Source organism: Mytilus edulis, chromosome 4 (genome assembly GCF_963676685.1).
Source record: "Mytilus edulis chromosome 4, xbMytEdul2.2, whole genome shotgun sequence".
Taxonomy (NCBI): Eukaryota; Metazoa; Mollusca; class Bivalvia; order Mytilida; family Mytilidae; genus Mytilus; species Mytilus edulis.
Genome location: NC_092347.1, coordinates 87139320 through 87211408, shown reverse-complemented (window position 1 = coordinate 87211408; position 72089 = coordinate 87139320). Strand labels below are relative to the sequence as shown.

General features: G+C 32.3%; 4 protein-coding genes across 4 annotated transcripts; 3 read left to right on the top strand and 1 right to left on the bottom strand.

The window, feature by feature from the left end:
- The first annotated feature begins 25102 nt into the window (after positions 1–25102).
- Positions 25103–29998, top strand: LOC139520886 (uncharacterized). Its single transcript, XM_071313906.1, has 4 exons — positions 25103–25357; positions 25762–25828; positions 26707–26774; positions 27475–29998. Exons 1-4 carry the CDS (start codon positions 25202–25204, stop codon positions 29215–29217), a joined length of 2034 nt encoding a protein of 677 aa, XP_071170007.1. The 5' UTR covers positions 25103–25201; the 3' UTR covers positions 29218–29998.
- A 4007-nt stretch (positions 29999–34005) lies between these two features.
- Positions 34006–46719, top strand: LOC139521589 (uncharacterized). Its single transcript, XM_071315066.1, has 3 exons — positions 34006–37144; positions 37528–37602; positions 46034–46719. Exons 2-3 carry the CDS (start codon positions 37566–37568, stop codon positions 46717–46719), a joined length of 723 nt encoding a protein of 240 aa, XP_071171167.1. The 5' UTR covers positions 34006–37144; positions 37528–37565.
- LOC139520888 (nibrin-like) lies at positions 39879–44328 on the bottom strand. The gene is made up of 3 exons (XM_071313908.1): positions 44111–44328; positions 42165–42221; positions 39879–40500 (listed from the first exon to the last, which is right to left on the bottom strand). Exons 1-3 carry the CDS (start codon positions 44206–44208, stop codon positions 40023–40025), a joined length of 633 nt encoding a protein of 210 aa, XP_071170009.1. The 5' UTR covers positions 44209–44328; the 3' UTR covers positions 39879–40022.
- On the top strand, positions 46713–52114 carry LOC139520887 (uncharacterized). The gene is made up of 4 exons (XM_071313907.1): positions 46713–47755; positions 48425–48622; positions 49292–49453; positions 50233–52114. Exons 1-4 carry the CDS (start codon positions 46742–46744, stop codon positions 50818–50820), a joined length of 1962 nt encoding a protein of 653 aa, XP_071170008.1. The 5' UTR covers positions 46713–46741; the 3' UTR covers positions 50821–52114.
- Positions 52115–72089: the final 19975 nt, after the last annotated feature.

Below are 72089 nucleotides of genomic sequence, written 5' to 3'. Positions count from 1 at the left end.
CACGGCTGTGAATCAGTGCATCCCGTACAGCTAAACTTGACATAGATGTGTATCAATGCATCACTTCGAACTAAATTTGACACATCTGTGAAGCAATGAATCTGTTACAGCTGAACATGACGTGGCTGTTTTCTATTGCATCTCGTAGAGCTGAAGTTGAAACAGCTGTGTAACAATTCCAATCGAAAAACTTAACTTGACGCATGTGTGTACCAATGCAACTCTTACAAATAAACCTGACGTGGCTGTGTATTTTTGCATATCTTACAGCTAAATTTGACTCGGTTGTGTTTTAAGGCATCTTGTACAGCTAAACTAGATGCAGTTGTGTATAAATGCGTCTCGTACATCTAAACTTGACACATCTGTGTAGCAATGCATCTCTTAGACATTAATTTGACTCATCTATGTACCAATGCATCTCTTATTGAGAAACATAAACTCATTTTAGATACATATCAATAAAATTGAGAATAGAAATGAGGAATGTGTCAAAGCGACAACAACCCAACCATAAACAGCCGAAGGCAAGAAACTCCCGCACCCCCGGAGACGTCCTTCAGTTGACCCCTAAACAAACATGCATACTAGTTCAGTCATAATGGACTTCATACTAAATTCCGAATTATACACAAGAAACTAAAATTAGAAATCATACCAAACTAACAAAGGCAAAAGGCTCCTGACTTGGGACAGGCACAAAATTGCAGCGGGGTAAAACATGTTTTTTTTTTTTAGATCTGAACCCTTCCCCTATACCTCTAGCCAATGAAGAAAAACAAACGCACAACAATACGCACAGTACAACTCAGTTTAAGAGAAGTCCGAGTCCGATGTCAGAATATAAAACAAAAGAGACAATAATTCATAATTAACAACAGACTATTAGCAGTTACTGATATGCCAGATCCAGACCTCAATTAAACTGATTGAAATATTATATCTTCATCACATGAATATCAGGCACAGTCCCTCCTGTTTAGTGTTAAAGTATTATCATATCAAACATGCATTATTTTTTTATGCTGACTTGACAACAGTCATTCGAGAAGAAAACAATTTGAAATCATTTAATTATCTTCGTCATTAAGACTTTATTCACAAAAAATTAACTATTTAGATGACTATATCGTCATTAGAGAAGAAGCAAAATGACGACGATGTATTTGTATTGTACAGTTTGTTTGTATCGGACTTAAAAAGAGAAATTACAAATATACCGCACTCTAAGGAAAATTCAAAACGGAAAATTCCTCAACAAATGGTAAAAGCTCGACACAATAAACGAAATGGAAACAAATGTCATGTTCCTGTATTGGTAGAGGCATTTCCGTAAGTTGTTGTCATCTTAATGACCTATTTTTGTGTACTTTTTATATGCCTTTGTATGTTTTTGTACCTATACTGTATATTCATTTTCTCTTGATTTTTGCGTATGTGCTTTTTCTGAAAACAGAAAATTATTCAATAACATTGGTTTCAATGACTTATCGTGATTTCGAAGTGAATTAAAACCTAACAATAACATACAACGGTATATGTTGTCAGGACGTGTGTCGATGACGTTATATCAAAGCAAATTGTGAATGCGTAGAAATATATATAGTTCCTTGCATATTTTACTTTATTGCCATGAAAAAGCCAAATGTCAGTCTAATAAAATAATAACTATTCAAATATCGAAAAATATTCAACTCTTGACTGAACTATACTGGTAATTACTCATGCGCTAAGCGCATTTGTAAATACATGTTTTGTTTGGTGACTCGTTAAATTTGGTTTACTTTTCATTCTATCTAAGTAAATTATATTAAAAAGGGTTTTTCAGTAGTTTGTTATTGTTTGCTAATTATTATTTCAAGGTTATATTTAAATAAAATTATATTAATCATCCAAGGGCTAACGCTTTTAACGATAACACGATATTTTAAAATGAGTTGTTAAAGTTTAACCATTCTAAAATTTTGAAAACTCATTATCACATGTACAGCATCAAGAACTAAATAAAGGCAACAGTAATATACCGCTGTTCAAAACTCGTAAATTGATGGACAAAAACAAAACCGGGGTAACAAACTAAAACTGAGGGTAATGTATTACATATAAAAGGAGAACAACTACACAACATTAAAATGTAACACACACAGAAACGGACTAAAATCCGATGAGAATAACAAATATAACATCAAAACCAAATACATTATTTGGGTTAGAAAAGAACCGTGACATAGAAATGTAAATTCCAACTCAAATATAAGAGAAAACAAACAACACAACGGAAACACATAATGCCATGTACAATCAATTGTGCCAATCACTCTTTAAAAGTGGTTGGCACACATTTAACAAACATCAGTAAGCTTTGAACATTTTTTGTGTGTAGCTACATTAAGAAATAATTCTGTCAGTTATAATGAAAAATAAAAATGAAATAAATTGATAAAGTTTAACTTCTTTTAATTATAAAAGACTTTTTTTTATAAAACAAAGTAGAACTATTTTTTTTTTATTAAATATAAACAAATCTTCCAAATTAAATAAGAAAAACATTTTTTTGCAATAACACCAATGAGTAAAAAACCTTATAGATCCTTGTATTTTTGCGGGGAATATATATATTAATGTTTGGTACTTGGGTGTCATTAGGTTCAGACAAAGGATGTGACCCAACCGCTCCTTTTATAATTATTATACTATTATGGACAAAATGATTATAGCCATGTCTATATCAACATGAACATAAACATCTCCAATTTCCTAATCAATGACAAATGATTACTAGCCTTTGGATGCATTCTTCTATAATTGAGACCGGCATTTACGTTCAAAAAGTTAAATGTCAAATGTCTAATCTGTCGATGAATTCGCATACAGATGCGGATTTATAGAAACCAACTTAAACAAAAGAAAACTATAGACTTATTTAAACAGAAACCCACATTTTAGTCACGTAGTTTCATTAATTGAGATGTGAAGATATTTCTAATTAACCAATATAATTGTACTTTTCTGCAAAAGATGATAATTTAGATAAATATGAAGGAGATCTTTAAACAATTAAAAAGAATCGGAAATCACAAAACAGCAGTGAGTATGAGGAATGACATTTACCAGTAATTTGAATTCTAATAAAGATAGAATCTAAAACTTTGAGTTCAAAAGAAAAGAGAAGATTTGAAGTAACCTTTACTTTGTATTCAAGAATATATTAATTGCTTCTCTTTCGAGGTCATTTACTATATGCGGTTGAGAATTTTTTTTTTACAAAAAACACGTACAATCGCACTTTTCTCGATCCAATAGGTTCATGCTTTTCGGACAACAAAATCACTGTACAGTATCATATAAACTAGCATCATATAATACTGTATAAAACACATAATGAAACCATCCCACATTCTACTGACATTTTATATTCATTTTTCTGCTCGATTATATTTAGAAAAAAAAGGAATTGAAATATACTATTAACTATCTTGAAAAGTTTCAATATTGTCATACATTCTATAAAATGAAAACATAAAGTGATGTGATCTGATTGCCAATGTCACACTTTTTAACCAAATACAATATTACAGATTATACTCGTACACATCATCGTAAATTAAATGAAACCAATAGCCTACGACATTAAATATGGTAGCAAGAACATGTCTGTTTGCCTCTGGAACTTAGTAACCACAAATAAAACGACGGTTCTCAAAAGGACATTTAAACCCTAGTCCAGTAGTAAACATGAATATCAATAATTTGGTCATTTTGTTTAATAAATTTCCTGTTAACAAAAATTTGCATTTTTCGAAAAATTAAGGATTTTCTTATCCCAGGCATAGATTACCTTAGCTGTATTTGGCACAACTGTTTTGAATTTTGAATCCTCAATACTCTTCAATTTTGTACCTGTTTGGCTTTATAAATTTTTTGATTTGAGCGTCACTGATGAGTCTTATGTAGACGAAACGCACGTCTGGCGTACTTTATTATAATCCTGGTACCTTGATAACTATAAACTGACGTCATGGCAATCGATAAAGAAAAAGACAAAAAGACAAACTGCAATGTAAACAAAATCTTTAAACAAATTAACACAGAGCAACATGCACGCTACAAAATTTAGCTTGACATATGACACGCGTTGAATTGCTCTTGTAATTACAACCCAAGTACAAATCCGACACATTCATCATCATTTAAAATCAACTCATGATGACGTCCGTAAATTTTTCGAACGGAGGATTTCCACTTTACAACCTGGACCTCTTTGTTGGGGCAGCAACAATATTTCAAGGAAATCATTTTAGGAAACAAAAACCCTCGAGTATCGTTTCAACAGCTGGGATATACATACTCAATATTATTTTTATCAATTTAAAGTAAAACAAAACGTGTTTTGTTATCCAAGTAATAACACATATAGTCATACACTATGTCAATACATACAGTTTGGCACTTTACATGATTGGTAGTCTTGGATTTTTGTTTTCTTGTTTTTTGCTTTGTTTTGCTTGGTTACAATGCAATGAGTAAAAACCTTTGAAACACATTTCGATAGAATTTTTAACTTTCTAGTGATGTTACACAAAAAAATGCAGGTAAGGGTAATAGTCAATTGCCATTACTCACAAATATTTCAAAAGCCGAATCCCTCTTTATGAGCTTGTTCGAAGCTATGATCACTTATACCATTGATTGTCGTTCATATAATGGATACTATATTTGTTTCCCTGTGTTACTTATACCATTGATTGTCGTTCACATAATGGATCTGCTGTTGTCTGCTCTATGGTCGGGTTGTTGTCACTTTGGCACATTCCCCATTTCTATTCTCAATTTTACTATATTTGTTTCCCTGTGTTACTTATACCATTGATGGTCGTTCATATAATGGATACTATATTTGTTTCCCTGTGTTACTTATACCATTGATTGTCGTTCACATAATGGATCTGCTGTTGTCTGCTCTATGGTCGGGTTGTTGTCACTTTGGCACATTCCCCATTTCTATTCTCAATTTTACTATATTTGTTTCCCTGTGTTACTTATACCAGTGATTGTCGTTCATATAATGGATACTATATTTGTTTCCCTGTGTTACTTATACCGTTGATTGTCGTTCACATAATGGATCTGCTGTTGTCTGCTCTATGGTCGGGTTGTTGTCACTTTGGCACATTCCCCATTTCTATTCTCAATTTTACTATATTTGTTTCCTTGTGTTACTTATACCATTGATGGTCGTTCATATAATGGATACTATATTTGTTTCCCCGTGTTACTCATACTTTTGTCATCTATTATTCATGTGTGTCTTTGCCTAATACGTTCTCCTATTTATTTGTATTGTAGTCCTGTATTATTATGTTGTCATTTTAATGTTATATTTAACAATGTCATTAAAGTGCGAGGTTTGGCATGCCACAAAACCAGGTTCAGCCCACCATTGTTTTCTTTAAAAATGTCCTGTATCAAGTCAGGAAAATGGCCATTGTTATATCATAGTTCGTTTCTGTGTGTGTAACATGTTTACGTTGTGTTTCCGTTGTCTCGTTTGTTTTCTACTATATTTGAGTGTGAATTCACATTACTATAAGACGTGTCACGGTACTTTTCTTTCCCAAATTCATGCATTTGGTTTTGATGTTATATGGTTATTCTCATCGGATTTTGTCTTACGCTTAGTCCGTTGCTGTGTGTGTTACATTTTAATGTTGTGTCGTTGTTTTCCTCTTATATTTAATGCGTTCCCCTCAGTTATAGTTTGTTACCCCAGTTTTGTGTTTGTCCATAGATTTACGAGTTTTGAACATTGGTATACTACTGTTGTTTTGATTTATATACCATTGATTTTCGTTCATATAATGGATACTATATTTGTGTCCCTGTGTTACTCATACCAGTGATTGTCGTTCATATAACGGATACTATATTTGTTTCCCTGTGTTACTTATACCATTGATTGTCGTTCAAATAACGAATACTATATCTGTTTCCCTGTGTTACGTATACCATTGATTGTTGTTCATATAACGGATACTATATTTGTTTCCCTGTGTTACGTATACCATTGATTGTTGTTCATATAACGGATACTATATTTGTTTCCCTGTGTTACTTATACCATTGATTGTCGTTTAAATAACGAATACTATATTTGTTTCCCTGTGTTACGTATACCATTGATTGTTGTTCATATAACGGATACTATATTTGTTTCCCTGTGTTACTTATACCATTGATTGTCGTTCAAATAACGAATACTATATTTGTTTCTCTGTGTTACTTATACCAGTGATTGTCGTTTATACAATGGATACTATAATTGTTTCCCTGTGTTACTTAGACACAAATTTCCAAATTTTCATAAAACTCGCCCAATTCAGTATAAGACCGGGACTCAATTCGTTTTCTACGTTAATATCCGTTCATGGATATTTTAACACCCTTCAGTTGTTGTTCCGTTGTTACAACGGTTGTAAAAATATGTATATAAGTTAGTTTATGGTGACTGTTGTCATGGCAGTTAAAAAAAGTACAGGTTATTTATGGTTCATACGTGGATCAATTATTGTTCAGAATTTTGTACAGACTGAACCAATAGGTCGATAACTACTGGTCAAGTATTTGTCGAGACTAGGCCGAGAATGGGTTAAGACTGTTTCAGACTGGTTTAGTAAAACATCAGACTATTTGAAATAGTAATGATAGGCGTAAAATACAAATCAGTACAGTATTGTTTAGATTATGGTCGAGCAACATCAAATCACGTTTTGTAATAAGTAACTTGTTTTCGTCTTCACGATCGTGATACATAATCATATGACATTTGTCAACATATAAAAAATATAATACTGTCCAATTTTTGTTTCAGTAACGCTTGGAGCTTGTTATCGATGAAATAAATAGTGCTATGTCTTTGATAGTTGACAGTCATTGTCCTTTTGATACACATAACAGTTACATTTAATAATTTAAGTTTTAGTATTCTTTTTTTAATTATTTTAAGTCATTATACATTGGTCTCAATTGATTCATTTCATTTTATTGTCAATATTAATTTAGATTTATTCCGACCTCAATTTATGAACTTTTCGACATGAAAATATCTATTTCAAGGTTTTTGATTTCATTATAGAAATGCTGATGCGTATAAGAATGCCAAATTTATATGACATCTTAAGGACTAGATTATTTAATTTCTTGAAAATTCGGAAACACAGTTTCATCCATCAATTAGCTTTGACTTAATTGCACCGTACAATAAAAGTTGGTTTATAATAACATTAACAAACTACAAGGGCATGGTAAAACATGTTACATAAATGGAAGGGTTCAGAATTATAACCATGTATAGTACAACATGTATCTTCGGAATATTCATTTGGCCTATATTACTCTTTTTCGAGCGTTCTTGCTGGTTCTCTTGTAAACGAAACGCCCGTCTTGTCTACACAATTTCAATCATGTCTTCTATACATGTATCCTCGTTAAAGTTAACGACAATATCTCGTTTAGGAAGTCATTATCGCTAATGATATAAAGGCACAGATATTTAATGAAGTTGAAGCCCTAACTTTATTTTTGTAATGTGCTATCATTAAAGCTATAATAATGGCAATCGCAGACTAATAAATTGGATTTAACATTTTACTACATGTCATTTTATAAATTTTGTTATTGGTCAAATTTTCTAATATGTTAATAATAATCAATTAGGCCTTATAATTCTAGGCAGAAAAATGTCCTTCACAGAGTTAAAATACTATCAGAGAATATATGAAGTGTACTCTAACTTGAAGCTGCAATCAATTTGCCACAATCTAATTTGAAGTAATACATTATAAAAATCCCAATGTACCATGACAAATCTTCTAACATTATTCCAAAAAATGTTATCCATAATGTTTTGTGTTTAATACACAAGAAGTTCGTAAAACAGTATACTGACATGACAACGAAAATTAGATAATAATCGTCGATAAAGGATTAAACTGCCAAAGGAATCATAAATTGTTCTGCTTGTTTGTCATTGTTTCTAATATGACGTCCTTATTACGCTTTGTAAACAAAACCGTGTTCTAATAAACACAAACTATGTTTGACACATGCGCATGAACTTACTGTTTATATTAACGTTATTGCCATCGTTATCCTTTAAAATATATACATTTAAGCCGCTAACAGAAACTTTTATTATATTTTTTTACGAATCATCATATATTTACCCTGCTCGTAGCTTAAAATTATCAAATATGAAATACAATGCACAGATTCGTCGAGGGGGAAACGGGAACAGTCAAACTTTTTTTCGGTAATTTCGCACGCTTCGACCTATAAAGATACTGTATCTGTCCTATTAGAATCAAAATAATTCCTTCGTGTCATGCTCTATGCTCTCTAACGCTCAGTGTACAATATTGACAAATATAATGCCTACCCATGTTAAAATAAGCATAGAGTATGACATGAAGGAATTATAACTCAATTAGATCATATATTATGGATATTGTTGCACAATTTCTACCTATCTATTATAGTAATACACATCTAACATAGTCAAACATCGTCTTTACAAAATACATCTCTTATAGTTTAAATTGACGCGACTATGAACCGATGTATTGATAAACGAATTAGGTACTGACAATTCACTTGGAAACCAAACATATACCCTCACGACACTTACCAAAGAGGAAATCTTAGATAATCATAGGTCTGTTCTATGTTCCTTTGGAATTTCAACCAAAGATTTAGAACTAGATCTTCCATCACTGTATTGGATACCTAAACTGCATAAGTGTCCTTACAAAAAACGGTATATTGCTGGGTCTTCCAATAGCTCCACGAAACCTCTTTTATCAGCATTCAAAGACGGGCTTCAAAGTTATTGTGAAACTGCCTATTCTAGAGGTGGCGTGAATCAGATGTGGATACTTAAAAATTCCAAAGATCTTTTAGAGTTCATACAATCTAACTCTCTTTCATCTTGTAATAGTATTAAAACAAGTATTCCACACTCCAAACTAAAAAAAAAAACAAATTGAAAAAAATTAGTATTTCTTTGTTTCATCAAAAAGAATAGTCAACGAAGATACAAGTATCTTGTCTAGGAAGGGATAAATCCTTCTTTGTAAAGGATCAAACTGATTCAAACAAAAATTTCCCTGAAACTGACATTATCAAGATGCTTGATTTCTTGATTGACAACATATTTGTTACGTCCGGAGAACGTGTTTTTCAACACTATCGGTGTACCAATGGAAACAAATTGTGCCCCTCTTCTTGCCGACTTGTTTCTTTATTATTATGAGGCCGACTTCATACAGGTACTTCTTAGGAAGAAAGATAAAAAGTTTGCAATATCCTTTAACTCTACTTTCCGCTTTATAGATGATATTCTTTCACTAAATAATTCAAAATTTGGTAACTATGTCGAACGCATCTATCCCATTGAACTAGAGATAAAGGATACAACAGATACAATAAAGTCGGCCTCATATCTTGACTTACATCTAGAGATTGACAATGTGGGTTGATTGAAAACAAAACTTTACGACAAAAGAGATGATTTCAGTTTTCCAATTGTGAACTTTTCATTTCTAAGTAGCAACATTTCAGCAGCACCTGCATACGGTGTATATATCTCTCAATTGATACGACATTCCCGTGCTTGCATTTCCAATCATGCATTTGTTTAGATAGAGGGTTGTTGCTCACAAGGAAGCTCTATTAAATCAAGAGATTCAAATGGTAAAGTTGAAATCATCTGTTCGTGAATTTTACGGACGCCGTCACGAGTTGGTTGACCGATATGGAATAACCGTTTCACAAATGATATCGGATATTTCCTAACGTCGTAAGTACAATCCCTTCCCTTTCATGAATGTGACCGACCGAATTAGACTATTTACCGGATTTGTTATCTCATAAGCAACTCGACGGGTGCCACATGTGGAGCAGAATCTGCTTACACTTCAGGAGCACCTGAGATCACCCCTAGTTTTTGGTGGGGTTCGTGTTGTTTATTCTTCAGTTTCTATGTTGTGTTATGTGTTCTATTGTTTGTCTATTTGTTCTTTTCATTTTTAGCCTTTGCGTTGTCAGTTTATTTTCGATTTATGAGTTTGACTGTCTCTCTGGTATCTTTCGTCCCTTTTTACAACTAAACTGACGCCGCAACATTTCATACAACTGAACTTGACGCGGCTGTGTCTCAAGGCATCTCGTACAGCTAAACTTGACACATATGTGTATCAATGCATCTCTTAGCACTAAACGTCCCGCATCTGTGTAGCAATGAATATGCTACAGCTGAACATGATGTTGCTGTGTACCAATGCATTTGTTACAGCTGAAGTTGAAACAGGTGTGTAGCAATTCATATCGAACACTAAACTTGGCGCATCTGTGTACCAATGCATCTCTTACAGCTAAACTCGAGGCGGCTGAGAATCAATACATTTTGTACAAATAACTTGACACAGCTGCGTAGCAATGCATCTCTAACAACTAAACTTGACGTGGTTGTGTATATATGCATATCTCATATTGTTGTCATCTTAAAGACATATTATAGTGTAATTTTTATTTGCTTTTGTATGTATTTGCACTTTTACTGTATATTCATTCTTTAGTTATATCTCTTTGGCGTGGCTCGGTATTAATACACCCCGCCCTAGTGTTATTGTGCTATTGTTATTTTTTGCATTCTGTTTGCATATGTGCTTTGTCTGATAACATATAAACTATTAAATAACATTAGTTTCACAATTTGTTAACCAACATCCTTGACTAATAGTTTTCTGTTTCTGTCTATTTCTGTTCTCTTTATTTGAATATTGTGTTGTTTTGTTGCTCTGTATCTCGGTTAATTTCTTCATTTTTTAAAGATGTTTAACGTTTGTAAAATAGCTAAGCAGTGTTTTGAAATGGGTAAAACATTTAGTAAAATGACACCTTTACATAAACCTTTCTAAAACTAGTTTTCATCAATTTAGAAATAATGTAAATATATTCATATGATGTTTTCTGTCTTTACAATTTACCGAATTCAGATATCATGTTTTCCTTATCACCAATGATAATTAAAGAGTGCACGAATACAAATTTTAATAAAACTATAAGTTTGTTGTACAATTGACTACGGTCCCAGCAACAAGATATGATTTTTTTTTAGAAATTATTTCGTTTGGTGAAATCTTTGATAAATCTTATATGATTTGCATATCTATGAATACTTGAACTGTATTAGTTAATTAGTAACTTAGACAAATCCAAATTTGATTTCAAGTTTCAAAGAAAGTTCATTTAATCCAACTCAATTATTTTGTATTTACGTATCCTCGTTAAAGTTAAATATAGAGCTAACAGAATCTATAGTACACGTAATAAGACACAGATATTTTAAAAGGTTGAATCGTTAACAATATTTTTGAAATGCACTATCATAAAAGCTATTATTAGAAAAAAGAAACAAAACAAGTGGGCATTAAAAAGTCAGAATGCGAATACATATGTTCAAACTCTTTTAGATCATTTATAGTAGCAACAAACAAAAGAACTATGTCAATTAGACATCCTTTGGTATTATATCTGCCCTTGATTTTTTACTAGATAACATTTTTGTTCACTTTGGAGATTCAGTATATCTTCAAGATATCGGAATTCCAATGGGGACTAACAGGGCACGACTTATTAGACCTGTTTTTGTATTTTTATGCGTTACAATTTATGACTAAAATTAACAAAGATCCAAAGAACATTTGATACAAAAAATTAACAATACTTTTAGATACCTGGATGATATATTGGCTCTAAATAATAACGACTTCCATATGTATACTAAAGAAATTTATTCTGTCGAACTAACTTTTAATAAAACTAATACTTACAATGACCACTGCCGTTTCCTCGATCTTGATATCTATATCATTAAAATATGATAAAATAGATGATTTTTTTTATTTCCTAACGTTATGTATCCATTTTTAGATGGAGACGTTCCCTTGTCACCATCTTATGGTGTTCATATATCTCAACATGTACGATTCGCTCGTGTATGTAACAACGTTTTTATCAAGAGAAATGTATATATTACTGAAAAGTGATTACACCAGGTTTTTTTTCTATTTGACAAATTCCCCATTTCCATTCTCAATTTTATCATAACTCGCATTTTATATGGTTGCTATTAATATTCATTTTAATACTGTCTCAGGTTCACGCTACGGAAGTAGGAGGTGTCAGGTTTGGGTTGGGACCAGGTTACATATTTAACCACACATCATTATGTATATGACTTTTACAAGCAAGAATTATGTCATTTAGTGCTTTTCACTGTCTTGTATTGATTTTATCATATTCTATTATTTGTACAATGTAGAATATAAAACCGGCTGTCGGGGCCTTTTTACAGCTTGGTATGTGATACGGATTCTTTTCAATGTTTAATTACTATAAAGGCTTAACAAGGTAGTTTTGTGTGTGTGGTGAAACATTTGATTTACCAATTTGTCAACAAGCTATAATCTTTTTATCTAAGAAAAAGCTTAGCAGACAAAAAAAAACAAGAACAAAAAAGACTGATTAAAACATGAACGCTTGTGTATCAGTTAAACATTTGATTTTTGATATAAAATAATTAATATAGCAACTGAAGTATTTGTCAGACACTAATATTTAGATGCTGTCCTTGTGTATACATGTACTTAATATGATAACCCTTATAATATAATCGAATGTAACGCTAATCAAAAGACAACTTATACAAACTAATGATAAAAATAAAAGTAAAGACACATATTATTGTGACAGCTCTTTCCTTTATGGTTATTTGTTATTATTTAGAAAACAAATTTATTTGTTAAGTTACTGTTATTCTATTGTATTGATTAGAAACAGATTCCAGATTGTTGATCATGCTTAAACGTCAAATGTTTATAATATCTATCAACGTCATTTTATCCCATCATAATTGGTAGTCAAAGACGATTTTGTCAAAATACAAAAAAAAAGATTTAAGAGTAAATTGTAATTCGATTGACTTATTTGCTCGCTCAATGTTTGTAGGTACTCCGACTCGTATGAAAAACTAGAAGAGGTCGACAAGGGGAGGAGTGAAGTTCGTTCCCATAAGGAATGCCGACAATTTGTTGGAAAAGTCTACCTCGAAATTCCAAAATTATGTTGTCAATAAGACACTCAAGCAAACTGAGCACTTGGTTTTCAGTGTATATAAAAAGAAGATGTGGTATGATTACCAATGAGAAGGCTCTCTACAAGAGACCAAGATGACACAGAAATTAACAACTATATGTAACCGTACGGCCTTCAACAATGAGCAAAGCCAATACCGCAAAGATAGCCATAAAAGGTCCCGAAATAACAATGTAAAACAATTCAAAAATAGAAAACTAACGGCCTTATTTATGCACAAAAAATGAACGAAAAACAAATGTGTAACACATAACCAAATGACATCTACTGATTTACAGGCTCCTGACTTGGGACAGACACATACATAGACAATGTGGCGGTGTTAAACATGTTAGTGGGATCTCAACCCTCCCTAACTTTGGACAATGGAGTAACAGTATAACATAAGAATGGACTAGAAAAAAACAGTTGAAAATGGCTTAACTCATTAGATGGACAAAAATACAAGTGGACATGGATGTTTTACTTTTTTGGTTCACTTTTAACAAAATATGCCGTATAGTTTACCAATGTAATAAGTTGGTTAAATATTTTGAAAAGCATGGTAGATTTTCTCTTTTACTCGATCTTTAAATTTTACATGATGAATGGTGGAATAGTGTTAAAAACCTAAAGTTTTGATAGAACTAATTTCAGAAAAAGATCGCCGTTTAAAATTATAATAAGAATCCACATATGGTTAATACCACTACGCGAGTAAACATTTTATCGTTTCTGAAAACAGTATTTCAGTGCGGACATATTTTTGTCAACCTGATTGACAGTTCTCTATTCGATAATCCAGATGAGCCGCAAATGAACCGCTGTTGTTCGGAATTTTGTGAAGCTTAGTGTACAATACCATCAAGCTAGTTCCCTAGATATGATGCTATATTTAATGTTTATTGAAGCCAGACTCAGTAAAAATTTATCGGAAGAGGACGATAAAGAAGTGACTCATGCTAAGAGAGACAATATGTCTTGCATGAAAAATACATCCTTGTAAATTAAAAAAACAAACTTAATCCGCTACTAGGCAGCACTTGCACAAGCAAAGTGAAAAGGGATTAATATAAGTTGTAATAACTTCTTTCCCGATCCTTTTTAAGTACATATGTTTAAACTTAAATAACTCAAAAAGGAGGGGTTTTGAAGAGAAGACATGGGGTAATCGTAATCAGCTGTAATCGATTACATTTTGCAGTGTAATCCTATGTAATCAGTAATCATGCCACTTCTGATTACATGTAATCGTAATGTAATCGATTACACTGCAAAAAACAGGTGTAATCATGATTACTTTTAGATTAATTTAAGATTACATTCATATGATTACTTGCTGATTACAAATCTTTTATATATATGAAAATAGTTTTTGATAGACAAGATAAAAATAAGAAAATGTAAAGCTTGAATGAAAAATCATAAAACTAGTATTCACAATGATGGGACCTTGTTTAATGGGATAAATTGTATCATTTATATAACAAATTTGTATAACCAAGTGTTTTTTTTTGTTAACAGTTTACTAAAGGAAATTGCCTCTCCAATATTTCGTTGTGAGATTGAGCTCTTATGATAAAAGAATATGCCTTGAAAGCATTATTTTTCCTTCACTGAAAACTTCTGATATTAATTCCAATTTCATATATAAGTTTACCCAATATGTTTACATAACTACATTGAAATTCAAATGCAGAAAACATTTAGATCCAATTTTACTTTGATGGTCGACATAAATATATGAGCCCCCTTAATTCAAAAATGGGAGTTAAACCAGATTTCATTTATTGACAAATTGAATAAATTTTGTTTTCCATAAATTTATGTATAATATGTCCTTTCTAATTTTTATTCTTTATTAACTTTGAGCCTTACGGCTCATCAGTCTAAACAAGTACATGTACAGTGTATACATATGGCATAATATTACAAACAAAATGCATATTAAACAATAGGTGACGTCAGAAGTTTCATAATACAAAATATCTTTTATTACAATAAACTGTTTCTTAATTTAAAGAGAAATGTATATAGCTGTTTTATGTTTTCACCTGACAATAATTCTATTAATTATTAATTAGATCAAGTATTTAAAATGTTAAAACAACTAATAACAATCATCCACTGTTACCTTTATTGATATTGTTATTAAGACAATAAAGTTTTAATACCCAAGCTCACCTATTGTTTGTTAAAAAAATGGAAGTAGTGATTAACACCTGTAAAACATTAATGGATGTGTCAATTATCAATTATGTCCCCAACAGACAATAAAACTATACTTAATTAACTCTTTATTTGTTCAGTTCTTTTTGTTAATTAGGCAGTTTGTTAATATTTGTAGACAAAAATAAAGTCCTATCTGTTACGTAGGGAAAGGACATAGTTTATAGATTTTTGTTTCTCTCGAATTACACATGTTACACTGTACTTGTCTATAAATTCTTTTAAATCAGATGAATAAATTAGAGCTTTTAAGCTGGGGTCACACATTCACGAGTTTTACTACCGTCCTTGAAAGCACAATAACCGATAAAAATTTGTCAAAAGTCTGATCAAGATCCTGTGAATCGTGGATGAACATTCAAACTTTAATTAAAATTTGTAAAACAAATAGTTTAATCACGACAACAATCAGATATTGTCCAGGAAGCGTCGATATTCAACCGTTTCGAAGCGAATTTAACCCGATAATCCCGTTCTCAATCCACTTCTTATCCAATTTTTATCTTACGCCAGGTAAAATTCGACCGAGTATGTTACGACTGCGTCCCGAATCTACCGAATGTAATCTGATAGAGATCAGACAATGACCAGACAGTGAACCGACCCTGACGGAAGTAATCCGTTCGAAAGCTGTCGGCATAATCCGAATGAGCAGGTACTGTCGGAACATTATCCTATTAAGGTCCGCTCTATCGCATTGCAAACGGCTTTGTCTGGTCTCAGTCGTATTGTATTCTGTAATTGTCGGGACTCTGACGTGGGTATTATTGACGAATTTCGTATTAATAACGGGACTGTTCCGGAACGGTTTCGGCAAAAACGGTTCGCAATTCTCCCAAGATCTGGACTCAATCGGCAGAAAAACAGGAATGAAAAATTTCTCAAGATCATTCCCGTTCCATAGGACACCGTCCAGAATACACATAACATTGTTAGGATTTTGATCCGATACATCAGAATCTGTCACGACATGGGCACGATTGTAATCCGACTAGACAAAATCAGCTGAGTTTCCCCGAATGTTACGGGACGCACCTAACTGTCGGGGTGCTTCGCCGAACTATTCGGACCCTTCCCGACCCGTAGGAATCTGTTCCGAAATTAAACTACTGCGTTCAGATTATGATAGGACATTCCAGACAATTGAGGATAGTAATCCGACTTTTTCTTTTTTAGTTTCGTATCGCTGTCTGATATCAAACGGGAGCAATAATCGGCAATGTGTGAACCCCGTATTAAAAAAAATCACCAAAATTTGCTTTTTTGTGAGGATAAAAACTTTGATATTGCAATATACAATGTTATCATTAGTAATCTACATAATTACTTTAAAGAAAAATTATCTAATGTAATCGATTACATATGAAATAGGGTATAATTGTAATGTAATCGATTACATTTTGTTAGCAAAGTAATTGTTATTTAATCGATTACATTTTAAAATAATCGACCCAATCCCTGTTGAGGAGGGGGCCGGATGATGAGTGTATCTTGAGACGGACCAATCACTCATTATTTGAGTTCACTTAACCAAAATGTCATTATCGCGGAAGAAAGGCATCCCCGGTATATGCAAAGATCTACGATTGCCTAAACTTGAAGTTAGTGAATTGCAACATAGTATAATTTTATCATATGACCAGTTAGATATAATTCTAAATAAAATTGAGAAAGGAAATGGGGAATGTGTCAAAGCGACATCAAGCAGACAACAGCCGAAGGCCACCAATGGGTCTTCAATATAGCGAGAATTCCCGAAACTGTAGGTGTCCTTCAACTGGCCCCTAAAAATATGTATACTAGTACAGTGATAATTGACATCATGCTAATGGTTATCAAAGGTACCAGGATTATAATTTAGTACGCCAGACGCGCGTTTCGTCTACATAAGACTCATCAGTGACGCTCATATCAAAATATTTATAAAGCCAAACAAGTACAAAGTTGAAGAGCATTGAAGATCCAAAATTCCAAAACGTTGGGCCAAATACGACTAACTTAAGGTAATCTATGCCTGGGATAAGAAAATCCTTAGTTTTTCGAAAAATTCAAACTTTTGTAAACGGGAAATTTATAAAAATGACCACATTATTGATATTCATGTCAACACCGAAGTGTTGACTACTGGGCTGGTGATACCCTCGGGGACGAAACGTCCACCAGCAGTGGCATCGACCCAGTGGTGTAAGCTAAACTCCGAATTATGCACAAGAAACTTAAATAAAATATCATACAAGTCTAACAAAGGCCAGAGGCTCCTGACTTTGAACAGGCGAAAAATTGCGGAGGGGTTAAACATGTTTATGAGATCTCAATCCTTCCCTATACCTCTAGGCAATGTAGAAAAGTAAACGCATAACAATACTCACATTAAGATTCAGTTCAAGAGAAGTCCGAGTACGATGTCAAAAGATGTAACAAGAGAAAATAATTAAAATGACAATAATACATAATATAAAGTCTTATAAAATGGAAACAGAAGATACCAAACGCTCATTCAATACTCTAGGTAAAGGATGAGTGACAACGGACTGACAGAAATGAAAATCGATGATATTGACAAACAAGGCCAAAAAGCAGTATATTGAAAAATAAAAGAAATACCAACACTAAAGCAACTACGAATCCTGCTCCACATATGCATACTGGGAACCCGCCGTGTTAGTCAAATACACATCTTGTGAATAGTATCAGTCTGTTATTGTTCAAGAGGAAACCGAAATTACGTCAACTGGGGCCATCTGTAATGCTTTTATTTCATAAAACTAAAGAGAAGAGTAAGATACCTTTAGGATATACAAACTCATGAGAAGAAGACACATTTACATTTCAAGGGATTGACTTAACCGTTGCCTGTTAAAACCCTTGGTGCAATTGCATCCTTGTAAGACATAAAACATGATAAGAAACAAAACCTCTGAAATATAGAATCAATTGCGAGATATATTCTATTACTACATATCCTGGCTCTTCATATAGGTACATCGTAGCTACAACAATCGATCTGGATTTTTTGTTATTCGTCGTAAAGTTTTATTCTAGTTAATAACGAAGCTGATTGTCAATTTCTGAAATGATTTTTTTCTGCTATGTCAATCTTTTGATCTACTCTTGGCATTGTGGAAAGTTATGTCATCTGTATGTGTTATGACGTCGATAAATTAACTTAATAAACTAAAATAATAAAAAAAAACGATATGGCCATCCTTATTAACAAGACCAATTCATAATAGGTAAAGAGAACACCAAAGGCATGATGATGCTACAACAACGAAGGAAAAAATATATGTGAATCAAATTCAACAATCAAAGAACGTCGACAATGTTTGACATAAGTACGTGAAGTTATTTTCAGAATCAAAAGAAATCCTGTCATGTGGTTCACGTTTGCCATTAAGGAGCAATGTGTTGATGACAGATCTTTTATAGTCTATGAAATTATCATTCTCCTATTTTATATATTATCACTGATGAATTAATCATTTGTCGAGTCGTTTTATTTCAGTATATTTGAAGTATGCAATACATGTCCGTTTTTTTTTATCTAAAGGTTAAAACTAAAAACGATGGACAAGAGCAAAAAATGACAAGTTCTATTTAGTAACGTGTCTATACATGACTTGAACTTATAAACATGCAAGGCCAAAACCTAATTCAAAGGAAACTACATAAATGTACCTGACAACAAAGGTGTTTCTTATCGAAAAATATTAAATAATAAAAAACAATATTGACAAGATTCGTGATTGAAATAAGCTACATTTTCTAATCGTATATAAAAGTAAAGATAATTTATCACATAGTTCATGTGTATGATTTTAGTTTAAAGCAATTATGTGTCATTTTAGCGATTTTTTTAACATTGTCGTAAAGCACAGAGGATTGCCTAGCCACAAAACCAGGTTCAACCCATTATATTTTTCTAAAATATCTTGAACCAGGTCAGAAATATGGTAGTTGTTATCAAATAGTTTGTTTGTATGTATTTTCATTGTTGTCTTTTTTGTTGCACTTCAGTATTCTGTTGTTTCGTTGTTCTCCTCTTGTAGTTGATGTGTTTCCCTCGGTTCTAGTTTGGAACTCAGATTTGTTTTTTTCTCGATCAGTTTATGATTTTTGAACAGCAGTATACTTTGTTTTGCCTTTATTTAATTGCTATATGACAATAAATGTGTTTCCATAGAAAAAAATTAATGGGGAAGATGACGATATTTTGAAAAAATTGTCGTGATTGAAAGCGGTATATCATATTTCTTGATGATTGATTTATTAAAATCAATAACCTACGTGATCTGTGGTCGTGTCTGGTTATTTAGGTGATTCCTGTTATATATTTTTATCGATTATCTATACTACTGAATTGTAAGCATACATTAACAAAAATAAAAGAGATTCATATGAAAAACTTGATGGAGACTGGTAATCATCTTGAAGTAATTGTGTCCTCTACTCTCTATACTAAGTCTTTATCGGCTATTTTATTTTTTCTCATGATCAATGAACATAAAAACATGTCAGTCGTTTGTTCTACAAATTCCCAGAGGCAAAGTCATAAAAGTTTAAATTAGTCTGAAAGCTAACAGGAAAACAAAATGGTTTACTTAAATATATATATATAGTTAGAAAACTGACCAGTCTAAACTTGTTTTTCAAGATTGATGGCCCACATACTGTTGCTGTACTAATCTGCAAGATATGTGGATTAGGAATTTCCATTTTTAAAGATTTCATACAATTACAAGATTCCTGAATTACGTCTATTGATTTAACATGGAGGTCAATGAGCCAACTCTAAAAAACACTAGTAGCACGATTTCAGTCTGAAACGGTCATTTTGGTCTGATCACATCTTGATTGACTGGATTTACCGCTAGAGAAATTCGTCAAGATATTTTAGATCGTTCAGTCGTCGTTCAGATCGATAGCCTCATCAGGTAAATCAGTCTCGTTAAGGCATGTCAAGACGGAAAAGACTGAATCGTCTAGCGGGCTGTTAAGATCCGTTACGACTGTGTCAGACCAAAACAGACTACGGATAGAAAATTACGTTAAGATGTTGTCAGACCGTGTCAAGGCATGTTCAGATTTTAAAAATTTGGATAAAAAACGGGTGAAACTTTCACAGTGATTATCAGGGGTTGCTCCCCTTTTAAGAATAAAATAAAAATTAGAAAGAAGACGGTTTATGTTAACTGAAAGTGTACCATGTCCCCTTAATTAAATGGAAAAAATAATCAACTTTAATTCTTGCTTCTTCCTATTTAATTAATTAATATTTTTTATATTAAAAAAAATAAGTAGCTCAAAGTCAAACTGCTGCACAAACCGCTGCGACTTGAGTTAAAAATCAACAGATTGCCGAAGTATTATTTATTTATTGAATATTAAAGCATCTGAAACTTTATAAGTGATTGCAAATACATTTGTGCAATTACTGACTGGTGCCGTGGTGAAAAATTTGTCAACTTGACTTATCAGTTATAAATTAAAGAATTACAGATGTTCTTAAAAAAATACGGGATGTCGGGATGATCATGTAGTGACTTGAAAACGCGTAATCATGTTTAATTAAATTTTGATGTATTTTTTTTTAATATTGGAAATGAAAAAAAAAACATTATCACTTATTTTCTTTATGTTTTCCATATAAATTTCATTTTGGGTAAATTTGAGGCAGGAAAAATCTATTAAATAACCAATCTCGCAGTGTACAAATTATTCGGAAGACTCTTGCAATACTCTACGTAGTTTAAGGTGACCCCAGAGGAGTATCGATTGAGGCACGCTATCGTTGGCGCCATTTTAGATGCTGAAGCCGAACAAACTACAACCTGTAAATTACATCGGAAATAGTAGACACCCGTAAGTAGATTTTTCTAATAGAAAACTATCTTATATTGCCACCGGCCTTATAATATCATTTATAAATGTAAAAGTGTATAGATATATTGCAATTTGCAGAGTAAGAGCCTAGAGGCTGCTTTCAGTTTCCGCACTCCATCATAACAAATTAAAATTGATAACTTGGCAGGGAATTCCGTGCTAATAAATGTTTGAAACATCACCACCTCAGTCTGACTTGAAAATCCCTTGTATTCACACAAAAGTATATTTCTGAACTTTCTATTTTAAAAAAAATATATGAAATGAGGGGGTGGGGATGGGGTGGGGGGAAATATACCTTTTTGTGTTAACCTGTTATGGCCCTTTTCAAGGTGCTGGTAACTGTTATTTGAGATCAAGTTGTTCGTTAAATGTTATCAGCATTTTGGAATTTTTTTGTGACCTGTTTTTGCCAAAATCTAGGTGTTGTTAACCTGTTAACAGAACCCTATTGCCCCCCCCCCCCCCCCCCCCCCCCCCCCCCCTTATTGAAATATTCACTAACAGAATTCACAAAGTAGTGTATTGAATATTTTTCTACACACTGTTATACATAGATATATAGGAAGATGTGGTGTGTTTGCCAATGAGACAACTATCCGTCCAAATAACAATTTATAAAAGTAAACCATTATACATGTGGTCCAAGGACACAGTGCTTTCGGGTCGATCCGGCCCCACGTCGATCCGGCCCAAGTCGATCCGTCCCACGTCGATCCGGCCCCACGTCGATCCGGCCTAAATGTTAAAGGGAAACTTCGCAAAAAAATGAAAATTTTATATTATGTTTATTTGATATAAATAATCATAGATTTGTTAAAATTATTGTTCAATTGTTCTAGATAAGTGATTAAAATCAAAATCAAAATCCCACTATCACTTCTCGACTTATCGCCATTTTGACGGCATCTCCGATACAAATTGTCACGTGGTGAGTATATTTGAATAAAATATCTGAATACCACAAAGCGAAAAAACAAGCATGGCATATCGTATATTCAGTATCAAAATGACTTGTCAAGCGCACGGATGTTCAACTCGGAGTTCCCATGGCATAAGCTTACACACTTTCCCAGATCCTGCAAAAAAGAAAGAGTTGTACCAGACGTGGATGATTAACCTAAACCTAACACCAACCACCTTCACTCACAACAAGTTCAAGAAAGTGTGTGCAGACCATTTTGAAGCATCTTGTTTCGATGGAAATTTGATGGTAATTATGATTTTTCTCATGAATGTTTTTATTGCTATTTCTTTCCAAGCCTGGTTGAAAGATATTTTCAGATAAATGTAGTTTCAGATATTTTCAGATAAATGTAGTTTCGACATTCATGCATTAGTAACAGATTTTGTTGTTTACAAGTAGTATTTTAGTAAACGGGTAAAAAGGTCACAGACAAAAAGTCACAACAAATTAAATTTGTTGATAATTTGTGAATATATACAGGAAAAAAATCTTCAAATATTATATTATTTATTATATTTATTCAATTTAAGTTTATGAACTTGTTTAAAATAATAGATATTTGATTTAATCATGCAAGGGGGTATATATTTCTTGGCACAATGAAGCCATAAAAGGTACCTAGCCACTTCGGCATTTTGATTTTATAACAATCATGTGATGTCATTTATATCAACTTAATAAATTCTGTTTAAAACTTGCTTTTAAAATAATATTTCAGAACAAACCAAAAAAGAATTAATTAATTTATACGTTTACTCGAAACTGAATTATATATGACGTTTTGTTATTAGGTGCAAAAAAAACGTATGTGTACATAAAAAAATAAAAATTACGTAAAACATTTAAAGGTTCATTTGCTTAAAATAATAATGGTTTAAAAATAAGACTTTATTTACATGTAGTATAATTACAGATGCTGTTTAACCCCTCCCCCCCTTTCCCGCCTTTTCCATATTGCCCCATAGAAAAGGTTGAAAGGGTGATGGGTATATGGGAGCGTATGTCTTCCCCGATTCGTGTGGAAACGGAAACTTAATAGATCTTACCACCCCCTTGTTATGCTTTTTATTTGTCTACTAGGTCAACCCAGTTGCGTGGTCCTACAAGTTAAGGCTAAGCAGTTTCGGGATATAAAATGTCGACAGCTAGGCTAACGAAATTTGTAATGATTTATTGTCAATCGTAGGAGTAATTTTTCTTACTATATTTATGATAGGAATACATCTAGTGGGTGGACACTAATTTGGAAGTTGTTAAAGCATATAATTATTCTAATGATTTTTTCGAAAATACTATGCAAAAAAAGTCTTTTATCTGTAATAGATTTTATTAATTTCGGGTACTTTACTCTAATATGAAAACCGACGATCTTTTGAATTTTTGCTAGAGGTCGTGTACTAGTGTCACATTCAGGTATTCTAGATACTTCCTGCAGGCTAATAAACTGCATGGTGACATTACACAATTCCGGACCCAGCTGTTTTACCCAGGTGTGCACAGGTAAAAGTGCCATCAAAAATATAGTCAGGTGTATTATACATCCTGTTAACAATGTATGCCCCTAATATGATTGAAATACACAAATCCGTCCAAATATGAAATTAAGAGTTTAAAATTTATATCCACAGGCTGAATAATTCTGACATGTGCAAAGACAGAAACAATAACACCGTAAATTAATAATTTTGACTTCGGCTTCAAAATTAATGTGTAGAAGATTATCTAGTACTGTACACGTACCATGTAAAATGATTTCTTTTTGAATTTTCAATTGTACAAGAGATTTACTTTTCGGGATGGATCCAGTCACATTAAAAAGGAGGGTTCCAACTACATGTCTCACTTCAAATGCATTGATCGGCCAAAAAACAAGGGGGGGAGGGGGGTCCAACCCCGAAACCACTCCCTCTGGGTCCGCCAATGCTTTTGTACACAATAACTTTCATTATGTTTTGTCAGATTGTTTTATTTGCTTATCAAATGTTTAATTTAAGTTATGGTCTTGAGTTGTAATGAATAATTTAAGAAAAAGAAAACTTCATCATTTTACAACTTTGTTTGGAGTAAATCCTAGAGAATTTAACCGAGAATTATGGATGACTATCTTATACTTTCTTGTCCTATTTCCGATATAAGCAGGCGCATTTACGAAATATTTTGCACTTAGGAAATTTGCGTTTACTTGTATGTGAAGAGACAAGCATGCGCAATTATGACACGAAGATGATACTTAGTTTGTGGTTGTCTCTAGATACGGTATTCGTTTGTCTTTCTGTACATGTACATTCAATATTTCAAATGAGTTGTCATTTTTTCAATATAAGATTTTCACAACACTAAAACACACCCGCGAAATCGGTGGGCATTTCCAGCTTTTAAGCTGTTGTAGGATGATTTATTGAAAAAAGATTTTATGTCTGGAGAAAAGGATATATCAGAAGCTTTCTTCCTTTTTGCCAAAGTCCGTTATTTGTTTCCTTTTCTGTTAAATTACATTATTTTCGAGTTTCTGACATGAGACTTACTCTTCCCCTTTGCTACAATGCATTTCTTGGTAAAAGTCAAATTATGTTAAAAATTTTGCACCGCTTCAAACTTGGAATAAATGTAACTGCTTATAGACCACGAACAGAGTGAATTAACTGTGGCCCCGTTGTTCTATGAACATACAAATATGTTATAAATAATATCACTGCTATAATTATATTTCGTATGTGACTTTTTGTCCTCCGATCTTGTTTCTGTGATACAGTCATTACAAAGGGATACCTACATTGTGCCTATTCCCATTTGTGCAAACCCGTTTTCGTCCCATCATGCAGTATACTATGACTTTCCATACCATTTTTTACGTAATTGTTTTGAGTGCTAAGACTGATAACAGCGACATAATCATGTGGCAGAAGTGAAAATATTGAGACAGAGTAACTAATGAATGACCTTTTCATATTTCAGGGCAGGTTAATAGGCTTCACACCTAGACATCGAAGACTGAAGTCAGATGCAGTACCAACACTGTTTGCATACAACCAAGGCTTGAGAGATGATGACAGTAATTCACAAACAAGAAAAAGAGTGTTGCTTGAGGTAAAAATTTCTCCATGTTCGAATCTTTCCTACTGTTAAATGAATGTGATGTTGGCAGATCAAAAATAAATATTTTAAAGGAAGAGGATTACAATAAAAGCTTTAAATAATTATAAATAACATTTAAAATAGAAATGTTTTAAATAATTCTAGCGTTAAAACACAATATTATACTTCCAGACTATTCCAGTACATTTTGAATTTGGTAAAAAGTGTCTCATTGAATGACAATCATACAACATTCCTATTTATATGAAGCAATTTCCAAGTTTTAAAGGTTTGACTACATACCCCGGTTTGAACAGTAGAACATACTTGTCTCATTTGAAAAAAATGCCAATTTTGGTCTTACTCTTTGTTCATCTTTTATCATTGCCTTATAATGTTCTACTTTATTCCAACAGATGCCACTACCAATTGTCAATGGGGTCAATGATAACAGAGGGAATTCAGTCATGACAGAAAGTAAAGGTATTTATTAACATATTTATTCCATATGAAAATCTCCAGGAACTATAGACTTGCCTGCACGTCTAACTAAAATGAAGAAGAAATATTCTTATTTATTATTTTCATAATTTAAAACAAGTTAACTTATTAAACCACAGTTGTGATAACAAAGTCTCCGAAATCGGAGTCAAATTTGGGGGGGGGGGGGGGCAGCCCCCTTTTGTGGGAAAAATCGGGTGGGTTATATAGGAAATCACTGAAGCGTGACTGGAGCGGGGCTCCTCTTGGTCAGTGGACCTCCCTTATGAAAATTTCTAGATCCGCCAGTGGAAATGAAGCTGGGAGACACAACATGATACATGTGTATATAGATAAAGGAAGATGTGGTGTGAGTGCCAATGAGACAACTCTCCATACAAATAACAATTTAAAAAGTAAACCATTATAGGTTAAAGTACGGCCTTCAACACGGAGCCTTGGCTCACACCTAACAACAAGCTATAAAGGGCCCCAAAATTACTAGTGTAAAACCATTCAAACGGGAAAACTAACGGTCTAATCTATATAAACAAGAAAAGAAAAAAAACGAACCTAGACTCGAGTCGATAAAGTTCTTGTGTGTTCTCGCTGTGTTCATCATAATACCGTCATTCTATATATTCCATTTTTGTTTCTGCATTTCATACTCCGAGTTTAACTTCTTTATTATGTATTTTTTTAATCTGCAATCACGTCTTTAACATGCATTAAATATTTGCCACTGGACGCGGGGCAACTAACAACTAGTTATCAATCCGCCGAACGAATTCCTAATGTTTATTTTGTTGTAGGTGTAATTTTTAAGGGAATTTCAAATGTTAAATGTTGCTTTGGAACTTATTTTGATAAAATTATTTCAGAAAACAACATTCCACAGAAAAAAACTAAACATGCTGTAAAAGCTGTAGAGGAAAAAGTCAATGTATTGGTAAGTATTCTTAGCTTTTTTTTTGTTATTTCACCAGTTAAATTGGCCATTTCATAGAGTTTATGGTAAAAGATAGTCAGTAAGTTTTTTTTATTGGAATTTGATTCTTCTAACTTCTGTAAATCCTGACATCTTTATGCATCAATATAATATAGGTCAAATGCCTCATACAAATTAATGCTAGTCTACAAATACTGAATGAACCATGATATATAAAGAACAAGTAACATTTATGATTCGATAAAGTAAGCTCCTTTCTTGGTACTGAGTGTGCAATCCTGTTATATATAAAACCAATTGAGTTCATATTCAACTTTATAGGGGTTCTCAACAATTTGACTGAAATAGATTCGGTTTATTTAAGTTTCTTTATATTTTTATTAGTATTTCCGTCATTGAAAGTGTGAAAAAAGTGTTATGCATATCAGTATTATATTTGTTTAAATCTGTATCCAAGGCTCTCTACAAGTTGAATTATATTATATATATATATATAACTGAGATTATTGATGTGGTATGATTGCCAATGCGACAACTGATCACAAGCTACCAAGTGACATAGAAATTAACTACTATGGATCACCATACGGCCTTCAACAATGGGTAAACCAATATTGCATGTCAACTTAAACGCTTCGTAAGGAAAAATAATTCCAAGGAGTATGGTCATTTTATTTTATATCCCCCATTTTCTTTACAGTCGAAACCCTTAATGGTTGACGTCGGGGTTCAGACATTACCACAACTTCAAACTGACACTGATTTCGGTACCTCAATGACAAACCACAGCTACCTACAGGTCCCTATCTCCTCAACACAGCCACTTGACACAGCATTCATTAGTTCGCCTCAGAAAGACCAGGATGCATCTGATGCATCCACGCCTACACCAACATCCAGCCCCGAGAAACCCGACAGCGATCTATCCTATGTACCAAGCGACGAATCCCGGGACTCAAATCAGTCATCATCTTCAGACTCCATGCAACACATCACCACAGAACCTAAGGTTATTGCATTTGAGAGCTGCCTGAAGTCATTGTTTGGACGAGTGATTTGTACAGATTGTGGAGAACCAATTGCTGCTGACGCATCCGAGATCATATACAACGGTACTGCGATGAAAGTTAAGTTCCTATGTATGAAAGGTCACCAAACTTCGTGGGAGTCACAACCATTGGTCAACAATAAACCTGCAGGTAATTTGATGGTGGCTACAGCTGTTATCCTGTCTGGTGAAACCTTTGCAAGACTATCTCACTTTGCCGAAATACTATCACTAAAGTTTATTGGATCAACCCAATTTTACAGTTTGCAGAAAGACATCGCCATCCCTGCCATTGACCGCTACTACACCATGCAAAGAGATGTCATTCTACAGCAGCTACATGGTAAACAGCTCATTCTTGGTGGAGATGGACGCTGTGACAGTCCAGGCTTTTCAGCCAAGTATTGTACGTACACATTCATGGACTCAGCCACTGGCGTCATACCAGACTTTAGCTTAGTCCAAGTTTCTGAAACCACATCGTCAAACAAGATGGAACTCATAGGATTTCAGCGGTCCCTTGCAAGCATTGAGGCTGCAGATCTTACAGTTGGAGTCGTTGTTACAGACAGACATGTCCAGATCCGCAAAGCCATGGCAACAGACCACAGTGACAAGAAACATCAGTTTGACGTTTGGCATTTATCAAAATCGATTAAGAAGAAGATCTTAGCCATAAAGCCAAAGAAGCTGCTGAATGAGGTGAAGCCATGGATCCCCTCCATCTGTAACCACATTTGGTACTGTTCCCGACAATCCGATGGTGATTCTGATAAACTTGAAGAGACATGGAGAAGCCTTCTTTGTCATATTTCGAATAGACACACCTTTCCTGGGAAGATTGTGACACAATGTGGACACCCCCCACTAAGCCCTGATGATATAAGGAAAAAGAAATGGTTGAATCAAGACAGCCAAGCATATGCAGCATTAGAGAAGGTCGTCACAGACAAGCTAATTCTACGAGACATACGTCAACTAGATCTTTTTTGCCACACAGGAGCATTGGAAACATATCACTCCATGATGCTGAAATACTGTCCTAAGCGACTCGAGTTTGAATACGCATCAATGGTTGCCCGTACTCAGTTGGCAGTGGTAGACAACAATGTTAACATCGGGAGAAACCAAAAGACCGATGCCAATGGCAAACTGTCCTTCGCAACCCGATGTCCCAAGAGCACTGGAAGGTGGACGGCCCGGAAAATATACGAGAAGAAGGATTACGATTTCAAAGCCGATATATTGCAGTTTGCAGTCACCAGCCAACAGGAGGGTCCCAAAAGGAAAACAGTTCACCAGCTAAAGTCACTGTCACTGCCCGTAAACATAAGCAAGGACCCTGCACCGTGTAAGGAAGACCTAATTGACGATCACAGATCTCGCTTTTCTTGATTGAATATCTAAAATTGACAGTATGTTGAGTGTGGTATGCATTAATTGGTCTTATAAATATATATGTATAAGCAAGTTTAAAAGAGAAAAAGGAGTGATAGTTGGCACCCTTAATTAGATAGATCAAGAGAGGCAGATGGAAGAAAGATGCAAGCCGAAAATGTTTGAATTAATTTCCGTTTGTAATATCTATATTTTAATCATGACGTGTAGCAAATCGTAATTTGTTGATTTATTGAAGTACGCTTCTGGATAGTACTGCAAAGTCCGTATACAAATATATATTCATGTATAAAAAAAACCTCAGGGAAGTAGTGAACAAAGGCTTTGTAAAATGAGACGAAATCGAGCGAGTCAGAGAGTAAAAAGATGCAAAATGAAGCCTTTGTGAGATACTTAGTATTTACCGTTTGTAGTATTTTTATTTGAATCGTGTATAGTATTATAATTCGTTGATTTATAAGTGTTAGGTTTCTGCATCGTATAAAGTTATAATGTAACATGAATGATTATTATTGTGTTTATTTGTTAAATTTTGTTATTTTGTTACTGATTGTGTCAAAAAAAATAAACCTGTATGAAGTACTTCAAGCTCTGTTGTCTATCCAAAACGTGTAAGCAGTATAGCAACCATAAACGATATAATTACAAACATTTAGATATAAAAAAAGATGTGGTATGATTGCCAATGAGATAACTCTCCACAAGAGACCAAATAACACAAAAATTAGTAGCTACAGGTCACCGTACGGCCTTCAACAATGAGATGCCTAATCAGCTGAAAAAGACCAAGGTTTAGGTTGCCCAACAAGAACCCCACCAACATCTCGGGAGGATCTCGTGTCAAATGATATCAACGCTCCGTGGTACTGTGGTATACCAAACCTTCATGTTAATATATACAACAAGCAACTCTATAAAATTAGACCTCAAAATTAAATAGTTCATAAATAGGTTTATTAATACACAAATAATGAAATGAATCTGAAACATTCTGTGAAAAATTGTATTGGTTAATCGTGAAAATGATTTTAGAACTATTCAGAGTCTGAAGTGTCACTTTCACATTCTTTGAATCCTTCGTATACCCCATCCAACGATGGAAACTCTTTTCTAATGACATTAACTACACAAGCCGGTAGGGTTATTCTGTGTTTCTTGCCAAGTGGTTGACCTTTCCTGACCCAACACACAAACTGACGATAAGCCATAAGCCTGCTTTGTCTGTTAGTAAGTACGTCTGGAGCTCTCCCTCTATGGCGCTTGTATCTCAGGAAACTTATGTAGCTTGTTTCAAGAACAACGGGGTTTAGACAAACTATTCTAAAATCTGTATTTTCAGTGACACATTCACCCAAATTCATTTTTTCTTCTAATAGCGTAAATTCGTGGCAGCAGAAACACTCCGCCGGCAATGGCATGACTATACAGTTTTTACATGAACACCAATTGGTGTCAAACTTGCGAGGATTAAAATTTAAAATATCCTGTTGTCTAAAAGTTTCTTCAGCTTCAATTTGTTGGAGTTCTTCTTCAGTGTACTCCGGTTCTAATATGTACCCAAATTGACCACACTCGTCAAAATTTGTCTCACTTTGGGAGCTGGATACATCAGAACTTTCACTCTCTGAACTAGACAATTTAGCTTATAGTTTAGATTTATTAAAAAGGCTTATATATCAAACTTTTTTCTTTTTACAAAAACAACCACGCTCCAATCATAAGAAAACAAGGGATTGAGAAAAAGTTAATTGATTAAGTTAATTCGACGTCTTTTGATCTTGGCTAAATATTAGGTAGAAGTTAAAAGTTAGATTAGCTTGTGTATTTATAACAATGGTGATTCCATTATTTGAATTCCAGGTTATCCAAACAAATCTCTGGGTATTCATGTAAGATTTTGAAGGCCTCGGGGTTGAAACCATAAACTGATTGAAATAAAATAGAAAGCTCATTTCAAAATTTAATCACAAAGAATTAAAAAAAATCGTTCTTATTCAATTCCGTTCCAATAAGACAAAGTTGACCTTTCAATTTTCTGTCAACATTTTTGATATTCTCGTTCAAATAGCTGAAGAATTAGTACGCGGTGAGAATTAAATTATTTTGATAAGTTTTTCTTCCTGAATTTTTCGCTTTGAACGACCCAATTACATAACTGCAGTTGGTAATTACTATCTATTTCAAAAATTCAAGGTCACCGATTCTTTTTTTTTTTTAATTAATTTACTCGTGTTTATAAGGACATCATTATTTATAACTTTATTCAATTAAATTAACTAAGTATTTCTTATTTTTTTAAACATAAATATTCAGCGTTAATAATATATTTAATTAAACTGAGCTCATGGAAAATATTAAGATTCCCCCGTTTATCATTCATACGAAATGTTGTTCACACCTAGAAAAGTGAACCGTGACGGCTTAAATTCACCGAGTAAAGATCAAAAGATACAAAATGTTAATCTTTTAATTAACTTGAATTTAACCACGCATTCAACAGGTAGTAACTTTATGTATGTGTCAAAGTACAATACACATTGTATTTGCGGGCCGTATTTGCACACTATGTAAATGTACTAGCAGCACATATTTACTAGACTGACGTAAAAGGTAAAAAGTACAAACATGCATTTTTAAAACACTTTCAGTTATATATGTTTGTTCAAAATATTCGTCGGAAAAAAAAATCATAAAAAAATATTTTATACGATTTACTTGTATCACTATAATCATTACAGAAAATATTAAAATATAAATCGTACATTCTAATTTGAAGATGAGCGCTGTTCCATCTTTATTATTAGTTGGTTAATAGCTACACCAAACGTCGTCGATGCGCTTTAAATAGAGTTATAAGATGATTAACGATTAAGATTTAAAATGAGATTATTTTCACTCCCGGCATGCTTAAAGACTTAAACTACGTCACATAAGTCAGGAAGTTTGAAGAAATAAAATTAATAATTCTTAATTTTCTCCTTTATTAGATTTCATATCAAAATAAAACTTGGTGAATATGTTTTTTATGGTATTATGAACATAATAAGATGAAAAGTGAAAAATCGCGAATTATCCCTTTAAGTCGATCCGGCCCAAATAAAAATATTTTTATAAGGAACAAAAATAAAGATATATATTAATTGTAATTCATAAATGTGTATGATTTTTATTTTAATGTGAAAGGTGTACGATAAAAAAAAAATAAAAAAAAGGCCTTTGAAAAATATTTTCTTTAGATGAGTATAAAAGAACTAGATTGATTATGTTTTTATTACAAGTTTTCAAGATTATTGGGTATAATTATATTAAAACGTATATAAAAGAATTCAGACATCAACATTAATCAGCTGAGCAGTATTAAATTATCACTTTCTCTCTATTGACTGGGGTCCTGACAAGTCTTTCATCTTGTGTACAAGCCGATTCCCAAGCTGATACATCAACACTTTATTTTTCTTTTAAGTTCTTAAAATTTCTCAAATTGAGAAATGTTGTTTGATTTGCCGAATCCTTTCTGTAAAAGAAAGGACAAAATGCGTTTGATATTTAATATCACAATGGCTTTTCCTTGTGTGGTATGTGACCAACATATTAGACCTCGACAACTATAACGGCGTTTTGCATTTGCGCCGATCTGCATTTCATTTCCGCCGATTTTTTCTTTCATTTGCGCCGATTATTTTTTTCATTTGCGCCGATTTTTTTTTACAGGTAAATTACAGGTGAATAGATATAAGAAGATGTGGTATGAGTGTAAATGAGAGAACTCTCCATCCAAGTCATGTTATTTTTCATTTATCATTTAAGACCTCTTCCATTAGCCATTTGTACAAATGTAATGAAATGTCAATCATAACATGTATATAACTGTTGTCCCCTGCTCACTACTGGGAGATGGAAGAAGGCCCACAAGATACACCTCCAGACTTTTTCTTGACAGTACCCGTAGTTCTTTAACCTCTGTCTTTCGGACATCTGCCACATGTTTATGCTCGATCAGTGTTTTGACAATATAATCCGTGGTGACTCTGGGTTTACACGATTTGTGGTACATTCGTAAGATATGTTCTTATGTTTCAGGACACTAACCTTCCGATATGTATGGCCCTCGATGATTAAAGAATTGACTCTTCGGCTCGTTTCAGTGTGTAATATGTCCACCATGTTACAACGAAGTTCCAGAACAATATGAATCAAAATAAACTTAAACATAAATAAACAACAATTATAACCAGATTTTATCAATGGTATAGTACAATACATGTACAAGTATTAACTTACCTGTAAATCTAATTAGGATCAAATATAAAATCGGCGCAAATGAAAGAATGAAAATTTTCAAAATCGGCGCAAATGTCATACGCCCAACTATAAAGACCTTGTTGATTACGTAACTTTAATTAATCAGGATTTATTGAATTAAGTGATAACGAGTGACATTACCTTAGTTCACAATCATCAGACAATTGTTGAATAAACAAACCAATAGACTAATGATTTGATTAAACAAGTCATTATGATGAGTTAAATTTTATAGGTTCCATTGGACTGTAAATATTTGTTTAGCTATTCTGTGTGTGAACTAAATATAATAAAAATCGCCATGACAAAATTCCTCCAAAATCAATATAGTTTATTCATATTATATAATGGGGCCGGATCGACTTGGGGCCGGATCGACGTGGGACGGATTGACTTGGGCCGGATCGACTTGGGGCCGGATTGACTTGGGGCCGGATCGGTTTGGGGCCGGAACGACCGGATACCGGACACAGTTATCGTCCTTTGGTTTTCGTTGTCTACGAATATAGTCCCTAGTGTAAACAGTGTATAACTTGCATGTTTTATTTGATACACTTTCCCAATTTATTTCTTGATATTAAATGCATGCAATATTAAGTAGGGGGATGTAATTACATGTAAAAAAAAATTGGGTGCTGAATCTTTATGTTAAGAAGTAAATTAGTCCAGTTCTAAAAGGTCAAATTTTAGCACGTCTGAAGCTGTCAAACTGAATTTTACACCCCCTTAACACAGAATTGTCAATATTTTGAGTTAGAGCTGGTAGAAGTTTCTATAATTTTGATATTATTTGTCTCACTGGTAGTACACTACACTGTAAAATCATTTTGAGAAAGAGCAGGTGCAGATTTTTTTAATTTGAATTTATTGTCTAAAAGAAATGCACTACAAAATAACTGTGTTCTCGGGCCTAAGAAGGTCAAATTATGGCATTCAACTGGGAGCCTTGTTGACATTAAAAGAATGAAAAGAAGTATTGTCCACTGTCATTGATAATTTTTTACAATATTTGAATAAGAAACTTTCTTAAGGTGCAAGTGTAATTCAGAACATATGCATGACAAGGCAATGAATATGAATAAATTATTTGAAAAATAACTAATCTGTACTTCTACTTAAAACTTAATGTAAAACATGAAAAATGTATTCTTAAAAGTACATGTATTAACACAGACTTTCAATTTTTCCTGAAGTTTCATTGGTGGAGCTTGACTTTTCACAGTATGGTGGTCAAGGGTCTCTAGTTCTGAAGTTTGATTATTAACTTTTTTCTACCCTTTATATTACATTATAAGAAGCATAAAAAGCAGTAGAAAGTGCTTGCCTAAATAAAAAAATCCCTTTCAGAAAGCTGTAAAATATCGTCATACATGTATATGAAAATCATTATTTTCTTTAATTTAAGAAAGGAAAAATGGGGAATTTAATAGCAGAGTCTTAAATTACTTAGCTATTACTCAATTGTGTTCAATTTTAAACTATTTTATTCATCTCAGCTTTCTTGTACATGTAATATTCATTTGGTGACACTGACATGACTGATAGTTGATTTTATACATGTATAGGTATCAGTAATAATAATTATAACAAGTTACATTTTTGTAACTAACATCTAAATCACACCCAGCTTCATATAGACCAGTACTGTATGTCCTTATGCAAATTAAAATGTTACAGATTAGCACCATCACTCAGTTGAGAAAATATTGTTGATATATATTTGTACATGCATTGATAATTTAGTAGCAAGATTTTTTCAGATTTAAATTTTAAGTGGTTTCTATGTATTACATTGACCTATGGTTAGAGGAATGGTTAGGATCCGGCTTAGATGTTTAACCCCGCCACATTCTCAATTTCTGTATGGTGTCTGTGCCATGTATCATGTGTTTATTTGTTTGTTATTTTTTTGTACATAATTTAGGCCAATAATTTTGTTGTTATATGAAGGATTTCACTAATATACAACAGCAATTTATACCTGAAATTTCAACCAAGAAAAAAAGGTGTATAAATGCTCATTATTGAAGGCTGTTTACCATGTTCACCTATATTTGCTAACTGCTACAATATTTGATCTAGTGGAGACTTGTATCAATAGTAATCATACATATACATTTTTGTACATGTACACGTACCACGTAATTAATATATTAAAAATAGCTGGCCATTTAGTTATGGAACATGAGAGACAAACATTGTCATTGTAAGACCTTAAATTAAGATTTATTTAGAGTCTGATAAAACCGGGCTGTACTGGAGATACAAATGTACATGTAGGTGTAGAGTGGTCATTAAGGAAATGAATTGCAATGACCATAGTTAGAGCAATTTACATATTTTTGTATGTATAGTGCATGTAGTTGTTTTGTGGTAATAAGGGGAAATTGAAAAACCATCTAGTTTTTAAAATGTATAGCAACACATCCATAGCATAATTTATAAGAAAACCACTTCAGATAGCATCACATTAAAAATTGTAAAATCACATTACCATGAAGTTAAAAGGCCCTTGGGAGAACACTGTGAGTAACTATAGAAAGATGAACAAAAGTTTGCATGTTTATGGTTGTATGCTGTTCACCTTTACATTTACCTGATTTATATTCAATGTCCTTTGGTCTGTGATGGCATTGTCATATTGTAAATCATACTAGATATCTTTTAACTATAAAATTTAAACACACTGATAAAATTTAATAGCTGGCATGGAGACAGGGCTCACATGCTTCAGAATCATAGGGATACATTGCAAGTGACTCTCTTTGAAACAGATAGGGAGAAGTGGAGATTTGAGAGAGAAGTGCTCTAGTACTATAGTATTAAGTGTCTACCGGTATGATGAGTTTATATATGTAAATAATGTTCTTTTTATATTGTTCAATTCAAGTTGGAGTATACAATTTAAGTCCAAATCTTTTAATTATCATAAAAAAAAATTATGTTTCATTGACTTGTTAAAATTGAAAATGTAGAATGATCCATGAAAGCAACTAAATAGAGTGGTCAGGTGACAACAGCATGACTAGATTTCACTTTTGATGGTTAGGCAAAAGGAATTGATTGGAAAGCGACTTGTACACTGCTAGCATGAGCCCTGAATTAGACATTGTATTTTATTTATTTTAGAATCTGACATACATGACATATGACTGTAAGATTTACTTCTAGTCAATTAGCAAAAATCTTCTGGAAATCTATTTATGCATGGCAGTCATTTAAGACAATATTGTATTTTATCAAACTATGGCCACGTTCCTAGCTTTAGTTACAGCTAAGATAAAGAGTGGCGCAATTTCACCATCTCTTATAAGGTTACCATAAGAGTCTTGTATTTTCATCACAAAGAAGTGTTACATGTACTCCTTTGAATTAATGAATAAGTTAACATCAGTAAATTAAGTCTCAAATAAACTTTATTTTATCACCAAACATAAAATCAGGACCATTTTCCCCATTTCAAGCCTCTGTAAGTTTTCTTCTATTTTCACCATGTACACACATGCGCAAAGTCAACTTTCGAATACACACCCTAATTGGAATTTTGTACATCAGGAGTTTGTAAACATTGACCAATAAGACCATGATTTAAAACATAATGAAATATTGGCAAGCTAAAAAGGTAAGACCAGTTCGAGTCTATGGACATTTCATGCTTTTCCTAATCCCACTGACTTCATTCTTTTTTATACGGCCGCAAAAATAAAAATAAAAATATGGTTGTATATTGGTATCACATCGTCCGAAGACGGATTGTTTTCGAATTATAACTTTTGTATTTATATAAGTAAAAAGAAATCAAAAAATTTTAACACAATGTTTATAACCACAAAAGAGGGGTTAAATATCTATTTTTTGTATGTTAAATTAACTCACATAACTCTTGTAATATGATAGGGGGTTAGGGGGGATATTTGTAGATCATAACATTATGTTGAATAACAACATAAAAAGAAATTTGTCTAAATATATGTAAAATTAATTCCTAACTTTTGTCTCATTTAGGTTAAAACGTGTACAAAGTGATGGTTACATTACCTTAGATGAATATGGATTTTTCTGGTTATTTTGATATATGTGGTAAGTACAATATACAAATAATTAAAAATGTTAATTGTGCATAATTCGTACAACTGTATTTTTTTATGGTCCTGGGGCTGGCCTGTTATCATTTTTATACCCCATGGAAAGAAGACACAGAGAGTATAATGTTTTTGACCCGTCCATCCGTCAGTCCTGTTTCTTGTCATAGCAACTCCTCTGAAACTACACTGTAACAGAATTTAATGAAGCTTTTTGAAGATAATAAGGACATACTACGTAGATGTGCATAAAGACAGGACTTGTTTTTATATTTTTCTTACACTTATTTAATTTCTCCTAAGACAATGTGAGGTTGTTTAATCTTGCATGAAGAGATATTTCCTGTATCACAGTATTGATAGTGTCATTATTATACATTAATATAATTATGTTATATTGAAATTAAATACCATGATATATCAAATGATATCCAGTATTACTTGTGATAAAACTAAATTTGTGTAACTATTTATTGATTGTTAAAAAAAACCATTGATATATACATGTACATGTATCCTGATAATAGTGAGTGCAGTTGTGCATGTTGTGGGAAATGTTGTATATTATTTAATGCTATCGCACAATTCAATGACAATGCAAGTATTAATTGCATCCACCCCTCAGTCAGTGTCTAGCGACTTGAGTTTACATCTTTTAAAAAATTTAATAACTGAAGAATTTCAGAACAACAAATCATAGGTGATTTGGGACAGGATTATTGTTTTTATAGCCCGGCTCATGCTTTTTTCACAAAAAAATAAGTTTTTTTTGTTTGTTATTGATTTTAATAATACATGAATAACTTTTATATGTATGTTCAAAAGTATACAGAAAACCGCTAACCGGAAGTCTAATCTGACTTAGAATTTCATCTAAAGACCAATATCAGACAGCAAATACACTTCATTCGTAGTATATGTATGTTTATAGTATACAGAAAAACACATACTGGAAGTCTAATCTGACTTAAAATTTCATCTAACACGAATATCAGACAGCAAATACACTTCATTCGTAGTATATGTATGTTTATCATGTTTATAGTATACAGAAAAACACATACTGGAAGTTTAATCTGACATATCAGGACGCCTTTTTCTCGTTTTTCTCCCCAAAAAACTAAATCTGAATAATTATATGAATGGATGACAAATGCAATTATGCACTGTACCTATAGGACACAGAGGCATGATGATTAATTTATTGTGGAAAGAAGAGAATTGACACACATCTGGTTAAATAGTATAGATATTTCTGGCATTATTTCTATTATTCAATATTGGTTGTTTTATAAACCAGATTCTCAATACCGATGCTGCACTTGGTCTCTTGTGTACTTGGTAAAACAAAGTCTACCTAACCATTAGGAACAGTATTACTACAATGTATTCTGTATGGTTTTTTGCTCATTGTTGAAACCTGTATGGTGGCCTATACCTAATAACTTCAACACCATTTCAGTCTTTGTTGAGAAGTTTCATACCAAATTTTATGTTTTATAATATTATTAACTACTGATCTTGAAATTAAAAAACCACATACAGTCCTTGTTCTGTAACATGTGTAGATATACATGTACATTTGGTTCTGTCAATTTATGTTAAGTTTGTAGTACATATGTTCATTCGTAAGCAAAATGTGAAGTATTAATTCGGTGCTGTGAATGCCAAACCTCTATTTCTATATGGCTGAGCTGGTAGATAAAAAATATTTAAAGAAAGACTTGATGATGTTATATTTGCCTTTGGCATTTCTTTTAATAAATACAATGTGGAATATACATGTATATTGATGATCATACATGAATGAAAAAATGAATATATATATATATATACAAAAAATATAAAAATATGTATATCCTATTAGGCTAATTTATCCTTCCTCACTCATTTAATCATACATGCATGTATCGTGTTTTGTCGAATTTACAAAAGATCAATACATGAAAGTTTTGGGCATTCTATTTTAAACATTTACAATGTAGAAACATGAGAAATATAATGCCACAATTTTAGGTGCTGTAATCATTAGACTAGGCCTACAATTTATCTTTAATGTTCATACAATTTCATACAGTTTGGTTTTGATGATATCAGTCTTTTGGGTTTTAAAGTAATATTCTTTCATTTGTTTTTTTTTTTTTAGCTAATTATAATTTAGGGATGACTTGATGATAATTTTATAATAAGATATGTCAATAAAAAATCGTTATGAACAAAGTACAAGGTTTATAAAAAAAACTGTTCTGGTTACACAAACAATTTGAGTTATATATTTCAATTAAAAAAATTCTTAAACATTCTCAAAGTTGCTCATACCAAGTAAACAGGGACAGTTTGATAGGTTTTCAATTTTTGATTTATATATATTATTTTATAATAAATAACATGTGATAACCATGATAACAGAAATATAATTTAAAAATGTTGACAATAATGGATCAGTTTTTTTTCCCAAGCTTCATCGGCTGGTATCTCATCAGTTGGAACAGTTGATTTTTCCTCATTTGGAACAGTTGATATTTCGTCAGTTGGAACAGTTGATATATCGTCAGTTGGAGCAGTTGATATTTCATCAGTTGGAACAGTTGATTTTTCTTCAGTTGGAACAGTTGATATTTCATCAGTTGGCTTTGCAGCATCTAAGTCTTGAATGGGTGTTGCTTCATATATTATATGATCATGATGATCTGTATCATTGGACTTGTGATGAATTTCTGCTCTAATTGTTATGTTGGCTCCAGCAGTTTTGTTTGCTTCAACCGGTGTGTTGGCTTCAAGGTCTGTGTTGTTGGTATCAGAATCATCTTGCTGGTTGAATTCTGGTTCTCGGTCATGATCGATTGTCATCAGGTCTGTGCTTGTTTGGTCATCAAGGGGACAAGTTGATTCAAGTCTGAAATTAAAAAATCCTAATTAATAAGATAAGATATTAAAGATAATTGTATTCCAATTAAAGGGCCCATTTATTACAGTCAGGGGTACTACTTGTACAAGTGTATTTTATTTACTTGAAGAAGTAAAAAAAAATATACACATATAAGTAAATTTGTAGGATACTTATACAAGTGAATTTTATTTACTTGTATAGGTAAAAAAAAAATTGGCTTAGTTATCTCCCTTAGGCATTCAGAATTTTTTACTTGTATAAGTAAAAAAATCATCCTTTCTTCTTTTCTTGAATTCTTAAGATTTCTTTGCTCTAATAGAATTTTAAATTGTGTACCCTTTACAGATGTCTTTACTAATCATTTAAGTGTAATTTCATGGACAATGAAAATCCCATTTGTCTGTTATCTTCATACCACTGATCATTTACAAGCCCCAAAGGAGCAATTTTTGACTGCCTTGCGCAAATATACAAGATCTTTGCTCAATCAGTTTCTTTGATGAATTAATGAGATGAAACATTGAACTTTAATGAAAAATTTGAGCAAACCTGGGAAAAATCATTAAAGCCATGATTTTACATCTCAAAACTTGAGGATTTTTGTGGGATTGTAAGAAAAATTTACTTATTCAAGTAAATTTTTTAGAAAATTAAGGGGAGATTATTCAAACATTATTTATTTACTTATATGTGTATATTTTTTTTACTTCTTCAAGTAAATAAAATACACTTGTACAAGTAGTACTCCTGACTGTATTACAATGATTTTTATACGATCGCAAAAATTCTAAAAAATTTGGTCGTATTGATATCACGTTGGCGTTGTTATCTGCGTCGTCAGAGTACTTTAAGTTTTCGCCCTCTAACTTTAGTTTAAGTCAATAGAAATCTATGAAACTTGAACACAAGGTTTATGACCACAAAAGGAAGGTTTGGATTGATTTTGGAAGTTTTGGTCCATACAGTTTAGGAATAAGGGGCCAAAAAGGGCCCAAATAAGCATTTCTTGGTTTTCACACCATAACTTTAGTTTAAGACATAACAATATGTCTATTATTAACAGGCAAATATATTCCATGAATTAATATGTTCATGTTGAATATTTTATACACCATTGTCCAGAAGTAATGGTCTAAAATATGATCTTATATGGATAATAGAAATTATGATGGCTGACAATGGGGAACTTAGTTTAAAAAGCACCCTGTATGCGAAATATATACACATGTCTTCATCTAGATAACCTCTTAATTATGGAATGAAACCAAACATTACATTTATAAATGTTCCTTATGGAATGCTGATCATTATTTGCAACTTAGTTGTCGATTTACTGTTCAAGTTGGCCACCAGGATATTAAGGCCAAATAAAGAAGTATGTGTGGTTCCAGTTACATCTGAAAAAAAGTTAGGGTAGGTAGGTAGGGATTTTTTTTTATTTTATGGCTTTTTTTTTACATTGAGTCTATGGGAGCAACATTCTGACTTTAACAGTGCCTACTGAAAAATGACAATAAAATCTTTACGGTAGGCTATTTTTAAGCCTCTAGTTTGTAATAGGGGATAATGAACCTTCAATAATGTTAAAAAGTGCCACTTATAGTGTTGAGCTTTTTTTATGATGCATTTTATTTTAGTCCGTCATTGATTTTGATTTAAGGATGCCCTACCTTTTTGTCTTATTAAGCATCTGACGCACTGTTTGTCCCTGTGTTTCAGCTCTTTGCCTGTAATTAAAAAAGTAAAATATAAAACAAATCGCAATCGAAACAGATTAAGACAAATTTATCATAAATCAAATTAATATAATTAGGACCAATCATGGTCTTTTGATTTGAGGTATTAGTTTATAACCATGATAACCTTGAAATATATCTCAAGGTGACCTTTTGACAATTGAAATGACACTTTAAACTTATTTTCTTCCTTCATACATTGTCATATTTGAATACATGTTTTTGGTGATAAGACCTTCCAGAACAATTTTTAAAGGCCCGTCAAAATTTTGAGGAGATGTACATGTATTTTGTAATAAAGATGTCCGGTGTCTGTCAAGAACGACTTATCCAAATTTCATGAAACTTGTTATAGTTGTTTATTATGAGGGTCAAATGATCTGTATACTTTTTGGTGAAAACAAGATTAAAACTTTTTGAGTTACGGCACTTTGTTACTAAAACAGGTGTGTGTTTTTCACATGTCATACTGTAGATCTAAAACGATTTAGATAATTGCTTAAAACTTTACACACTTCTAAGTTATAATTTAATCTTACTTTTTTGTGATGATTCAAAATTTTATTTTTCAGTTATTTAGTATTTTGTAAAAAAGGGGAAATTTTTTTTACATGTCATGCCATATCTCAAAAAAAAAAATAGGATTAGTGCATAAAACTTTACACACTTCTTTGTTATATTAATCTTAAGATCTGTATATTTTTGGTTTTGATTCAAAATTCAATTTGAGAATGTGCTATTATCTTGTAAACCGTCTAGATCCCCACCCCTAAACCATATATATTCTTGTATCAGGGTTTGCAAAAACCCGGGTTTTATGAGTATTGCTCAGCCCAGTGGGAAATACTGGGAAAACCCGGGTTTTAGTGGGTTAAAATGGGCAATACTGGGTAATATAAAATACTTGTCTGAATTTTAAAGAAGATTCAGTGATAAACACAAATTTAATATATTTAATAAGATATTTATACCCTATTTTGTTTGTCTAGCATTTGTCTAGATTGTCAAACTGTAAATATAAAGCAAAACATTTTTTTCTTTCAAATAGATATAACTCCTAATTTAAGAATTAACAATTACTTTGTAAGAAAAATTACAATTAAATAATGTCACTAATTAATTAGTAATTATTCAGATTAGAACACAGATTTGTTTATGTAACAATAATCAGCCCTTATAATTCTATAAGTTTTATTGGCATGACCCCTTAGGGTGTTTATTTAGCAATATGAATGTATAACAAATAAAATTAACAAGTCACTTAAACACTGCAATAAAATGCATGTTTCAAAGTTTGGATTATTAAAATAATGTTTGGTAATTAAAAAGGTATCTTTAAATGTACAAATCTTCTGTTCTGCCTACATATAGAATTAATAGAGAAGAGAATGAAATTGAGAATGATATTTAGTGTTAAAATAAGCTTAGAAAATCATATTGCCCAGTATTGCCCACTATTACCTATTTCTGGGAGTATTGCCCAGCCCGGGAAAACCCGGGTTTTCCCACCCGGGAATTCCCGGGCGGGTTATACTTTGCCAACCCTGTCTTGTATTGGACAATAAAACAAATTAAATGATAAAAAAGGGAAGTCCCTGGGGGTCACCTCACCCTATTCAATTTGATAATGTGCTTTTATCTTGTAATCAGACGAGATCCCCACCCCTAACCAAGAAATATTGGGTAATAAAACAAATGAAATGAAATAAAGGGAAGCCCCTTGGGGTCATACCCATCCCCTCTTGTTTAAAAAGTTGTAAACAGTCCCCACCCTTAAACCATATATATTCTTGCATGGAACAATAAAACACATCAAATGATGAGAGTCCATTGACTGTCATTAAACCAAAACTATTCATGAAAAAAATAAAATTACGTACTTGAGGTTACCATAGTATTGTCTGTTGACTTTTGACCTTCTAATAGCACGGTTTAACTTTTTGTTGGTTTTTGGTGATGAGCGTATCTCTGGAAACATCTCTCTAACAATTCCAATTGTCTTGTGTCTATTGTCGGACACTTCATCTAGGGTTCTTATGGCTCTCTGCAAGTGTAAAATGATTTTAATTTAATTTAAACTAAAAACAAATTGGAGAAAAAATGAATGACTACTCAACATATGGCGGTTTTTTTTTATACCCCAGGAATAGTGCAGTAGGATTACTTTTTTCAGAGATATGATTTTTGGACTAAAAATAGTCACTTAAATGATAAATTTTCAACACTTTTGCTCTTCTTTCTTGAGGATGTTGATTTGATATAATTTGTCAAAAAGTATACACTGTGACAAGTTATAAATCAAGTTCGGATTTTGTTCCAATAAAATGAATTTGTAACAGGTACCAGGGATCTCCATGGATGAAAATTGAACCATGGAGGAACTTTCATCATCATAAACTGTATCATACACCGTACAGTGTAGCACGATGTAATGTATTTCATCCCTCCACATAAGTATGGGTGAACATGCTAATTTATTTCTTATTTGAAATATATTTATTTGAATTTTCATTATAAATACTATATAGAAGTATATATTTTCAATAATTGCGGTTTTTATATAGAAGTATATATTTTCAATAATTGCGGTTTTTATTAACCCTTCAAAGGTCAAGCCCCCATACCCTACCTTTCCCTAAGTCGAGAATAACCAATAGCTGTCACAAAGGTCCCAATGCATTTTTCTTGCTATTTTTTGGTAATTGTTATGGGGGTTAAAAATCATGTGGAGCTTATTTTTCACGGACACTGTCAAATTCAGTAGTCATGAACCCATTACCAGTATGGCTGGTTTGCAGTAGTGCGGATGTATCAATTTGATTATAAAATACGAAATGTTTGCACCTGTCCTAAGTCAGGAATCTGATGTACAGTAGTTGTCGTTTATTTATGTAATATATACGTGTTTCTCGTTTCTCGTTTTGTTTATATAGATTAGACTGTTGGTTTTCCTGTTTGAATGGTTTTACACTAGTAAGTTTGGGGCCCTTTATAGCTTGTTGTTCGGTGTGAGCCAAGGCTCCATGTTGAAGGCCGTACTTTAATCTATAATGGTTTATTTTTTAAATTGTCATTTGGATGGAGAGTTGTCTCATTGGCACTCACACCACATCTTCCTATATCTATATATTATTGTTACAATACAGCAGTACTCAAGTTATTTCTGATGAAATAACAATTACTGTTCTACGCCTTATTTTGTACTTCTTAAAAAAGGGGGATGCTGATTGCGCAAGTCAAAATAAAAGCATGTGTTCATCTTGTTAAAACTTTGTAACTGGATTATCAATTTATTTATTTGATCTCTGAATTATCATAAGCATTTGGGGAAACTTAGTTAGATAATTCGACAAATAAATCGTTTATCTTCAGATAATATTCTCCTGTCTGTTTTGTTGATCTATCGATCTGTACAAGCTCAGGTACAAGTGATTAGCGATCTTAATCTGGTTATCCCTAATGGATTATACTATAAAAACAGCCTGAGGGTTATGCAATAACATGCATTTGATTAAAATTGCTAATAAAATGGTGTCAGGCTATAAAAACTTTCCAGTTTTGAACCATGGCAGAAGACAATTGAAAGATGGCACAAGTCATTTGATGATTGCGCAAGACATTTGAACGATGGCGGGGCGCTATCATTAAACAGGCCATGGAGGTCCCTGAGGTACATGTAGTGATTTGCAATACTCACAGAAATCAGAATGCTAAATGTTTATATATTAATTTTTCGTTATAATGATCTGAGTTAATATCAATCACACAATTCCAAATTCACTAAAATCTGTCTTTTCTTTCAGAACTTGGGAAAAGTAAAAGGACTCAAAGAAGACAACAACAGAATTATTTTAAAACCATCAGTAATTCAATCAAGGAATCTTCATATCTGAAGCCAAACTTTTTACCGATAGAGAATAATGATGATTCACTTAGCGAAAAACTTCAAGAACCACTATATCCAGGTTGTCGTACAACACTACTTGACTCCTTGTTTAGACACTTCATAAACTTCAGCGCTAACAATGGAATGTCAAAAACAGCACTGAGCATGTGCCTAAAAAATGAGAAGACAGTATTACCAACTCCCAACTGCCTCCCTGAATCTTATAAGGAAGCATATCAAATGATAAAACCGATGATTATAGAAACAAAAAGATATGATGCATGTGTCAATGACTGCTTACTTTTCTGCAAAACAAGTGACAATGACCACTCATTAGACAGAGAATGTACAAAATGTGGAGAGCCAAGATACAAAGCAGAGTCTTTAAGTGCACGAAAAACTTTTACGTATATGCCTATTGGACCAAGACTTTCAAGGATTTTTGGAAGTGACAATATATGTAAGATTCTTTATTCCAGACAAGATCTTTGCAATGGAAAGTTAACTGACATAACTGATGGAAAGATATATAAATCTTGGTATGAAGATGGAGGAGTCTTTCAGGACATGGAGGAAAGCTGTACAGTTGGCACTTTTTTGTGATGGGCTTAATCCTCACAAAAGTATGGCAACTCAGAAGTCGATGTGGCCATTAATCCTCACCTGGCTCAATTTGCCTGTAAATGTCCGAAATATTTTAGGACCAATGATGTTGGTTGGCATTGTTCCAGGTACAAAGACAGAAGAGCCAAAAAACCTCGATCCATATTTGGACCTTTTAGTAGATGAATTGCTAGAACTGACAGAGTGCACAATGTTTAATGCCTACAGAGGAGCCCCTACATCAGTCCGAATAGCACTCCTGCATTACATGTGTGACATTCCCGCATTCAGCAAGATTTTACATGTTTCAAGCCAGGCTGCACTCCGTGGATGTCCTTATTGTAAGGAAGAAGGATTCTATTGTAAGTCTTTACACAAAGTGGTTCATATCAACAATAGAGCTTTTTTACCAGAAAATCATCCATTGAGAAAAGAAAAGAATGATTTTGCTATCAAAGGTGAGGACAGAGCAAGTAAACCCGAGTCTTATACAAAAGAAGAAGAATTAGAAATCAGAAACAGCTATGATCAACTTCCAAATCAAAACAGAAAATCTCTTTTACAGAAAAAAACAGGACTGAAAGGAAAATATAGCTTCATGAGACTGCCTTACCATAATCGTCAAGAACAAATGCAACCTGACGGTATGCACACCATTGCAGATGTAATTGGCAATCTCTTTGGCCTCATAACAGGAAAAGATGATGGGAAAAAGGTACGAAGTGGAGAAGAAGAGTTTCAACGATTTAAGGATTCATGGAACAGCAGAACCATCATCAATGACGAGGAAACAGTTGTAGGAAGCAACAAAAGAAAATCAAATACAGAAGACGGGAAAAAAGCTAAAAAAGCAAGAGTAGAATCAATGACAGCAGAAAATGAACTACCCCCAGCTCCATGGAGACTTGATAGATCAAGTGTTAAAATTGCTGATCAAAGAGCCATGTCATTGGTGTATCCAACAGGATATGACTACCACCCAGACCAGCATTTTTCAAAGCCATGGACACTGAGGACTATGCATGGAAAACATCAGGTATACATTTTGACTTTTGATTTTGTTGTTCTTGTTAGGAGAATGATAACATGTATATGATGTGGGTCTTTGACTGGCACACATGTTGTTTATGCCCCAATTATGAACAGTGTGTTTTTCATTCTGTTCCTCCTTTTGTTTGTCCTGCTTCAGGTTTCATTGACCTATAGTTGTTAATTTCTGTGTCATTTGGCATGTTTGGTCTCTTGTTGAGAGTTGTTTCACTGCATCGGCAATCATACCACATCTTCTAAGTTACAGGTCAAGTTTAATATTGGTTTAGTCTAGTGATTTTGTATAGAGCTATGATCCTTGATGTATTATGTTTACACCTTGACAAGTTATAGATTAAGTTAAAATTTTGTTCAAATACAATGTACAATGAACAGGTAGGGGGCTATGTCTAACAGAATGTTTGTTTGTAATGGTCTTCATTGCAAATTTTAAAAAATGAGACAATTATAATTTGTTGTTGGATGTTCAATTTTAATGCTGTAATACTGTAGTACGATTTGTGAATTTTCTTGTCAATTTGATAATTACAGTACATTCTTCCAATTTTATATAAAAAAAGTTTTTTCTGTACCCACATGTACAATGTATTCATGCATGCACAACACAAAACAATAGATTCACTGAAGTATTTGACCATTTATTTGACATTTTCAGTTTGTAACCAGTGGAGCTGCACTTTGGTGTCTACGAGGACTATTGCCCAGTAAACAAGAGACAACATTAGGGAAGCTTTTTAATGTGATTGAGTTGCTGACCAGTGAATCTTATCATGAAAACGAATTGGAATTCATTATTGAATCTACAAGTGAAGCTGTTTCGTTGGTGGAAAGAGATTTCCCTATTGCATTACAGGTATGAGACAAACTTAATTAGTATGTGCATTTCGTTTTATCAGTACACAAAAAGATAATTGTCAAAATTGCTTATGTTAGCTTACAGTCAGGGGGTACTACTTGTACATATTATTTTTAATGACTTGGGGAAGTAATATTAATATACTTATATAAGTAAATTTGTAGGATACTTATACAGGTGAATTTTATTTACTTGTATTCATGTAGGTAAAACAATATTGGCTGAGTTATGTCCCTTAGACATTCAGATTTTTTTACTTGTAAAAGTAAAAAAATCATCCTATCTTGATAGTATCTTCTTTTATTGAATTCTAATGATTTCTTTGCTCTAATAGAATTTTGCAGATGTCTTTACTAATCATTTAAGTGTAATTTCATGGAAAATCCAATACATAATTAAGATCTTTGCACAATCAGTTTATTTGTTGAAATAGTGAGACGAAACATTGGACTCTAATACAAAAATTGAGAAAACTTGGGGAAGAATTATTAAAGGCATTAATTTACTTTTTAAAACTTAAACACTTTTGTGGGATTGTAAGAAAAAAGTTACTTCTACAAGTATTTTTTTGAGAAAATTGTATTTGCAGTGTTCTGTGGATTACTGAAGTGTATGTCATATTAATTTTAACCATTACTGATACATTGTTATTTATTTATGTTATAGACTATTACAACACATCTACTTCATCATATACCAGAAGGATTTGCAAATTTTGGTCCTCTTTATGGGAGGTGGCTGTTTCCATTTGAAAGAGTAAACAGTTGGATAACCCGTCAAGCTTTAAATAAAAATAAGATTGAAGCCACAATCATGGAGACTTATGCTGTAAGTATATGCCATATAAGGCAACTTTATCATATATATATAGTTATATTTCAGTCTCAACACCAGATCTTTACTCAAGTCCACCATGAAAAATTTTGTCACAAGATTTTCATGTCAATTTCTGTTTTAATGATGTCTACTTAAGAAGCTATTTAAAATACTATTATAAATTACAACGTATATGAATCAAGGAATTAATAGAAAACATGAAACATGTAGGGTCTGTGTGGTTGCTTTCAAGATATTAACCGTTTAGCAATTTGGTGGGAAGTGAATACCTCTAGATTTTTATGCATTTAAAAATGGATGAATAGCATCAGTTTTCCTTCAGAAACTTTATAATTAAAGGATTTTTATTTTAATGAGGCATCTTAATCAATATATGTTTTAATAAGATATAAAAGGAAAAGAAAGGGTTTTGGTAACAGAATGTGTCAATCGCACTCACTACATCAGAAAAACCAGAGGATTCAGAATAACAGGCAAACATTCAAAAGCAAGGAACATTCTTAGACTTGATTTTATTTCATGGTTAATATTATTAACATGATTAAAGAATTGTGTTTTGATTACAAAATAGTCAGCAAGTTTGGTTTTTACTGTTTTCACTTTGGTTTATAATAGAGCAGGATCTGGAAAGCAATTATATAAATTCATAATCTTATTTTATATTTAATATATCTCAAATCCAGTGTTTCTGTTTAGTTCTTGCATGTAAATCGCAAAATGGAATATCCATTTTTTAAATTGTTTCTCATGGTCATTTCTTTATTTTTTAGATTTACGATTGGTGTGTCTACATGATAATGTCTGGAAAGGTCAAACAAGATGGTATTGACATTGGTAAACTAGAGAGACTGCTTTTAGAAGATGAAAAAGATGACAGTTGTAGTACAAAAGAGAAAACGTTCTCTATTGATGATAACATTTTGAGAGAAATGTCCAATGTTTACGACTTTTGTTTGGTAGCAAGAATGAGTAAGGAAGGCAAAGAACTTGCTTCATGCACAAGGTCCTATGGAAACACTACATATGGAAACACTGGCAGGAAAATTAATTTTTCACCTTTTTCCAATAACAGATCTTCAAATTCATATGTGTATACTGTAGATGAAAATTCAACAGATTCTTTAGTTGACAGTATAATATTTGGTTCAATTTGTAAGATTTTTGAGCACGTTTGGAGAGGACAAACATACACCTGGGTTTTGCTTGATATATTTGATGATGTAAGATATGAAGATGGATTCTGGAGTGTGTTAGAGCATAAAACCTCACAGAAACCTGTTATGTTGAAAGATGTCAGTGCTCCACAGATTGTTGGGAGAGAAAATGATAGACTTCATTATGTCCGTACATGTATCTAACTTGTAATTGATCAGTTTTCTTATTTGACAAAGTATATGTATATAGACAATGTTTTAAATTTCTCCAAAACTGCTGTTTAAATTTTACTTCTTTGATACCAATGTGTATGAATGTTAAATAAAAGCTCCTTTTCTTATAAGATACCATAAGAATCTTTATTTCAGACTGCAAAGTCAATATTTTTACATGAAACAGAATATTCTGTTCATATTTACACATATATAACTGTCTGATTACTGTATATTCAGAAATTATTGCGTGCATTTATTACTGATATTTTATCATTTAAGAATAAAATGCTATATTCAGAAATTTCCTATTGATTTAAAGAAAAATTTCAAAATGCGAGTTTTAATTATTGGAATGATAACCATAATGATTTTTAGCAAAAATAAAATAATTTCATAATATACAGTCCTGACAGTATTCATGATATGTTTATATATGAGTAGTTCTTTATTTATTATATATTGGAATGTAAGGTTAATTAAATAATTAAATCTTAAACTATTAAAGCTATTTAGAAAGATAGGGTTTTCGAGTATTTATCTTCAAAATAATTTAGACCATGTGTATTCTTTCTTACATGTACAAATGATACATGCTTGGTCAGAGAGTTTGACTGTTTCTATACAGATTTTGTGTACATAGATTTTTTTTTAATTCTTTGTATTAAAGAATTTTAACTATTTGTCAGTACAAACTGTACATACAATATAATATACCTAAATAAATCTATTTTATCTTGAGAGTCACACATCCGTTGAACCTGTACATAATTATAAATAAATTCAAGTGATATCTTAAGATTGAAATTAATGCCAAGCCAAACAAATTTAAAGGATATATAAGTATAAAAGTTGGCTTATCAGGCTGACTTGTACTTACTTGTATTTTAAGTGAAAACTGTTGTAACAGTGTGTATTAAAAAACGTTTTCAAACTCTAGCTCATGTATTTTATACTTATCAACAAAATCACACACTTATAATTTTATATAAAGTTAGTTTTTTTTCTGAATTGAAATAAAGATGATAAAAATTTATAGATAGGTTACTAGTTCACATTTTTGACACAATAAATTTTGAAGTTTAACTTATTTGTAAGGGAGAACATGTTTTTTGTTATTGAAAGTTTATAAAAGTGTATCATATGATCATTGATAATTATTATTTCTTAATTTGCAAGGGTAGTTTTACATGTGATAGCTTATATATTTGATCTTGCTGTATTGACTGACTTTCAGATGTGTAATTTGTTACATTGTGTTCATATAGTATGAATAAAAATATTCTTGTACACAAATATGTCCTTCTTCCATATAGCTGAAACGTTTTTAAACAAGTAAGAAGTTATATTGGCATCAGTTACAGGCCAATAATGTTTTCAGTCACTCTTAAGCATACCTGCACACTTATTGAGTGTTAAATTGTTTGTTTTTTTCAAAACCACATGAATAAATATACTCTGGACATGTATAAAAATGACAGAACAAGCCTAACATATGTTTTTATATGAAAGAAAACAGTTAAGGTGGTACCTAACCCAACAGGGAGATAACTCTGTAAAATTTGAGTTCTGTTGTGTTGTTAAGGGAAAAATTAGTGTTGTCAAACTGCTATATATATAAAACCAGTGTATTTTTTCTGAAAAAACGGTTGCTTCAAATTCTTTGTATTTTTATACAACCGCAAAAATTGAAAAAAATTTGTCAATTATTGGTATCACGTTGGCTTCGTCGTCGTCTGAAGACATTTGGTTTTCGCACTATAACTTTAGTATAAGTAAATAAGTATCTTTGAAATTTGAACACAAGGTTTATGACCACAAAAGGAAGGTTGGGATTGATTTTGGAAGTTTTGGTACCAACAGTTAAGAAATTAGGGTCCAAAAGGGCCTAATTAAGCATTATTCTTGGTTTTCGCACAATAACTTTAGTATAAGTAAATAGAAATCAATGAAATTTAAACACAAGGAGGACTTTCAAATAACCATCTTCAACAAGTTAACTCATACAAATAAGGCAACATCTTTAATTTTTTTCACAAGATTCATTACCATGATGCATCATGAATATGCATGAAAACATTTCCACTGTATGTAAAGCAAACAACTAATAAGTCAATACGAGATTCACAATCAAATATGGAACAAATACACATATTTAATATGCATGCAATTCAACACAAATCTCACATGGTAAAACAGGATGTAAAACAATGAATGAGAGTTGTCTCATTGGCATGCATTCCACATTCCTCTAAATACCAGTAATTTCAGATATTTCCTATTAATGTGGTACCTAACACTACAGGGAGATAGCTCTGTAAAATCAGCTAAACGTTTTAATTACGTTGTGTTGTTAAGGGGAAATTCAGCTTCTGAATGATCAAAATTACTGTCTGTCAAACTGCTATATAACCAGTGTAATTTTTCTGATAAAATGATTGGTTCAATTTTATTTATATTTTTGTCAAAAGGTCAACGTAAATACTTCAAAACTTTGTGAAAATTAAACGAGCCAAATTAATTTTAGTGAAAGTGGTGTGTACCACCTTAAACTTATATACATTTATATTTTATGTGGTGTACTCACATGAAGCAATGAATGGGCAACATTGCCCCTGGTGAAGTAACTGTCGGAACTGTATCCGTAGCTAATGCCTGGATCTGTTTGTGTTGAGATTGTTGCTGTGGCGACTGGTTTCCAACAGCTGCATGGCTCATTGTGGGCGATGAGTTTGGCACAACATAAACATCCAATAGTACATATAGCGCGATTATAATGAGCAGGTTGAGAACCGGGTTGGCTGAAGCTAGTATCCATGATTTATGAAATAATCACGGTTGAAAATGATTGTTTATATATGAGGGGGGCTTACATCAGGGAGGCCATACCTCTGTCTGAGTGTACGGCAAGGGGTGCAGGGTATTGTCATAAATTCTCTGGAACTATGGAACACTTACCTGTCAGTAGATGTCAACCCTAATTAATATACTTTGTGTTGTTGTAACAATTACCTTGTGTTTGTGTACACATATTAATCGGACATTCTAAAAAAGAATACTTTTAATAAACTACATTTCATAGTAACAAAGAAAATATATATTTACAATTATTAATACCATGCACATTGGTTGAAAAAAACTTGATTTAACTTGCATGTAGCTTGCAGGACCGATTTACCTGTAACATTTGTAGGAACTTAGATTATTTTTTGTATATAAGATGACCGATAGTGCTGTCTCAATTCAGAGTTTTAACTTTAAAAAACATGATTAAGTGTGTAATAATATAGTACAGAATAGTATAGAATGTCTATCTATAGCTACATCCAACGCTTTACATGTCATGATATAATGATATTCGTCACCGATATCTATTGAGCCGCAGAAATGACAAAGTCTGTCTTGAAAGGGGTTGGTTATAATAACTTTAGGAAATTATACTGTTTTTACAATAACTGTTTACTTGTTATCATTTCAATGAATATCAAGTTATATTTGCCGATGGACGGTTGTTGAGTTAATGCACGGTATTGTGAATTTTTTTTCACAATTGAATTTATAGAACCTTTTGTTAAGATTCATTGTCCTATGTATCAAATTAAAATAGCTTTCTATTTCCAGTTCTTTGGCGTTTGAACACCACTGCATGCTCATCCAATGAAAAAAGGAAAGTCATAATATTTATTTTATTAATAATATAATCTTTTATTCCTAAGCAATACAACTTACAAAAAATAATTATTACAAATATTCAGTTACATCAGTGAAATATATTTACATTTAAACAATTAGTCAAATAATCATATAAGTAAGTACACCCATGCATATAACAGTACAGCAGAGTATGATCAAATATAACACATTTTTAAATGAATTTAATTTCGTGCGTTCTCAGTCAGAAATAATAACCTCCCTTGAATTGTTAAGTTGCTTTATATTATGAACAGATACTGGTGAGCACCCAGCCACTTTAAAAGGGGGTCCCATCCCAGCACAAAAAAAGGGGCGAGTTCCAACTATATGTCCCCATTCAAATACATTATCGTCTAAACAGTTTAAGATTCGACGGTTTTCTTCAACAATATGGTTTGATAAATTTCTTTCGAAGTTCATTATACTTTTCACATACTAAAATAAAATGATAATCATCTTCAATTACTCGTTTATCACACATATTACAAAATCTCGGACATCTCTCAATATTATGAAATCGACAAGTTTCTATATTCAAACAGTGAGCAGATATATGCGGTATTTACCAATAAATGGTTTTATCAATATAATTTTAAAACAGCTTGATCTAAATAAATTGTTGTTGTCAAATACATCTATGCAACATACATTTAGGCGAGATTTCAAAAAAATTAGTTCATTTCACTATTAAAGCTACCGTTTAATCTATCTTTGGTCTCAATTAAAAACAAAACAAATTCACATTGTTTACACCCTGATGCATAACCGTACTTTTAAAGCGTAGTCATCCGTATCAATAAATTGTTTCATATCAAAATTGAAGTGCATGAGTATTATTAACGTCTGGGATGAGTGTGAGAAATCTCTGTTGATGGAAATAAACAAAATTTAGCTGAATTTGTATTATTCAATAAATGAAAAGGCAAGCTAGTTTGTGTTTAAAATGATATTGTTGGAATGGATTTATAGCATGAAAAATGTGTGTAACCGATTTTACATTGACTTGGACTGCGAATTTGAAAATCATATATTTGTGAAATCACATTCTACAAGATGACATATTTTGTAAGTACGTTAACCTTTTATTCTTATTCTAGTATCTTTGAAATGCATTTTATAGCTGACTATGCGGTTTGGGATTTGCTCATTGTTGACGGCCGTACGGTGACATGTAGTTGTTAATATCTGTGTCATTTTGGTCTCTTGTAGACAGTGGTCTAATTCGCATTCATACCACATCTTCTCTTTTATATTTATACAGCTATATTTCTTACAACTGCATGTTATGTGTACATGTTCCAGGCTCGTGTCGCTGAAACTTTGAGAGGTCTCCTTTAAGTTTGAAAATATGTGAATAGGTCGGGAAAACTATCAGAAATATAGTATGATAAAAAAAAATTAGCAAAGTTCCCACTACTCTTTTTGTAAACTTTCTTGCTATTTCCGGGTGTGTTTTAATCGAAGAATGTTCTCTCTATTGACACTATGGTATATAAACTCATCATATATACCATGATTGACATTTTATATTGACGGAAGACGTGCGTTTCGTCTAAAAAAAAATAAGACTCATTAGTGCGCTCGAATAAAAAATTTAAAAAGGAAAAATAAAGTTCGAAGTTGAAGAGGATTGAGGACCAATATACGTATTCCCAATTACATCCACCGTAAGGTCATCTATTCCTAAGATAGAAAAGCCTCTTGTTCAAAAATAAAAAAAAATTGTTAACTTTAAATTTATAATTATGAACATATCAATGATAACTCTTCCATCCTTCAATTGCAAACCACATAAAACAATGATAACTCTTCCATCCTTCAATTGCAAACCACATAAAACCTAAACAATTCAAGTGAACTTATAAATTAAATGATGAAAAATCGAATGGCGAACAAAATAGTATAATAGATTTGGTTTGGCAATCTTCGTTTTGAGACCTTATTGATGGGCTAGCTAGCATAAAGAATTACATGTACTTTAAATGTATAAAATACATATTTTCTACAATGATATATAATAATGAATGGAAATTAAAAGGCTTATTCAAAAACATAAAAAGGATCTTTATTTGTATATTTAAATATCCTCGAAAATATCTTTGCGTTTGAAAGCTCTTTTAATATATTTTACACGTATATCGAAATGTGTTCATACCAATTGTCCCGCTTAATACCGAACCCGCGTAACCTTAAAATTAGGACATTACACGAACAAAACATTACAATTTTGTTTATTACAGATATTTTATCATATCCACGGTTGAATGCACAATATCCCAACCAAGAAAACCGTCTACTGTTAGAGGAGGGACGACAGCCTAGATGTCGTGTGCAAAAATAATAATTACTTGGTACGGTTTCAGCTTGCGTATTGTAATTTTGAATAGTATAGATCGATTCGTGTTTTAAAATCAAATAAACGCTACTGCTTTCACTGATGACCGAAAAATTACTTTAATATATATATATAAAAAACAATGTATTTGTTACATATTTTTGGTATAAAATTATATATTTTGAAGATCATATTCCGAAATGTTATGACCTGAATTCTATTCGATGTCTATAAAGCAAATTAAATCTAATTGCAACGTCTTTTTCAATAATATATAAGAAAAAAAGATAAATTAAGGACTTAAATGAAAGTAATAAAATTCTCCTATACAAAAATATTAAGATTAACTTGAAACAAGAATTTTACCTAAAACATAACCATTCTGACTCCAGAAAACTATGAACAAAATTCATTATTAGCGAACTCACTCTTTTAATAGAAAAGGTCAAACATTCCTAGATATCAGAGATATGCAAATTCTGTAATGAGATTGAGGACGAAAAACACTTCTGTCTCAAATGCTCTAAATATAATTTTTATAAATTTTTTTTTTGACTCAACGAAAATCAATTCGGAGTGTAAAAACACTGCAAAAAATGATACACTTAAACTTAGGATATTACTAAACGCCACATCTCGCAGTCAAATTAAAAATACAGTTTCCTTAATATGAGTCTTTAGAACTGAGGACGGGAGACCCAAAACAATAATTTCAACTGCTACATTTTGTATTTTAATATTGTACTGTATATTTTTGTATATATGTTATGTTTGTCAGAGATCAGTTTTTTTTTATTTATATGACAATATAAGTATTTGATTATAAAAATTCAAGGCAAACGTTTTGTTAACATTTCGTTAGAAATCATTGAAATATATAACAATTTTTAAGAATATTATTCATACACACAAAAGTCATTATAATAAAATTGAGAATGGAAATGGAGAATGTGTCAAAGAGACAACAACCCGACCATAGAGAAGACAACAGCAGAAGGTCACCAACAGGTCTTCAATGCAGCGAGAAATAATGTCTGAATCAGTTGATGCATATATATTCTTACGACGCTAAAAACGGCGATTTTCCAGTAAAAATTTCAAATGTAATTGTCAAATACGTGACAAAATACGTAACCCTATGACATAAAAACTTTTTGGGGTATTTTGATTTAATTCAAGATAAAATAAACACTTGATCATGACAAAATTTTCTTTGAAAATTAGTGTTATTTGTGCATAGGTCGACTTCGTTCTCTAAGACTATTTCTATTTTTTTGTGTAAAGAATGAATACAATATAACCGATTTTGTGTCAAATGCAGTTTGGTACGAAATAATAGCTTAAAACCTTTCAAACTATTCTAGTAATTTATCCATGCCGTATGGCGTAGGTTATGATTAGCCCTCGGGGAAAAACATTCAAAATTAATGTAGGGATAATTATGACAAGTACGTGTATTCCCGACAAACAATGACAATTACCAAATTCGTTTATTACGTGTACATGAATGCATTTTGTATAACCATTAAATCTGTGGCACCAAATCTATATATGTATAACTGTATAAATTACCCAAGCAGGAACATATATATAATAGTTAGATTTACTGTAACCAGATTCACCTTTTATATTTCTTGACACGTGTGTTGTGAGGTTGATTTATTTTTAATAACTAAATAGATAAAAAAAAAATTAACGAATATATGATACATAATTGTAGATAATACAAAACTGGCTGTATGACATTATAAGTAATAACACGGGCCATGCTTGTAAAAACTGTGTGATAGTGGTTAGTTCGTACAATAAGTCAACGTTCGGTATAGTCAGGGCTCGAGAGACTAGTCAGGGATTGTTTTACACCAGGAGCCTTTGAATTTAAAAACATGGAACTATGTTATTGCCAATCAGATAATTATTGTACAACTAAATACTATTTTTGACTCTTTGGCTCTCATACCACAATGCACATCTTCTTAATCTATCTTTACGAATACGTCGCTTCTATATATCATAGTCCATATTTAGCAAACGACAGTGTAAACCGAATATTTTGTGTATGAGTGTCTGAAATGATTCGATGACATACTAGTGTATAATGCAGGCTGTAATCTTTCAAATTTCTTCCTTTATATGTCATGCATCAAATAAAAAGTAGTATTATACATGTGAAAATTAAGGTGACAAATCTAAGGTAAAGTAGTGACTAAGACCAACGCGTCCGTTGTGTATATACCGCAAAGGATTTCTTAGTGCACTAAGAAGAAAGTTTAAGCTCTCAGGACTCTAAAAAAACGACCTTTTAAGGCCCCAAAGAACATGCCAGGATAAAAGAGAATATTAGTATATAACTCATATTAATGGTATCAATAGATATAGTAATTGTGAAGTAAAATGACTTTTTAATCAGCGTGTGCCACTCGGCACGTGACCAACGGCTTAATGAAAATTCCCAATCATCACAATAAAAAGGGCTTTCAAACTAAATGGTAGACCCGACCCCCAACATAGAATGGTTAAAATTTTGAGTTGGAGCCATTAAACTGCTCTATAATTTGACGTAATTTGTCTCGAAAGCAGTACACTGCACTGTGAGTATTTGTTAGATAATCACGCGCGATTTTATTATTTAAAGCTTTAAGGAAATACTGTACGAAATAACTAAGATCAGTTTATTTGTACTCGTAACAAAAAGGAGAAAAGATTGGGCTGCCTCTCTGCAATTTTGTCTAGTTACTAATGTAAAATCAAACTTTAATTCTCCGGCAATGCACATGTTGATATATATATTGTATAGGTCATTCCAACACTTACACTTGTTCTTTTATTTGAGTGCCGGGCTATTTAATTACCATTTTAATTCAAAGCTTGGATTTGAATCCTTCATTCTCCAGTACGTTTGAATTTCTACATACATCACAGAAAGTAATGAAAGTTGTGTGTTAAACGTCAATGCGAAAGCAAACAATCCATTAAAGAAGACTTTTAGAAGGCAAATATTTATCTTTCGTCTGACAGCACGTTTACACCACAGTTATCGTAAATTATATAAACATATAAAAAAAATCGAACAAAAAAACATTGTTTTTTTGACAAAAAGAGAAAAGAACTGATAAGTGCGGGTTTTCCATGCGCTTTTTGTAGCTTGCCTTCTTTATTTATGTTTCGATATTTCAAAACTTAATTATTCTTTTTATCTATTCATGATAACACGTGAAAACCACACCGGTGAGACCATATATGTCATAAACTTACAGCTGGTCCTGAACATGCATGAAGTATTTGCCACTGGACTTTAAACAACAATCAATCACACTACAACTTATAGTATACTATAGTTGTGAAATACAAAATGTATATTATAATGATACAATTAGCCAAATAAATAGAATACAAATACACACTACTTTATATAACTGACACACTCTCTAAACTATATAAGTAGAGAAGCGAAAAGTTTCCTGTGAATACTAAACAACCTTTCGAACAGCACATGTTTTAATGGGTTTCCATGCGGCGCTCAAATATTTTGCATGGTCTTTGGGTATAGTGTTTAGACATATATGATATTCTAAGAACCTTTAACGTATAATAGATTCAAATTCGTTATTTTCCTCAATAAAAAAAAAAAACAAGCATGTATATTAAAAACTGACGGTCAGACATCACTAATACGTGTATACACAAATTAATTAATTCTTTATTAACGTTTAGCCCTACGGCACCTTTTTATTAAGAATGATGATGAGAGTAATAAAATAGGTATGTACTTTCTTACGTTATGGATCAATGATTTTGTTACCTGTTGACCCGGTTGATTACTAGCACGTGCCATTGAACTCGACCATTTTAACCAAAACAGATTTTGTTTTTTAAATTAACGCCATATATATATATATATATATATATATATATATATTTATATTTATACTAAGTACTGTATATATATTATATAGATTAGAAAATAAATATTAGAAGGAAACATTGTTCGAATGAAAATTTGTATACGGTGATACTTTAACACCGTCCCGACAGAGACTGACTGCAGTATTATGATCAGCTTTCGGAATCCGGAAAGTCTTTTTTCGAATTTCCGGATGTCGGGAATATTTTTTTCCAAGTTTAATAGAGTAACTCGCACGAAAAAAAAAAACATACGGTAAACTAGGATTAATCAACAGGCAACGAATTAAAGCAACTGTCATATACATAAAACAAAAATATGCATGTGTTAATTTGCCTCCGCTGCATTTCTGTGGATTGTCTCATTGGCAATCATACCACATCTCCTGAAGTAACTTTTTTTAGGTTACGTTAAGGATTTTCCGTTACTAATATTCAAATACGAAAAACTATTTCACCGGTGTTCACAACATTTTAAGGTTAAATTTATGGCATACATATTGGAGTGTATACAATTAACATACGCCCTTGCATTTAATTTATTTTCAATATATATTTATATAAACTAACATTTATTAAAAAATAAACAACATGTATAGACGAATAATTTAATTGTTCCTCAACAGAACAAGAAAAGAAATAAAGAATCAACAGAAGATTTAATCTTTTTTATTAAATAATCCGGCAAAATATACTTCAAATTCTAATATTAAAATACATATATACATATTAATCTAAAATTCATTATCGAGTAGAAGGGGCGCAACTCGTGGTATCAAACCGGTATACTGAACGGATCTAAACAGGGTCTGAAAATTATGAACGTAGTTTTGTATCCATGGTCTGTTTTGGTCTGACACGCTCTTAACGGATCTAAACAAGCCGCTAGACGATTCAGTCTTTTCCGTCTTGACATGCCTTAACGAACTGATTTACCTGGTGAGGCTATCGATCTGAACGACGACTGAACGATCGTAAATATCTTGACGAATTTCTCTAGCGGTAAATCCAGTCAATCAAGATGCGATCAGACCAAAATGACCGTTTCAGACTGAAATCGTGCTACTAGTGAAACATAACAGAAGATACACACATAGACATAAATGGATGAGTTGTAGAATTCACAATACGGTGACAATAAACAATAAACATGTTTGTATTAGATGCTTACAATCTTGAGAATCACACATGAGTTAAAGAAAGAAATTTACACACATGCCAATATAACAAAAGCATCTGACAAGTTTAACTGTTTACCCTCGAATCGACTTTCTGGTAACCAATGTTAACATTTCAAACAAAAATAATTTATATTGCTACCAATCAGTAGTGTGCCATGTAAAACGGTTGACAGAAAAACGGTAGGTAAATTGTTTTGCTGATATTAGATGAGAATTTACCGTGCACAAAGTTTTTACTTATATCAAAAGAAAGTTTGCATATTAATCGGTTTACAGATAACCAACGTTAAGTTATGAAAGACAAATCCATTTCCTTTTATCAACCTTGTTGGGGCATCTAACTCTTTTTTCCTGATAACCTATTATCCCATTTATGAATAAAGCTGTTGTAGTGTTACATCTTTTACTTATTCTTTGATTTGTTATAAAAAGTAGAACAATAAAATCATATTTCAGTTTGTTTGCGGCAAACGAAAAGATTATAAGAAATAAACCATAAACTGATATATTCAATCCGCTTTATTCCGTATCCGCATGGACTAAGTCAGGAAATCGGTACCCAACAGATCATAATGACTCCTCAGTAGATGATAATGCCTTTGATAACTGTAATATAAATTATGTTTAGAGGAAAAGACGAACAAACAGTAAAAACTACCCGTAATTTTGCAGGTATTCGTTACAGTTAAAAAATACTTAGCTTGAAGTTTATGTATAGGTAAAATAATTGACTCTTAAGGTTACCTATGACGCAAGCAATTTGAAGGGAGAAGACAGCCACAGGCAGAGAGTCATCAAGAAACACAAGAAGAACTCAACATCTTTAATTAGAAAAATGAAGGACAAACGTCTGCAAATAAATACGCAGAAAAAAGACTCAAAATCATATTCTTTCGAAATTTGAAACACGCCCGAAAGTTTAGTACAGCATACACAACAGACCATTTTCATATTAACGACTGTTGAAGTCAGGTTTTTTTTTCAACAGGTTATCTCCGTTTGCAGTAGGACATCCTGTTACTCTGTCAAGAATGGCTTACGTTAATAAGTAAAATCAGGCTTTCAATCGTTACAATTTTTTGTGGAAATTAACTTCTTTTTTATACGACAGAATAATCGGAAACTGTAAACTTTCAACGAAAATTACACCGATTCTATGTTTGATTTGACTAATTTTTATTGTTCTTACTTATAAAGAACATAGACAATGTTTCAGGATACAACTCTTTACACTGTATTAATATTTCAAAGTCCGTAGTATCCGCCTTACTACTTTATTAATGCTACAAAATTGGTGTGAAGTCGACATGCATTAGGCTAAAGTCATCTTCGTTGTATTTTACTTGACGTATACTACTTTAGAAACGTCTGTTTTACAGATGGGTTTCAGTAATTGTACAAATAAAGTGCATATGAATAACAATGTGCCTAACACAATAACTCCTAATGATTACACTTGACATGTTTTAAATAGCAAGCTATAAACACAAATTATGTAACACAATTTAAAGGGCAATCCTTATTCAGCCATTTGTTAATGGATATTGGGACATGGATATAATTTCATCAATTGGACATTTATCTGCCTGGTTTATTGGCTGAGCGCTGACCTACATGTTTAACCCCGCTACATTTTACATGTGTTTGTCCAACGAAAGTAGTCAGGTATTCGGTGTTTGTTGTTAAAAGATGTCTGCCATGCATGTTTAATTTCTATTGGTGTTGTCAAATTAAAGGTTGCTGAGTTATTCAATTGAATTGTGGCACACTTTGTCATGTTTATTTTGACGGTGGGTATACTTTTTAAGTTTAATTCATAATTGAAGTCTATGCGACGAATTATACTTGATTAAAAGTCTTCATTCTCACACTGTTGAGACGTGGTCACAATGACAATGTACAGAATTGCCATTATTTTATATGGCAGTTTGCTTACAAGGCATGACACCCCCAGTTTTGTCATATATATTACATCAAATTACTTTTATGCCACACAAATATCTTGTCCGAACCTTTTACTATTTGTTAATGGAGTGCAGCATTGTTATCTATACATACTTCATTAAATCATTTCTCATTATAACTGCTTTTGTGATATATGATCATAAATATATATTTACTTTTCAAGTTTTTGCAACTTTCAATCGATTAAACAAATTTGAATAGCAAACACACTGTCTGTCATTAGTTTTTTATAGCGTGATTATAACGTGTGCAATTTACAAATTTCCCCCTAATTTTGACTTCAGATGTTTTGTGGTTTCAGTGCAACGTGCTTTCAGAAAACCTTCCTTTATTGATTCAATGCTATGGCATGAGAGAAACCATTTCTTCCAATTTATTTTGATAATAAATAACACCATCGTGTCTCAAGAAATTACACATTTTCGTAGCATATAGTTTTACGACATGACGATACTATCTCGATACATATTTTGATAAACCGTTCAGTTCCCTAGGGTACAAACACATCTTTTGCCAGTTTGGTATTAGTCTGAAAATTCTGATATTTCTCAATTTCAAGTTCAAAGCAAATGATACTTACAAGAATTTATCATGCGCATTGAAATAAGTTCCAAGTGTCTTTCAATGTTATCTTTTTTTTATAATACGTGTTGTTAAGGAAAGAAAAAACTCAGGTTTTCTCGTTTAGAATTTGAGAGTTCTCGATGACATTTACACTCACCAAAGATACTAGCATTTATTTTGTTACATCGAATGCGTATTTTTTCTCTAACGGCTCTCGAAATAAAAAAAATAAAACGTGTGCTGCATCTGAAACTAGCAACATTTGCTCACCATACCGGACCACTGAACTTTATGCAAATTGACAAAACTTCTATGTAACATCGGTATATGTTATAAATCTTGTCAGTACCGAGTACTAAAGACTGTCCAACAGCGCTATCGACCAAGTGCAGGAAATTAAAATAAGCTATTTATCCATTTATGTCATTTAAAAGGTTCTAGATTGGTATTTCACCACAGGAGAAAGAACGGCTGTTCGGAGAGGTTAACTTTCTAGATCATCACTGAAGACATATTGGCTGCTGTTATATAATAACTTGCAAGATCATCATAGAAACACATCGATGAAGTTGTCTTTGTGTTTGGTATTTTTGTTATAATGTTTGACTAGCTCATTACTGAAAACGTATTGGCAACGATCTAGTAGTTTTAAAGTATGGACATTTCTTTTGCTTAATTCCGCATTTAGTAAATCAACCCTACAGGGGTGCCATGTCAAATGCTGTTGGTATCAAATGTAATGTTATATGTCTTAGTACATTTGTTTTATCTAGTTGTGTAGGTAGTGGACGTATTAGGTCTCTTGAAATAAGTGGTTTTTTTAAAAAGTTGTATTCCATTAATCAAATGGTGGCTTACATCAGAGAAGCATCCCACCTACATATTAAGTAAATATCATGTTGTAAATTAAAGAATTCTTTTCGTTTATTTAAGCCTGTTGTCATCCAATTTTTATAAAGGGTGTTAACAAGAGTTATGATGTAAAAAGTAAAATCACAAAAATACTGAACTCAGAGGAAAATCAATTCAGAAAGTCCATAATCACATGGCAAAATCAAATAACAAAACGCATCAAAAACGAATGGACAAGAACTGTCATATTCCTGACTTGGTACAGGCATTTTCAAATGTAGAAAATGGTGGATTGAACCTGGTTTTATAGCTAGCTAAACCTCTCACTTGTATGACAGTCGCATCAAATTCTATTATATAGTCACCGATGCGTGAACAAAACAAACAGACATAATAGGTAAAAATGTCAAAAATAGGGGTACAGCAGTCAACATTGTGTTATCATCTTAATCACTATAAAAACAACAAATGTAACGAAGAAGCACAAAAAGGCATACATCAAATTAACATCCTCATTTGTAATATAGAATTGTACATATAACTTCGTGTTATCACTCTTTCGTCATTTTTCAATTGATGATTAATAGCTGTTTTACGGATTTATATAACACTGCAATTGTTTTCATAACATCCGATTTGTATATTTGTATGCTAAACTGAGATGCTAAATGCCTTTAAAAATCCGTCAATCGTCAAGTCAATTAAATAGACATAAGAAGATGTGGTGTGAGAGCTAATATCACAACTCTCTATCCAAGTCACAATTTGTTTTTAAAGTAAACCACTATAGGTCAAAGTACAGTCTTCAACACGGAGTCTTGGATCACACCTAACAGCAAGCTATAAAGGTCTCAAAAGTTACTCGTTTAAAACTCTTCAAATAGCAAAAAACCAGTCTAACCGATATTACAAAACGAGACACACTTATAAACCACGACAACGACTGAACATCATGTTCCTGACTAAGGACAGTATCAAAAAATGCAACGGTATTAAATGTTTTTTTATAGGTCCAAACCTTCACCCTTACTTTAAACAATAGTGTAACATCTCAACATGGAAACACACTGTAAATTATATCAATTGAAATGGCTTGACTCAATCCAAAGACACACTAACAAAAACAAGTGAAACATTTAACCAATAAATTTGATCTACGGCATAATGTAAATATAAAATCAATAGAGAAAAAGGGGCATGGTGCAAAACAATATCAGAAAAACAACTTGAACCTTGAACAAACTGACGCTAAATAAAATAATGAACACAGTAAAATGAAAATAATTTTGTTGTTAGGTATACAGTAATGTGAAACGGACATATTTTATTTACAGAATAAATGATTTTGTTGATCATAGATAAAGGCAACAGTAGTATACCGCTGTTCAAAAATCGTAAATATATGGACAAAAAAACAAAATCGGGGAAACAAACTAAAACTGAGGGAAACTCATTAAATATAAACAACGACACAACATTCAAATGTAACACACATAGCAACTGACTAAGCAGTTGACAAAATTCGATGAGAATAACCAATATAACATCAAAACCAAATACATGAATTTGGGATAGACAAGTACCGTGACACGTCTTATAGTAATGTGAATTTACACTCAAATATAGGAGAAAACAAACGACACAACGGAAACACAACGTAAAAATGTTACACACACAGAAACGAACTATGATATAACAATGGCCATATTCCTGACTTGGTACAGGACATTTGTAAAGAAAAAATGGTGGGTTGAACCTGGTTTTGTGGCATGCCAACCCTCGCACTTTAATGGGATTGTTAAATATAACATTACAATGACAACATAATAATACAGGACTTCAATACAAATAAATAGAAGAACGTATTAGGCAAAGAAAAACATGAATAATAGATAACAAAAGGCATCATATCATTGTTTATAGTCGGCTGGGAATACTTCTCCATGTTGGTATGCAGAATCGAAAATTCGAAATATACTTGTTTGATCATTATTTTGGTGAGAAAACACCCATCATTATTTTAAAACCGTTTGAATTCGAATTGATAAAGTAGAGCAGCATGATGACGTCAATAATAGCGAGTAGGTAACACAAAACTTTTTCCATATTTCATGGACAAAGTGTTGTGCGTTAGTTCAAATGGGTATAACGTCGTAACAGCATTTATTCAAAATAGAGTTTCAATACCGTCATAAATGTACCATGCATATGATATTCCTATGCAATGCAAACATATCTATAGTCACATATAAGTATTGATTAAGACAATATAGAAAAATGTAATTTAGGTATAAAATTAATTACATTTCAAACTAAGCTGATTAAATTACAATAAGTTTTGTAGTCAAAAATAAAATATCAACTTCGTTCTTGAGTTGCCTTTTGGTATACTTAGCCTTATTTGACTTAAACATAATCATACATTAATCAATAGTAAATAAAATTGAGAATGAAAATGGGGAATGTGTCAAAGAGACAACAACCCGACCATAGAAAAAAAAACCAGTAGAAGGTCACGAACAGGTCTTCAATGTAGTGAGAAATTCCGGCACACAGAGGCGTCCTTCAGCTTGCCCCTCAACAAACATGTACTAGTTCAGTGATAATGAACGTCATAATAATTTCCAAATTATACACAAGAAACTAAAAATAAAATAATATAAGACTAACAAAGGCTAAAGGCTCCTGACTTAAGATAGGTGCAAAAATGCGGCGGGGTTAAACATGTTTATGATATCTCAACCTTCACCCTATACCTCTAGCCAATGTAGTAAAGTAAACGCATAACAATACGCACAATAGAATTCAGTTCAAGAGAAGTCCGAGTCTGTTTTATGAAGATGTAACCAAAGAAAAAAAAAATAACAATAATACATAAATAACAACAGACTACTAGCAGTTAACTGACACGCCACCTCCAGACTTCAATTAAAATGATTGAAAGATTATGATTTCATCATATGAATATCAGGCACAATCCTTCCCAATAGGGATTTAGTATCATACAATCATTACATATATGAGAAGAACATAACCTGTGTCATGCCACAACTGTTTTTGTTTTTTAACAAAGGTGTTTAGTTCCGATGCAAAGACCCTATAAGTGATACAATATTAACGCCAATATATGTAATCTTTAATGACCTTCTTAATAAGTCTATTTAAAGGTTTTGTTAGTTTCTGAGTTGAATACTGACATTCTTGTGCTACGTAAAGAATATTTCCATAACAAATTGGATGTGAAATACCTGAACGTATAAGAAGTCTGCATGTTGAGCTATATTTACGAATGATTTCCCTATCCCGATTTTAAAATTTAGGAAATGTTTTGACTAGTTTGTGACATCGAAAACCCTGGTGTAATAATTTTTCAGTAATACATAAATTTCTCTCGTTAAAATCTAAGACATTGTTACATACACGAGCGAATCGTACAACTTGGGATATATAAACACAGTAAGATGGTGACAAGAGAACGTCACCATCTAAAAATGGATAATTAACGATAGAAAATGATAAATCATCTCTTTTATCATAAATTTTAGTATGAAGCTTTCCGTCGAGGAAAGAGCAGTGGTCATTGTTAGTATTAGCTTCATTCAAAGTTAGTTCAACAGGATAAATTTCTTTAGTATACATACTGAAGTCGTCATGATTGAGTCCCAAAATATAATTCAAATATCTAAAAGTATTATTAAATTTGTTTATCAGATGTTGTTTCGATGGGTCTTTGCTGGTTTTTGTCATAAATTGTAACTCATAGCAATACAAAAACATGTATAAATGTGGTAAAGAGGGTAGAAAAATCAAAACTATGAACAGATTCAAAATCACCAATATAAGCATGCAATTTATCAAGTACTTCCAATGACTTGACACTCCAAAAGTAATTAATTCCACTATTTTCGAAGGCATTATTTGAACAATTTATTATCAGGTTTTTGATTGTACCAAGTGTACTGGTGAGAAGAATAGACAATTAAGTAGTGGAACAATTGTTTGAAGACGAAATAAATCTATATTTGTAAGGTGTTTTGTGTAGCTTCGGAAGCCAATACATAGTTGGGATTTTTATTGTATTTGGTTCTGCTTGTAAACCGATAGCTAAAAGTTTATGTTTGTTACAGATGTCGTTTTCTGAAAATAGAGTAAGTTGGAATGTTGGTGAATTGGTGAGTTCTTTTTCAGAACATCAATATAAAATTTACGTCAAACAATAATAATATTATTAGCAGCTTTATCGGCCGGGACAAAAACAAATTCCTTGGCTAGTTCTTTTAGTTTATGTTTGATACGAGAAATAGGTTTATTGTGGTTATTGTTAATAGTAAAATGTTCTTTAAAATTTAGAATACGTATATCAACTATGTTCATTACTGAATTAAAACAAGAGTCCAACAACTTTTTTGTCAGCTTTTTCCCGTTTTATTCATTTCAGACAGTAAGTACGGAGTGAGTCGTGGATGATATTACGACACTCATTCCAATTAAAAATTGACGGGGGATGATATTCGGGTCCTTTATGGAGGAATGATTTTAACTCTCGGTCTTGAACGATGTTAAGATCTCCTGTTAAAACATGGGAATACTTATTGACTGGGTATGAGTGGTATAGTAGGTTTATTGTCCCCGATGTGCAACTGTTGTCCTGAGGCATAGCCGAGGGCAATAGTTGTATCCGAGGGGACAAAAAAACTTACTATTTTACGAATATCCACACAGTTAGTGTTTTTTTATATCGAAAAAGACAACAGACAATACATGGTGGTGATAAGTCAACTATAGAAATATCAAAAGGAGAAACCCAACCTTTAACCATTCTGAAATGCTAAGGCTACGTCTTGCACTGATGTCAACCCTAGATAAAATAGGTAAAACCCGACGTCGTTACTCCCGCGATATTTCTAAAATCCTCCAAAACTCCGCGAAATTTAATGACGCTTGCGGTCCAATAATTTCATCGAGGTCCAATAGTTGGGAACTATTGACCGGTCCAATAGTTCAACGCTTGCAAGTTGAAAAAATAGTCAAACTATTGTGTACTTATTTATATAGAAAATGATTACTGAGGTATAATAATAATAATTGTCCAATGATCCAAAACATTGTACGAGTCATGAGTGGTGATATGGTATATATTCCGTATGTCGTAATTACAATCCTGTTCCCATTATACAAATGAGACTTACCGAATTATACTATTTACCCGACTTTCAATTACATGAGCAACAAGATATTCTTACCGTTCCATAGTTGCGTGAGATTTCGCAAAAATTGGTAGGGGTCCATGTTGCTTAGTCTATAGTTTTCTATTTTCTATAGTTAATTTTGATCTATGAGTTTGACCAAACTTCTGTATCTTTTGCTCCTCTTCTATGTTGTGTCTTGTGTACTATTATTTGTTTGTTTGTTGTTTATGTTTTATGCCATGGTGTTGTTTTAGATTAATTTCGATCTATGAGTTTGATTGTCAATCTGGTATCGTTCACCCGTCTTCTATTGAATTAGATACAACCATCGTCAATAGTTAAAAATACATTTTTTAGTACACAATAAAAAAGTACTAAAAATCTGTAGGCAATAATGAGGCTGTTGTTGGTGTCTGATATCAATTTGATAACTTAACATAAAAACAAACAATCACGCTTTGTTTTTTGTAGCAGATTTTATTTTGTCTGTTATTTATAAATAAGTTCATTTTCTAAAAAAAGACAAACAAACTGTCACTTCAGCTTTATGTTCACAATTTGTTTTATCTTTTCATGTTAGTGAGAGGAAGGCCAAGGAAATGCGTACAATAGGAATGACAGTGTAATTATACCATTTCTAAAACAAATGTAAGTAGATAACTGTGTATGATAACTAAAACTTTTGCCATGTTACGTCTGGTAATGAGCTTACTGGTACTGTATGTCTTACGTCGTATACTATTGCATATTATTTGACAACCATACAGCATTCATAAAGTCGAGTAACAATAACCTTTTATCTTCATTTGTAATGCACCAACATAACATACCATAAACTCATAAAAACAAAGCAAATCATTTGAACTAACTTTTTGTCGGTCGTCAATAGTAATATAACAGAAACACCAAATACCTAGTAAAATTTCAAAACAATGCAATCTCCTTTGAATCATGATGACAGGAAAAGGACAGACATGTATTTACTCTACAAGACATCAGCAACTTTGTTTATTTCTTCTTCTTTTTAATAAAATTTTGTATCGAAATACGAAAAACTTTAAGATATAGACTATTAGTAAATTATTAAAAAAAGAAAATGTGCTAACACAAGAAAAGGACAGCTGCAAAACCTTTAGAAGAATGCGTGTCTGGCGCAAATAAAAACTATGAAACATGTTATCTATAATGAGTTTTATTTACTGCAACCACTACAATGTAGGTCGATTTCACTTCTGTTTTTTTATTACCAGAACGTTTACCCAGTCCAGTAGTCAGCAGTCAGTACTTCTCAGAAATAGATTACCTTCGGTTTAAAGAATTTTGGTCCTTAACGCTCTTCAAATTCGTACTTTATTTGGCCTTTTTAACTTTTTTCTATTCGAGTGTCACTGATGAGTTTTGTAGACGAAACGCGCATCTGGCGCAAATACAAAATTTGAATCCTGGTATATATGATGAGTTCCATTGATCAATATAACAAGTATTGCAGTTAATAAAAACGAACACAAATCTCATCCCCTATAATCAATAGACTTGTCTTTTTTTTAAATAGAGCTTATTTTACCTCTTGTTTTTGAT

Excerpts from the sequence above, each read along its gene's own strand:
- LOC139520886 (XM_071313906.1), top strand. The coding sequence starts at position 25,202 with ATGAATGACCTTTTCATATTTCAGGGCAGGTTAATAGGCTTCACACCT. Across the intron at positions 25,829-26,706 it reads AGTCATGACAGAAAGTAAAG|AAAACAACATTCCACAGAAA; the intron begins GTATTTATTAAC and ends AAATTATTTCAG. Across the intron at positions 26,775-27,474 it reads AGGAAAAAGTCAATGTATTG|TCGAAACCCTTAATGGTTGA; the intron begins GTAAGTATTCTT and ends TTTTCTTTACAG.
- LOC139521589 (XM_071315066.1), top strand. The coding sequence starts at position 37,566 with ATGAATATGGATTTTTCTGGTTATTTTGATATATGTG. Across the intron at positions 37,603-46,033 it reads TGGTTATTTTGATATATGTG|AACTTGGGAAAAGTAAAAGG; the intron begins GTAAGTACAATA and ends CTTTTCTTTCAG.
- LOC139520888 (XM_071313908.1), bottom strand. The coding sequence starts at position 44,208 with ATGTTTCCAGAGATACGCTCATCACCAAAAACCAACAAAAAGTTAAAC. Across the intron at positions 42,222-44,110 it reads CAATACTATGGTAACCTCAA|GCAAAGAGCTGAAACACAGG; the intron begins GTACGTAATTTT and ends TTTTAATTACAG. Across the intron at positions 40,501-42,164 it reads ATGCTTAATAAGACAAAAAG|ACTTGAATCAACTTGTCCCC; the intron begins GTAGGGCATCCT and ends TTTTAATTTCAG.
- LOC139520887 (XM_071313907.1), top strand. The coding sequence starts at position 46,742 with ATGGCAACTCAGAAGTCGATGTGGCCATTAATCCTCACCTGGCTCAAT. Across the intron at positions 47,756-48,424 it reads CTATGCATGGAAAACATCAG|TTTGTAACCAGTGGAGCTGC; the intron begins GTATACATTTTG and ends TGACATTTTCAG. Across the intron at positions 48,623-49,291 it reads ATTTCCCTATTGCATTACAG|ACTATTACAACACATCTACT; the intron begins GTATGAGACAAA and ends TTTATGTTATAG.